Here is a 72,089-nt window from a genome sequence, read left to right as displayed (position 1 = left end):
TTGAGTGTACAAAATGAAGGTGTGTTGAATCTGACTTGGACATAATATGGACTATACACAAATGCTTTTTATGAAAATGTAATTTTGTTTATAACTTGTTTCCGTAATTTTTGTTGTTGTACATGGATGAGGGTGTGTGTTGCTGAGGCCCACTTTGACATTGTCTGGACTGGACCTGGTTTTAAAAACCTTTTAGACAAGTCTAATTCCATTAACAACCTGGTCTGATGAAGATAAGGTTATTATTATTATTTTTTTTTAACAAAATAAAATGAGATTAAAAAAAAGGAAAACAATGACATTTTTTTGGGATAAAAAAGAAAGTAAAATCATATAAAACAATTACATAAAAAATAGTAATTAATGATAGTGTTAGTGGACCGGCAACACACACAATCATGTGTGTTTCAGGGACTATGTCCCTTGCAGACTGTGTTATATATGTTGTGGGAACCAGCATTTTGGTAGCAGAAAGAAACAACCCTTTTTTGTGTGAGTGGGTGTGGCTGGGTGTGAATGGGGGAGGGAGGGGGTTTTCTTAAGGGGGTTGATGCACTGATGGAAAGTGTATTTTGTGTGTTTTTGTGTTGATTTAATTTAAAAAAAAAAAAAAAAAAAAATCTTTTTCAACCCATATTCAGTTAAATGCACTACAAAGACAAGATATTTGATGTTTAAAATCATAAACTTTATTTTTTTTTGCAAATAATAATTAACGTAGAATTTCATGGCTGCAACAGTGCCAAAGTAGTTGGGAAAGGGAATGTTCACCACTGTGTTACATCACCTTTTCTTTTAACAACACTCAATAAACGTTTCGGAACTGAGGAAACTAATTGTTGAAGCTTTGAAAGTGGAATTCTTTCTCATTCTTGTTTTATGTAGAGCTTCAGTCGTTCAACAGTCCGGGTTCTCCGCTGTCGTATTTTACGCTTCATAATGCGCCACACATTTTCGATGGGAGACAGGTCTGGACTGCAGGCGGGCCAGGAAAGTACCCGCACTGTTTTTTTTTAACGAAGCCACGCTGTTGTAACACCTGACTTGGCATTGTTTTGCTGAAATAAACAGGGGCGTCCATGATAACTTTGCTTGGATGACAACATATGTTGCTCCAAAACCTGTATGGACCGTTCAGCATCAATGGTGCCTTCACAGATGTGTAAGTTACCCATGCCTTGGGCACTAATACACCCCCATACCATCACAGATGCTGGCTTTTGAACTTCGCGCCTATAACAATCCGGATGGTTATTTTCCTCTTTGTTCCAGAGGACACCACGTCCACAGTTTCCAAATCTAATTTGAAATGTGGACTTGTTAGACCACAGAACACTTTTCCACTTTGCATCAGTCCATCTTAGATGAGCTGGGGCCCAGCTAAGCTGGCGGCGTTTCTGGGTGTTGTTGATAAATGGGCTTTGCTTTGCAGAGTAGAGTTTTAACTTGCACTTACAGATGTAGCGACCAACTGTAGTTACTGACAGTGGTTTTATGAAGTGTTCCTGAGCCCATGTGATGACATCCTTTACACACTGATGTCGGTTTTTGATGCAGTACCGCCTGAGGGATCAAAGATCCGTAATATCATCGCTTACGTGCAGTGATTTCTCCAGATTCTCTGAACCTTTTGACAATTTTACGGACCGTATATGGTAAAATCCCTAAATTCCTTGCAATAGCTCGTTGAGAAATATTGTTTTAAAACTGTTCGACAATCGCTTACAAAGTGGTGACCCTCGCCCCATCCTTGTTTGGGAATAACTTACCATTTCATGGAAGCTGCTTTTATACCCAATCATGGCACCCACCTGTTCTCAATTGGCATGCACATCTGTGGGATGTTCCAAATAAGTGTTTGATGAGCATTCCCCAACTTTATCAGTATTTATTGCCACCTTTGCCAACTTTTTTGTCACGTGTTGCTGGCATCAATTTCTAAAGTTAATGATTATTTGCCAAAAAAAAAAATGTTTATCAGTTTGAACATCAAATATGTTGTCTTTGTAGTATACTCAACTGAATATGGGTTGAAAATTATTTGCCAATCATTGTATTCCGTTTATATTTACATCTAACACAATTTCCCAACTCATTTGGAAACGGGGTTTGTAAGAAAATGGAAGTGTTTGGGAACAACAGCAACTCAGCCATTAAGTTGTAGGCCACGTAAACTGACAGAGAGGGGTCAGCGGATGCTGAAGAGCATAGTGCTGAGAGACTTTCTGCACAGTCAGTTGCTACAGAGCTCTAGTTAGGTCATGTGACCTTCCAATTAGCCCATATACAGTACGCAGAGAGCTTGATGGATTGGGTTTCCAATGGGTGAGCAGCTGCATCTCAGCCATACATCACCAAGTCCAATGCAAAGCGTCGGATGCGGTGATGTAAAGCACGTCACCACTAGACTATAGAGCAGTGGAGACTCGTTCTCTGGACTAATGAATCTGATGGACGAGTCTGGGTTTGGAGGTTGCCCGAAGAACAGTACATTTCGGACTGCATTGTGCCGAGTGTAAAAATTGGTGGAGGAGAAATTATGTTGTGGGGTTGTTTTTCAGCAGTTGAGCTTGGCCCCTTAGTTCCAGTAAAAGGAACTTTAAATTATCCAGGATACCAAAACATTTTCGACACTTCCATGCTCCCAACTTTGTGGGAACAGTTTGGAGCGAGCCCCTTCCTCTTCTAACATGACTGTGCACCAGTGCACAAAGCAAGGTCCATAAAGACATGGATGACAGAGTCTAGTGCGGATTAACTTGACTGGCCTGCACAGAGTCCTGACCTGAACCCGATAGAACACCTTTGGGATTAATTAGAAAAGAGACTGAGAGCCAGGCCTTCTCAACCAACATCAGTGTGTGACTTCACCAATGCACTTTTGGAAGAATGGTCACACAATTCCTATAAACACACTCCGCAACCTTGTAGACAGCCTTCCCAGAAGAGTTGAAGCTGTATTAGCTGCAAAAGGTGGACCAAGATCATATTGAACCCTAGGGGTCGGGGATGGGATGGCAGTTCAAGTTCATATGTGAGTCAAGGCAGGTGGCCAAATACTTTTGGCAATGTAGTGTACTAGTGGTGTATTGTATTTTTCAGTCTAATTGATATGAAATTGAAACTGTTACTTACAACTCCAATTTGTATTTTCTTGATTTATTTTTATTGTTTCTTAAAGCCAGAAAGTTGCCATCTGAATTACATATAGTTTTGTGTCATGGCTGTTATCATATTTTCCGCAAAATGACATCCTCCAAGACTGGTGATTCAATATTTTTTTTAAAGAGGTTGAAGACCAAGATATAGTTTCTATATAATACATATAAACATGTTGCCTTCGTTTTATTGGCATCACAACATAACTGAAAAATTATAGTATATACAGTAAATTCAAAATAATGACAAAAATATAAATTCAAAGGCCTACTGAAATGAGATTTTCTTATTTAAACGGGGATAGCAGGTCCATTCTATGTGTCATACTTGATCATTTTGCGATATTGCCATATTTTTGCTGAAAGGAGTTGGTAGAGAACATCGACGATAAAGTTTGCAACTTTTGGTCGCTGATAAAAAAGCCTTGCCTGTACGGGAAGTCGCAGACGATGACGTCACAAGGGTGAGGACTCCTCACATCCTCACATTGTTTTTAATGGTGGCCTCCAGCAGCAAGAGCTATTGGGACCGAGAAAACGACAATTTCCCCATTAATTTGAGCGAGGATGAAAGATTCGTGGATGATGATATTGATAGCGAAGGACTACAAAAAAAAAGGTAAAAAAAAAAAGGTGATTGCATTGGGACGGATTCAGATGTTTTAGACACATTTACTAGGATAGTTCTTACCCTAGTAAATCTTTCTATTGTGTTGCCAGTGTTTTAGTGAGATTAAATATTACCTGATAGTCGGGGGGGTGGGTCCACGGGTGTCTTGACGCCAGACTCTGAGGGAAGTCGATGGCACCTGCATGGACGGCGCAAGCTCAGCTGATCTCCGGTAAGAGGTGACTTTGTACCACAATTTTCTCACCGAAACCTGCCGGATGAAAAATGGTTGGGAACCATGTTCGCTTGATTGCTCCGATCCATAGTAAAGTTTAACCTCCGGGAATCTTAAACAAGGAAACACTGTGTGTTTTTGTGGTTAAAGGCTAAAGCGTCCCACCTCCATCCTTCTACTTTCCAATCCAATCCTATCCACTTTATTTATACAGCACATTTAAACAACAATAACATTTCCAAAGTGCTGCACAGCCATGTTAAAAAACACTATTAAAAAACAATATTATGCTCCACCAATGACTGAATAAAAACAAAAAATAAATAAATATAAAACCAATATAAAAAACAATATAAAAATAAATATGATTAAAAACAATTTTAAAGGGTAAAATCAATTAAAACAGTAAAATAGAAATCAAAGTGTATAAAAAAAACAGAGGACAACAGAGGACAGAGGACCACACAACTCACGTAGTGTAAAAGCCAAAGAATCAAAGTGGGTCGTAAGACGAGACTTAAAACATTCCACTGTGGAATCAGTTTGAACATGGAGGGGCAGAGTGTTCCAGAGCTTAGGGCCGACCACAGAAAAGGCCCTGTCTCCCCTGGTCTTAAATCTGGTCTTGGGCACCACGAGCTGGAACTGGCTCTCGGACCTCAGAGCGCACGCAAGAGTGTACATTTGGATGAGGTCCGAGATATACTGAGGTGCCAGTCCATGTGAAGATTTAAAAACAAACAGCAATGTTTTAAAATCAATTCTAAAAAGAACAGAGAGCCAGTGCAAACTCTGAAGAATTGGGGTTGTATGCTGGTGTTTCCTGGCCCCCGCGTTCTGGACTAACTGCAACCGGGAGAGAGCTTTTTGGCTAATGCCAGCATAAAGTGCATTGCAGTAGTCCAGGCGACTTGAAATAAAAGCATGCACGACTTGTTCAAAAAAGTTAAAAGATAAAAACGGTTTAACCTTTACTAAAAGACGAAGGTGATAAAAACACGATTTTAAAACGCCATTGACTTGTTTGTCTAGTTTAAAATCTCTGTCTATAGTGACGCCAAGGCTGGTGACTTTGGGACGCACATAATTTTGCAATGGTCCCAAGTCAGTGAGGGCCGGACCAAAAACTGAAATTTCAATTTTTCCCTCATTTATTATTAAAACATTCTGGGCTAACCAAGCCTTGACGTCGCATAGACAGTTAAGAAGGGGTTTCAGGGGGCCGTGGCCTTTTGAAATCGGCGTATAAATTTGGCAGTCATCTGCATAAAAGTGATAAAACACTCCATGTTTCTTAAAAATATCTCCATTATTAATTGAACAAATTGCAAAAGATTCAGCAACACAGATGTCCAGAATACTGTTTAATTGCGCGATGAAAAGAGACGGCTTTTAGCCGCAAATGGTGCAGCGCTAATAAGTCCCCTGCGACCCGGGATATCACGCGCACGCGACATTTTCAACAAGAAACTCAGCGGGAAATTTTAAATTGTAATTTAGTAAACTAAAAAGGCCGTATTGGCATGTGTTGCAATGTTAATATTTCATCATTGATATAAAAACTATCAGACTGCGTGGTCGGTAGTAGTGGGTTTCAGTAGGCCTTTAAATGGTGCATCATTTTTAAAATGTTCAACATTTTTCCAGCTTGTGGAAATTTTAACATCTCACTTACAGTACTTGTCTTCACCTACAACTATATTTCTTCTGTCATTTGGATTTAATACATGCAGGTTTGTGTTTGTGCATACTCTATCCTCTGATTACTCTTTAGAGGGAGGGCAAATGCATTAGCGTCATGTGCTTGATGGTTTGCAAAGCTTTACTTATGCTGTGTAGAGATGACATACATCTAAAGTAAAGTGCTGGTACTTGTGTGCAGGGATTTGTAAGGTTATCTGTGGACCACCTATTTATTCCAAAAGAAAAGATTGCTTTGGTTTTGACGCATATTTGTCTTCTCAAGGTTTGTACGGGACTTGCTAAACTAAATGGCTGGGATTGGTTGTTTGTAAATGTCCACGTTAACTGTGTTCTCAGTTGTATACATACCATAAAGTTTGTGTTTGATCTGAAGACTATGCAAAAAAGTTTGTTAGTTTCTGTCAAAAAAAGTGAGTGTGTTGGTAATTTTTCTCTCACAAGAATCTGTGTACTTTTGGCATGCATCTGAATATTCCAACAGTGCAAATTAATTTACATAGCAAAAGCTTTATCATAGTTAGGCAAGAGTTAAACTGTACAAAAGTTAAAAAAAAAAAGTGTTGGTTTGTGAGGTACAGGATGTACGTGACCACCAAACCGTGACCCTTTATCTGTCCAGAAGTTGGGTAGTGTTACGTCTTTGTGGCATCGTGCGCAAGGGGTGCTTCTTCCAAGATGCAGTCGGGCAATAACACAGCGTCGAAGTAAGAAAACAGATTTATTTAACTACAAACAGACTAATAACAAAAAAACACTGGTGCAAAGGAAAAAGGCAAACAAACATCTACTAGCGTGTGAGCTAGGGAAACAGAAGGTGGCTAAGCGCGAAAGCATTAGCGAGTAAACACTTAGAACACAAAGAGGCTAGGCGTGGAAGCTAGCAAGTATCAAAACGGATTATTACTGAAGTCAGGAGTCCACGAAGACATCGAAAAGACTGTAGCAAACTTGACGAGACCAGGACGAGTAAATGAAACAGGTCGGTTAATAAAAAGTCACTAATCAAAACCAGGTGTGCTAACAAAGGCAGGTGAACAAATCAAGTCGCCATGGTGACAGAAACAAACCAGGAAGTGCTCAAACTAAGACTCGGAAGTGTCCATGAATCAAGAAGATAAACACAAATGACTCAAAACCAAATAATGTAAGATCCGAGCGGCGGATCTTAACAGGTAGTCTGTGATCCGGAGCAGGATCATTTTCTGTAATCACACAAGCAACAAAGTCAGGTTTTACAAGGAGAAAAATTTCCATTTTAATGAATGAATGAGCTGGACGGAGTGGCTGGGGAGAGGGAAGTCTGGGCTTTCCTACTTAGGCTGCTCCCCCTGCGACCCGACCTCGGATAAGCAGAAGAAGATGAATGGATGGATGGATGGATGAATGAAATGTTTTCTTTTTTCATATGTGTGTGACACTGCAGGATCCTGTGATCCAGGAGAATAAAAAAGATTTTGATAGTTTTACAGGTTTCTCTTTATATCCTCATTATCCTTGGTGTCAAATTTAGACCCTAGCTGATTAAATGACAAGACTGTGTGTACTGAATAAGGTCTTTGAAGCTACCCTCCTCATGTGGTAATGGTCACTTTTTCCACTTGTCCCGGATAAATACAGCAAAAAAAGGGCATGAAATTTACAACTCGCTATAAGGCTGAAATAGTGCGAGCCCTGGGCTTGTTTCTTTGCAGTGAGATGCAAATGGAAATCAGCCTTTGGCTACAATCCGTCACATTTATATTTTATATGTTCAATAATGTGCATTTTATCAGGTCATAAAGTTATAACAAATGGCAACTTCTTACAAAGAGTTTTATTGTACATCTCTCTAAACAAACTTATTGGTGTTTCTAGTGGGACAAGCCAAAGTTTGGTCGGAGAAAATGCGGTAGTTCATGAAGTATTTAATGTTTCTTTCTGGCCCGGTAGGAAATGCATCACGGACCAGTACCGGTCCATGGACCGCTGGTTGGGGACCGTTGGTCTACATAACATGTAATAGTGACACTTTGGTAAAACTATTCGTAGGGAAGTGGACTAGGTTAGACAAATTGACGCTTTACATGTAGTAACAAACAAGATGGACTTTATCCTTCTGTTTGACATAAAAAATTGATAAGGCCACCTAAGAAACCAACAAGACACACGTTCAATACCAATGGGGCAGAAGATGAGAGCAAATAAAATCTTATTACAAAATGTATTAGAAAAAGGCATACCACGCAGGTGGGTTAATGTAAAAATAATGCAGTGCTGAGGCTGTAACCACTAGGCTACTCAGTGTCCGCCCTGAGATTGGTAGGTTGTGAGTTCAAACCCCAGCCAAGTCATCATACCAAAGACTATAAAAATGGGACCCATTACCTCCCTGCTTGGCATTCAGCATCAAGGGTTGGAATTGGGGGTTAAATCACCAAAAATGTACTGTATATGTTCCTTGACTGCACTTAAATGTAGAATATATGTATAATATATTTATATTATTTACATGTGAATAATGCTGTTTAGTATTTGTCTATTGTGAGCGAACTGAGGTGCTGAATTTCCCCCAGGGATCAATAAAGTACTTTATATTCTATTCTATTCTATTCTATTCTATTCTATTCAAAGAATGAATAGAATTTACCTGGTCACAACATTAGGTTGACCTGCACACCATCCGAATGACACAGACTTGCAAAATAAAGGCTGCTTTTAGCAACATTTACATGAATGCATCCCGTTTGTTAGTGTTATTGTGCACATGCCAATAGTAGCTGAAAATTTTATTTTATTTTAACGTTCTTCTTAGCCCTGGGTTCTTCTAGGACCAACAATGCACAGTCACAACCGTTGTTGGCAGAGTGACAACAGCTTTTTCTTTTTCTTTTTAAAGTCTTTACGCTTTGCAGAAGTCTCCCGCTTCTTCTGTGCATGTGCTTTTTCTAGCAGTATTGCTCTTCCTTCTTGGGTGCTTTTCAGCAGTCTGGTCTTCTTCTTTGTTGGCTGTCTCGCCCGCTGTCACTCTCTGAAATAGCTGTACTAAATCTGTCCACTGGATGTCACAATAGCAATTCTTTGTAACTTTGTAGATGATGCTATATATATGTACAAAATAAACCACATGTACATCAGTCGAGGAAAATGATCAAATTACATAAATAACATACTGTAATTTGATTTTGATATAATTTTTACCTTGATAGATTAAAACACCAATGAGTTAACTGATTTCCATTATTACATAATTTATCCAGAAAATTAAAATAACGACAAATAAAGTATATGTACTATTAACCGTAACAGGTAATTGTAAAAAAAAAAAATCCAACAACATTATGATTTCTCTAATTTCAGAATGTGCTTGTTCTATTTTTAAACAAAGAAAACAATCTGAAGTTTTCTTTATTTTTTTTTAAGTTATCGTGCCGTGATTTTACCAGTCCGGCCCAGCTGGGAGTAGATTTTTCTCCATGTGGCCCGCGATCTAAAATTAGTTTTACACCCCTGGTGTAGATGGTTTTCAATTTCAGTTACTTTGTATCAATATAACATGTATATTTTTGTGTTAACAAAATACCTTATAAACCGAGAAAATTCCCTGTTCATGTTATATTGTCATTGCCGTTTTATTGACATATTATTACTGCAAACTGTCGCACTGTAAATAGGAAGAAAAAAGCCAAACAAAATGTGACAACAAAGATTGAAGTAGAACTTATTATTGGCCAGAGGTTCATTCCAACTATCCCATGATCTATCATGATTTGAAGGACTAAACACATTAGATAAAAAACTGTCTATAGATAGACGTGCAGATACTTTATTAATCCTCAGACAAAGTCCCATTTCCAGTAGATTGTTAAAATTTAGATACAATAAAAAAAGACATGTATGTAGGGTTTGGTCTTTATGTATGTGTGAAACCCACAAAAAGTTGTCATTGTATATTTTTATTGTTTTTGATAATATTGATTTGAATGAAAACTAATGGTGACACTAGGATTTCCACAGATTTCTAAACAACAGCTAGCTACTGACAGTAGGGGGCCGTGTGGGTCTGTTTCACCCTGGGAGTTCTCCTGTATACTGACGTACTTCCGCCCAAACTCCACAATCCTGTGGACCTTGTGAAAACGACAACAACACGTTTCAATCCGTGATCCTCGTGTCCATTGTGCAGGTAATTAATGACCTTAAAGGCCTACTGAAACCCACTACTACCCACCACGCAGTCTGATAGTTTATACAACAATGATGAAATATTAACATTGCAACACATGCCAATACGGCCTTTTTAGTTTACTAAATCGCAATTTTAAATTTCCCGCGGAGTTTCTTGTTGAAAACATCGCGGGATAATGACGCGTGCGCGTGACGTCATGGACTGTCAGGAAATATTTGCGCAGCACTATTTGCGGCTAAAAGTCGTCTCTTTTCATGGCGCAATTAAACAGTATTTTGGACATCTGTGTTGCTGAATCTTTTGCTATTTGTTCAATTAATAATGTAGAAGTCAAAGTAGAAATATGGAGTTGGGAAGCTTTAGCCTTTAGCCACACAAACACACGGTGATTCCTTGTTTAAAATTCCCGGAGATGAAGCTTTACTATGGATCAGAGCGGTCAAGCGAACATGGATCCCGACCATTTCTTAATCGGCAGGTTTCGGTAAGAAAATTGTGTTAAAAAGTCGCCTCTTACCTGAGATCTGTGGAGTTTGCGCTGTCCTTGTATCTGCCGTGGACTTCCCTCAGACACTAGCATCAAGACACCCGTGGCCACACCCTTCCGACTATCAGGTACTATTTAACTTCACTAAAACACAAGCAACACAATAGAAAGATAAGGGATTTCCCAGAATTATCTTAGTAAATGTGTCTGAAAACATCTGAATCCGTCCCAATGCAATCCACAATTTTTTTTTTTAACTTTATTTATTTTTTTTGTTTCTAGTCCTTCGCTATCAATATCTTCATTCACGAATCTTTCATCCTCGCTCAAATTAATGGGGAAATTGTCGTTTTCTCGGTCCGAATAACTCTTGCTGCTGGAGGTTCCCATTAAAAACAATGTGAGGACGTGAGGAGCCCTCACCGTTGTGACGTCATCGTCTGCGACTTCCGGTAAACGCTAGGCTTTTTTATCAGCACCAAAAGTTGCGAACTTTATCGTCGATGTTCTCTACTAAATCCTTTCAGCAAAAATATGGCAATATCGCGAAATGATCAAGTATGACACATAGAATGCACCTGATATCCCCGCTTAAATAAGAAAATCTCATTTCAGTAGGCCTTTAAAGCAGCTGTATTTGAAACAGAAATAATTTTTTGATAAAGTGCAGTCACTGAGCTTCAGTTTGACGTAAGGATGATGACGTTTGGTGTTCATTTTGGGACATTGTAATGTAATGCATCGTGGGCTGCTAGAGTTTATTTTGTTATTATTAGTTTTGTAACCACTTCTGCAAAAATGACAAGTGCAATGAGTCTAAATGTGTACAATATTAATGGAGAGAACAGATGATGTATAATGAGAATGGTGTTATGTATTGGGAATTTGAATAATGACAGAGTGATTGTTATATTAATTATTATTGTGATGATACAAAAATATAAACATTGAAAAGACAATGGAAATAAAACAAAGGAAGAACGAGACAAAATATATTTTATTGTGGTTTAATAAAAATAACACAATCCTGTGGACCTTGTGAAAACGACAATAACACGTGTCAATCTGTGATCCTAGTGTCCATATTGCAGGAAAACTATAAGCTGTAACCAGGTACCCAAGCCGGGACCTGCAACACATATATGATATCCACCCATCCATCCATTTTCTATCGCTTGATATGATTACATGTATGCGTGATTTATAATTAAACTGACATGTTGGTTTCAATCTAAGCATATATTCTAAAATCGTTTTTTCCAGAACGATTGGAAACAAGAATTTTAGTTTATCCAGGAGAGTTCGAAGGGGAAGGGATATGTTGCCTGTACATTTTGTAGAACAGACTTCTCCATTGAACACGGTGAACGGATATACTCAGCCATGAACGGTCAGCGAAGCACAAAGCGTCCGCAGCGCAGCATCGTTCACAACCCAGTATTATGGCCCATCTTGCAAAATGGAGACCCGATGGTGTATCTTATGCGGAGCCAAAGATGGCTATGCTGATGGCTGGAAACAACATCCCGTTCTCATTTGCGGATGTCTACAACAAATCTGTGAAGGAAGTTCCCGGATTCGGAGATCGCTCGCCAATACGCAAATGGCAGAACAAAGGTTATTCAAGTAGTGAAAGGTAAGTGTTGTTGTTGTTTTTTAGTAACAAGAAAGCACAGTACAGTTAGTAGAACAACTGTTTTTTTTATTACTGTGTATTTGATAGGTGCCGTCTTAAATTCAACTATTTATTTTATTTATATATATAATAAAATAAATATATATAGCTAGAATTCACTTAAAGTCAAGAATTTCATATATATATATAAATATATATATATACATATATATATGTACATATATGAAATACCCGAGTTGGTGAATTATACGCCACCCCTCTTAACCACGCCCCCACCCCAACCACACCCCCAACCACGCCTCCGCCCCACCCCCGACCACGCCGCCCACCTCCAACCCCCCCACCTCCCGAAATCGGAGGTCTCAAGGTTGGCAAGTATGGGGACAACACAGATTATTTGTTTTGGTGGACCACTGAGCAAGACACTTACCTAAAAAGATGGGTATTGATCACATTACAACAAGTGTGTCTTCTCTTTCCGACCCTCTTTAACATGTTTATGGAGAGAATCAGGACCCACATATTGAAAAAAACCATGTATGATGTAAGAACAGTCAGGATTGTGGGCAGAATAATTATCAACTTACATTTCGGTGATGACATAGACAGTCTAGCAAGGAAAGAGAAGCTCTCAGGCCATGAGAAACTACATTTTCTGGTCTGGTGAGACAAAGATTGAACTCTTTGTTGTGAATGCCCGGCGTATTGTTGGGAGGAAACCAGGCACAGCTCATGACCAGGCCAATACCATCGCTACAGTGAAGAATGGCAGTGGTCGCATCACGCTGTGGGGTTGTTTTGCAGCGGCAGGAACTGGGATACTTGTCAGGGTGGAAGGAAAGATCCTAGATAAAATTTAACGCTTCTTATCCAACCTGAAGGCGCTTGAGAGGTGCTGCAAAGAGGAATGGGCAAAACTGCCCAAAGACAAGTGCCAAACTTGTGGCATCATATTAAAAAATACTTTAGGCTGTAATTGCTGCCAAAGGTGCATCAACAAAGTATTGAGCAAATGGTATGAATACTAATGTGACTTTTAATGTTTGAATTTTTAATACATTTGCAAATTTGGAAAAATAAAACACATTTTCACATGGTCATTATGGGGTATTATTTGTAGAATTGTGAGGGCAAAAGTAATATATTCCATTTGGAAATGAGGCTGTAACACAACCAAAAGTGGAAAAGGTAACGCGTTGTGAATGCAATGTAAGAGAAGGGATTGGGCCAGCTCTGAGTCAAGCATTCAAAAGGGCAGAAGATTGAAAGAACACAGGAGAGTGGTGACAATAATCACCAACCGTGTCCCAAAAGTCCAGGCACAATTCATGTCAAAGGATGTAAATGTTAGTGTACCTAATTTCTTCTTTAGTTACGAGTACAGACGTTTCCTGAAGCAGCTGAGGCCAGCAGATCCATTTGTGGTTGTGGGAACAGAGTGTATGAATGTGGTTATCTGTGACGTAGGATTACCACATCCTTATCAAATAAGTTAGTGGAAAACAGCACAGGCAGTAGTACAATCAACTCAACTGTGCACTTACATACTTTATTTGAAAACATTTGTATCTTTTCTGCATGGCCAAAACTTGTAAACAGCAACAGAAGTTCATAATAAACCTGGGAGTCAGGTGACACATTTCAACTGTCTATTGACTGAGGGTGAACAACACATCAAACGTTTGGACAAAATATTAACTTTAGTGCTGTCAGATGTTTATAGTTTTTTTAATATATTTTTAAACCCATTCATTAAAATAAATCATGATTAAATATCATCAGTAATGTCCATCCCATCCATCCATTTCCTACCGCTTATTCCCTTTTGGGGTCGCGGGGGGCGCTGGCGCCTATCTCAGCTACAATCGGGCGGAAGGCGGGGTACACCCTGGACAAGTCGCCACCTCATCGCAGGGCCAACACAGATAGACAGACAACATTCACACTCACATTCAAACACTAGGGCCGATTTAGTGTTGCCAATCAACCTATCCCCAGGTGCATGTCTTTGGAAGTGGGAAGAAGCCGGAGTACCCGGAGGGAATCCACGCATTCACGGGGAGAACATGCAAACTCCACACAGAAAGATCCCGAGCCTGGATTTGAACCCAGGACTGCAGGAACTTCCTATTGTGAGGCAGACGCACTAACCCCTCTTCCACCGTGAAGCCCATCAGTAATGTATCATTATTAATTCTGTTTCATTTTGCATGAGCAAAGAGAGTTAAGAAGTCTATGAACTTGAGTGTTTTTATTGAATACCTTTAATCATGTTTTTTTAAACAATGTTACCAATTCACGTTTGTGAACATATACCTGCAATTATATGGACCTGTTACTCTTTTTGTGTTGATAATATGTAATACAGTGGCGTCAAAATGGGGGGGCTGTGGTGGGGATGTTTTGCCCCAAACACGGGGAGCACCCTGAGTTTTTTTTTAAAAATGTGAAGATTTTTTTTCAGTCATTCAAATATGTAAGTTATGAAAAATACGTTGTATATGTCAATATAAAATCAATATAGCCGTGAGAGTTCAATAATAAGACTCAATCCCCACAAATGATCTGAAGATAAATATGCATGAATCAGCTAATCTCTGTTTTACACTTTGAAGTAAAAGGAAACTTGAAAGGTTTACAATCATACTTTCCACATTCACCCATTCACACACACATTTACACATGATGGCGGGAGCTGCCATGCAAGGCCCTAACCAACACCCATCAGGAGCAAGGGTGAAGTGTCTTGTTGAAGGACACAAGGGTGGTAGAAGCTGGGGATCGAACCAGGAACTCTCAGGTTGCTGGCACTACCACTCTCCCAACGGCGCCACGCTGTCCCTTTTATGTTGAGTTTGTTTGCTCTTTGGGCCAACTACTTGTACAACCTGTCCGGAATGTGTTGCCAAAGAGGTTTCACGGATTCTGAATCATTTTCCACAGCAGATGGGTCAAGTGAGTTAACATTTTAATCAGATTAATAATTATAATGAATGAATGTGCTTTGACCGAGTCATTTTGACCTACACTGAACCAAAATACAAACACAACACTTTTGTTTCTGCTCCCATTTTTCATACCTTGAAATCAAAGATACAGAACTTCTACTGTATACACAGACTACCCATTCCTCTCAAATGTAGACAAATCTGTCTAAACTGTGTTAGTGAGCATTTCTCCCTTGCCAAGGTAATTCCATCCCGCCTCACAGGCATTTTAAGATGCTGATTAAACAGCTTGATTATTCCAGAGGTGTGCCTTAGGCTGCCCCCAATAAAAGGCGACTCTGAAATGTGCAGTTTTATGACAAAGCACAATGTCCCAGATGATTTTAGGGAGCATGCGCTTGTCATGCTGACGGAAGGAATGTCCACCAGAGCTGTTGTCCGTAGATTGAATGTTCATTTCTTTACCATAAGCCGTCCCCATAGGCATTTGAGAGGATCGGGCAATATTTGACAGAACACGTGTAACCACACCAGCCCAGGATCTCCACATCCAGCGGGTGCACATCCATGATCGTCTGAGACCAGCCACCCGGACAGCTACTGCAACAGTTGGTTTGCATAACCAAATAATTTCTGCACAAACTGTGAAAAAACATCTATGGGAAGCTCATCTGCATGCTTGTCGTCCTCATCAGGGTCTCGACCGGACTGCAGTTGTTCATCGTAACTGACTTGAGTGGGCAAGTGGTCTCATTTGATGGCGTATTTCTCGTTGGAGAGGTGTTCTCTTCACGGATGAATCCCGGTTTTCACTGTTCAGGTATTCATGGTGGGGGCAGGGTATGGGCAGGCGTATGTTTGACACACATGGACTTGGATTTGTTTTGCTTCTTCCACACAAATGACGATTTGCACAAGCCAGACGAGAGTGTGAGTACATATTTGATTTATTTAAAACAAAGGGTGCGCACAATGGCGGATAACAAACTAAACTATACTCAAAACAAAAATAGCACAATGGCATGACTACATACAAATGAACAAAAAAACATTAACAGTGGCACAAAACAAACCAAAAACTTGCACTGAGGCATAAATACAAAAACTTACGTTGGCGTGGTCAAAACAACAAACAGCGTGGCAAGGCATGAAGGTAAATGAGGGACAGGTAGGAGCGTGGTAATGTCGGTAAGGTAGGTAAATAGGTCAGTAGGTAAAGTTGTCAGGACAAGAACAGATACAAAATGGCTTAAATAATGACTATGATGATTAGTAACAGGTGTGAGGGCTGAGGACAGGGGCGTGACCAGAGGGCAAGGTGGAAATAAATGAGTTATAATGGAAACAAAACAAACCAGGAAGTGCCAAACGCAAGAAGTGAATGTCCAAATAAAGCAAAACATAACATGACCAAACATAACAAAAATACAACATAGTCCACAGGCATGACAGAGCCCCCCGTTAAGGACAGATTCTAGATGTTCAAAGAAAGAAACAAAGATCAAGAGTCATGGGAGGGCGGGAGGGGGACATGGCGGTGGATCGCCAGACCACGTGTCCCCGTATCCACCGGCGCAGAGTAAGGTGGAGGCGACACGTAGAGGCCCGCTGTACCTGACCGGGTGGGCGACCCGGGAAGGGTCATATCCGTGGCCAACGAGAAGGTCGACTCCCTAAGTGTGGCAGACGACCACGTAGTGGCCACATCCGCGGCCGACGAGGAGGTCGGCGCCTTTGGCATGGCGGACGACCACGTAGTGACCACATCCGTGGCCAACGAGGAGGTCGGTGTTCTTGGCGTAGCAGACGACCACGTAGTAGCCACAGCCATGGCCGACGAGGAGGTGGACGCTTCGTCATCGTGGCAGGCGGCGAAGCTTGGCGTGGCGCTGCTACTGGCGTCGCTTGAGCTTGGCAGAGTGCAGGCACTGAAGCTTGGCGTTGAGCCTGCACTGGTACCTGTAGTGGTGCAGGCTCTGGTACCCGGCGTGGTGCAGGCACTGGTACCTGTTGTGGTGCAGGCATTGGTACCTGTTGTGGTGCAGGCACTGGTACCCGGCGTGGTGCAGGCACTGGAGCTTGGCATGGTGCAGGCACTGGGGCCTGACGTGGTGCAAGCACTGGGGCTCGACGTGGTAGAGGCACTGGGGTCCAACGTGGTGCAGGCACTAGTACCTGTTGTGGTGCAGGCATTGGTACCTGTTGTGGTGCAGGCACTGGTACCCGGCGTGGTGCAGGCACTGGAGCTTTGTGTGGTGCAGGCACTGGGGCCTGACGTGGTGCAAGCACTGGGGCTCGACGTGGTAGAGGCACTGGGGTCCAACGTGGTGCAGGCACTGGTACCTGTTGTGGTGCAGGCATTGGTACCTGTTGTGGTGCAGGCACTGGTACCCGGCATGGTGCAGGCACTGGAGCTTGGCGTGGTGCAGGCACTGGGGCCTGACGTGGTGCAAGCACTGGGGCTCGACGTGGTAGAGGCACTGGGGTCCAACGTGGTGCAGGCACTGATACCTCTTGTGGTGCAGGCACTGGGACCCAACATCGTGCAGGCACTGATGCTAGCCGTGGACATGGTCTTGGTTTTAGCTGTAGAGCGGGTCGTGGTGCTAGCCGTGTACTTGGACTTGGTGCTAGCCTTGGACTTGGACTTGGTCCTAGCCATGGATCAGGTTGTGGTGCTAGCCGTGGACTTTGACTTGGTGCTAGCCATGGAGAAGGTTGTGGTGCTAACTTTGGACTGGGACTTGGTGCTAGCCGTGGACTTGGACTTGGCACTAGCTTTGGACTTGACTTGGTGCTAGCCTTGGACTTGGACTTGATGCTGGACTTGGACTTGGTGCTGGAATTGGACTTGGACTTGGACTTGGTGCTAGCCCTGGACTTGGTGCTAGCCTTGGACTTGGTGCTAGCCTTGGATTGGTGCTAGCCTTGGACTTGGTGGCTGTGGCCTAGCTGGAGGCTGCGGCTTGGCAGGCTGAAGAACTGGTGGTGGCGGGCGAGCTGACGCCTGTGGCTTGGTAGGCTGAAGAACTGGTGGAGGCGGCTGTGCTAAAGGCTGTGGCTTGGCATCGCACTGGGCAGCACCATCTGAACAGCCCCCAGCCCTACCCCCCCCTCAAGACGCTCTCACCGCGATCCGGAACAATCTCTTGGGGTGGTGGAGGGAGGCGAGGAGGAGGGCAGAATCTTCTCCTTTAAATTGTCCAAAAAGTCTTTTTTCTTTGTTCTTGGTCTGAGTGGGTGAAGAAGAAAAAAATTATTGTGACGGGGGCGGGGCTTGGGTCCTAGGGGGCGTGGCATGAAATTTAGATGACTGTGAATAGTTAGAACTGACGTTTAATATCATGTTCTGGTAGTATTTTATCATGGTTTTTGGACTAGAATCTTCTGCTGGAGGTGGGTGATCAAGAGTGAAAGTTTTGAAAAAAAATTCCTGAGCTGTGATGTCGTCTGCTGACGGTGGCGTGGCGTTGTCCTGGAGAGTCCGGGCAGCATGTGGTCCAGTTCCGCCCGGAGGGGGGGGGGCTTGCGGAAGTGACGCTTCCTGCCCGCTCGTGGAGGCCCTCCCCGACGTCCTTTGTCGAGAGCGATGCTTCCGGGATGGCGGCAACATGGCGTCGTCCTCGGGCCAAATGAAATCTAAGTTTTCCATCCGGCCCCCACGTCAGTCCTCTTTGCTCCATGGAGGAATAACGCAGCGTATCCTCTTCCATCGCGAGCAGTACCGCCAAAGACGCCTCGTCCAAACCTCCTGCGAAGAAGCTATTTTGCTGGCAACTTTCCGTCAAACAAGGATTTGGATTTGTTTTGCTTCTTCCATGCAAAGGATGATTTGCACGAGCCAGACGTGAATGTAAGTACATATTTGCTTTATTTAAACACTATAATTCAAAACAGTGAATTAGTGTGAATTATATTTATATTGCGCTTTTCTCAAGTGACTCAAAGCGCTTTACATAGTGACACCCAATATCTAAGTTACATTTAAACCACTGTGGGTGGCACTGGGAGCAGGTGGGTAAAGTGTCTTGCCCAAGGACACAACGGCAGTAACTAGGATGGCACAAGCGGGAATCGAACCTGCAACTCTCAAGTTGCTGGCACGGCCACTCTACCAACCGAGCTATGCCGCCCCACAGGAACAGGAAAACAAAGGGCGCGCACAATGGCGGATAACAAACTAGACTAGACTCAAACAAAAAAAAAAACAACACAATGGCATGACTATAAACAAATGGACAAAAGACACTAACTGTGGCACAAAACAAACCAAAACTTACGTGGCGTGGTCAAAAAACGAACAACAAGGCGTGAAGGTCGGTGCATGAAACTATGGTAAAAGGTCTCAGAAGGTAAGGTAGGTAGGTAAAGTTCAAAGTTGCCAGGACGAGGACAGAAACAGAATGGCTAAAATAGTGACTATGATGATGATTAGTAACAGGTGTGAGGGCTGAGGACAGGGGCGTGACTTGGAGACCAGGTGGAAACTAATGGGTTGACATGGAAACGAAAACAAACCAGGAAGTGCAAAAACAGAACTGAATGTTCAAAAAACTAAACATAACATGACCAAACATGGCAAAAACAAAACATAATCCATAGACGCGACAATGTTATGGAAAAATAATGCAAGTGCATTTTATTGATGGCAATTTGAATGCACAAAGAGACTGTGACGAGATCCTGAGGCCCATTGTTGTGCCATTCACCTGAGTTCATCACCCCATGTTGCAGCATTACAATGCATGGCCCCATGTTGCAAGGATCTGTACACAATTCCTTGAAGTTGAAAACATCCCATTCTTGCATGGCCAGCATACTCACCGGACATGTCACCCATTGAGCATGTTTGGGATGCTGTGGATCGGCGTGTATGGAGAGTGTTCCAGTTCCTGCCACTATCCAGCCACTTGGCACAGCCATTGAAGAGGAGTGGACCAACATTCCACAGGCCACAATCAACAACCTGATCAACTCTATGCGGAGGAGATGTGTTGCACTGTGTGAGGCAAATGGTGGTCACACCAGATACTGACTATTTTTCTGACCCCTCTAAGACCCCAAATAAAGCAAAACCACACATTTCAGAGTGGCATTTTATTGTGCAGCCTAAGACACACCTGTGCAATAATCATGCTGTTAAATCCTGCATCTTGATATGCCACACCTGTGAGGTGGGATGGATTAACTTGGCAAAGAATAGAGGCTCACTAACACAGATTTTGACAGATTTGTGAACAATATTTGAGTGGAATAGGTATTTTTGTGTATGTAGTCAAAGTTTTAGCTCTGAGTTCAACTCATGAAACATGGGAGCAAAAACAAAAATGTTGCGTTTAAAAATGTGTTCAGTATAATTAATTCCATCATAATCCATTCATGAATTTTTGCTTCTGTTTAGATGCATTGGTGAGCTGGAGCCTATTTCAGCTGTCTATATGGGCAAAATGCATGGACTGGTTGCACTTTCATCAAAGAGCAGGCAAAAAAAAAAATCACATTTATTTTCACATTCTTGGACAACAGAGACAACCTGTATGTTGTTGGACTGTGGGAGGAGGTGTGAATCACACCAGCATTGTGCTTCCTTGCAGATAAATGGGAACTGTACATTTTTGGGGAATTTTGCCCAACATGTACAATCATTATGAGACACAGGATTTTAAAGATGATAAATAAAAAGATGATTAAAAAACGCTAGGTACTAATGTTTAATTATATATTTTTTTTAAAGTTGTAGTTTGTGTACATGTACATACAAAACATCACAGAGTCTCAAATAATAGGTTTAACACCAAATGTGTGAACCTTATTTGAGGATTACTTTGAATCATATTCGAAACCCTGAATTCCCTAAAAGTTTCTAGGGACAATGCATACCTTGATATAAACTATAAATACTGTATATACAAATCAACTCAACATTGCTGTAATTTCATTGTTTTTCCCAAAAAATGTTAAATTAAAATAAGTGTTTATGATAGGAAAACCAGTAAATGGGTTCTATGTTTTCCTTTTCTCTATATGCATAGTTCATGATTTTTATCACAAACAATAATATTTAAATCAAACTAACTAAAGGGCTTTCAAACAACCCAGCAGCCCAACATGTAGTGAAATTGTTCATACAAGTCAGGCAGGGAAAACATTGAGAAGAGTCTTGTATCCTAAAATGTGATATGGAACATAGCATTTTACAAAACTGTTATCTAGTAAAAAATAGGTAACTGTAGTGTCCACAATTCAATTGATATCTCTTGATGATTTTTCACACTTTGTGATACAAATCAAATTGCCCAAAAAGAAGACAGTCAAAACAAAGATCCAAAATATTTTCCTGTTTTTGCTGAGTCAGATACCATTGGCCTTATTGAGTGAATTGTTACTCCCCTGTTTTGTACCCATTTCAGCCCTCATGGCTTCCTCAACTGCATCTGTCAAGGACAGCTTGTCTTCTGCTTCATTCTCTCTGTGATAAAAATAGTTGAAATTGGAGACAATTACAGGAACAGGTAGAGCGATGGTCAGTACGCCAGCAATGGCGCACAAGGTGCCGACCATTTTACCCCCCAGGGTGATAGGGCACATGTCCCCGTAGCCTACAGTAGTCATAGTTACTACTGCCCACCAAAAGCCATCCGGTATGCTGACAAACTGTGTGTTAGGCTCATCTACTTCAGCAAAGTAGATAGCGCTGGAGAAAAGGATGACTCCAATAAAGAGGAAGAAGATGAGTAAGCCAAGTTCACGCATGCTAGCCTTGAGGGTCTGTCCTAGAATCTGCAAACCCTTGGAGTGGCGCGAGAGTTTAAAAATACGAAAGACTCTGACCAGACGGATAATCCGTAGAATGGCCAAAGACATATTCTGTCCAGAACTCTCTTCTGGTTTTGTGACCAGTTCTGTCACCACAGTGACAAAATACGGAATGATGGATATGATATCAATAATGTTCATGAGATTGTGGAAAAAATCTCTTTTGCTTGGACAGACCAAAAATCTTATAAGCAGTTCAAAGAAGAACCAAGCAATGCAGGCAGTCTCAATAATGAAAAATGGGTCCGAGAAAATAGTGGGTAAGAAACTAGGCGTCGCCATAGAAGTGTAAGCTCTGGATAGGTTGACTGGCTTTGTAGCCGTGGACACGACAACGTCAGTGTCATCTCTGAATTCTGGCAGTGTTTCCACGCAGAAAATAATGATGGATATAACTATAACTAGCACGGAGACCAATGCAACACCCCGGGCTGCATTGGAACTTTCTGGATACTCAAACAACAGCCAGAATTGTCTATAGATATCATTATTAGGCAGAGGGATCTCAACATCCTTAATGAATCCTTCTTCTTCTCTAAACTGCTCCATGGCGTCATTTCCAAGCTCATAAAATATGATTTCATCTGTAAATACATCCAGAGGCACGTTTGCAGGACGTCTGACCTTACCCCCGGACTGGTAGTAATACAAGATCCCATCAAAACTGGGTCGGTTCCTATCAAAGAAATACTCGTTCCTCATTGGATCAAAGTAGTCCATTCTCTTCTGAGGGTCTCCGAGAAGCGTATCAGGAAACTGGTCTAATGTTTTTAGCTGTGTCTCAAAGCGAAGACCGGCAATGTTAATAATAACTTTCTGGTCTCCGTCGTCCAGCCCTCTTTTATCGACAAAAAGGTCCTCACAGCACTCCTTAGCAAGTTGGCTGAAGATGGTCTCACTTTCCTTGGTGCCCTCACTGCTTAGCAGCAACTTCCAATTGGAGATCATACTGGCACGGCTACTTCTTCCCTCTAAGCTCGGACTTAGCATCGGGGAATGGAGTACTTCCAGTGTCTGTATAAATGGGAGGGGGGTCGACGAGGTGGAATCCCACATACATGAGGGAACAGGACTCGGCTGGGATGGCGGGGCGGAAAATTGCGGTGTACGCAGGTGGTAGTTTCCGCCTGGGATGTCGTGCTCTGGGGGTACGTCCACAGTAAGCACTGTGGTCTCATCAGCCTCAGAGTCCACCTCATCATCAAGGCCGACTTCAAGGTCATCCAGACTCCCAAAGTCTACCAGGGCCATATCCATGGCTCTGGTTCAGCAAAAGCCGGTCTGTAGGACCCAGGATAAAACAACTGTATGATCGTGGATAAAAGGGTCAGTCAGCAGATACCAACTGTTTGGCACCACAGCACTCAGTCGAGGAAGGACTGTCTTCTGTTTTTTGTCCCACACCTGCAGATTGACAGAAACAATACTGTACTTAGTCTCCAGAAAATAACCTGAGAACAAAGGGAACATCCATCCATCCATTTTCTACCGCTAGTCCCTTTCGGGCCTGCGGAGGGGCTGGCGCCTGACCCAGCTGCAGAAGGTCCGGGTGGAAGGCAGGGTACACCTTGGACAAGTCTCCACCTCTTCGCAGGGACAACACAGATAGACAGACAACATTCATTCTCACATTCACATGTTAATTTAGTATCGGCAATAAACCCACCCCCAAGTCCATTTCTTTGGAGATAGGAGGAAGCCGGAGTACACGGAGACGGAACCCACGCAGTCACGAGAAGAACATGCAAACTCCACACAGAAAGATCCTAAGCCCAGGAATCAAATCCTAATTGTGAGGCATGAACACTAACCACTGTTTCGCCATGCTGCGACAAAGGGAACATGATGAATGTAAATCTTATCTCATTACTTCTTATGTACAGTATTTAAAAACCAAGGCCAAGTGTGTGACCGCCAAAAGAAATATGTGAGAAGAAAGCGTGCAGGGATGAAGAAATAAAGATCTTTTTAAATATTTATTTAACTTTTAATCAGAAGGGTTCAACTTCAATCTCTCTTCTGTGCTTATTTGAAGCCGAAACGACAAACGGCCTCAGGAGAAAAGGTTTGAAAAAAAACATTTTTTAGCCAACTTTTGTATTGAAGGGGGAATTGAAAACTTCCTGTTGATTTTAGCTAGGAGGTATGAGTGTGTGAAATATATGTCTAACTGAGACCTACGTAGTGGTTTTTGTTTCATGTTTTTACGACGTTCCTACGGGAAGTTACAGACAGTTTTGTCAGTGTTTTCTAGTGCGCAATTTTGAGTTTGGGGGTTTGGTTTTCCTTTGTTGGCCCTGCGATGAGGTGGCGACTTGTCCAGGGTGTACCCCCGCCTTCTGCCTGATTGTAGCTGAGATAGGCACCAGCGCCCCCCGCGACCCCAAAGGGAATAAGCGGTAGGAAATGATTGATTGGATGGATGTATTTAAGCTATTAAAACATTTCCTACCAATAACACCTTTTACAAGACCACATTGGACACATCATGATAACGGAACTGACCTTCGACAGATGCTCATAATTATTAAATATGAGTGTCTGACGAAGGTCATTATTCAGTTACCCTGTAATTATCAATAATTAATATTAAGGTTTAATGTATATATATATATATATATATATGATTGGCAACACTAAATTGTCCCTAGTGTGTGAGTGTGAATGTTGTCTGTCAATCTGTGTTGGCCCTGCGATGAGGTAGCGACTTGTCCAGGGTGTAGCCCGCCTTCCGCCCGATTGTAGCTGAGATAGGCCCCAGCACCCCCCACGACCCCAAAAGGGAATAAGCGGTAGAAAATGATGGATGGATGTATATATATATATATATATATATATATATATATATATATATATATATATACATATATATATATATTCACTATACATATATTAGTTATACTATTTTATTTTAGTTTAGTGACTGCATAATCATTTTGTCATAAAGACTACTAGGGCCAATGTGTAGGCCCTATAGCGGGCTGTGGGCCCCTCAGAATTGTTATCACCTTTCTCCCCTATATGACGGCCCTGACTGTGTGAATTGTGATAGAAACATAACCCACACAAATCTATGGGAACTAAAAGTTCCTGACCTTTTGGTGGAAAAGGGCCTAATGTGTGCATGATGGTGCATAAAACAATATGAACCTACTCTGGGTGTTTGCTTTCAACTTGTCAGAGTATTTTGCATTATCCCTTTATCATATTATATTTCTCACTATTTAAGACATTTGCATCATTGGGGTACCACTGTCTTTTTTTTTGGCAAGAGCAAGGGTTATACTGTACTTGAACAAATGTCAAATTCGTGTTGCACAAATCACCATGCCATACTTCTTGAGCCACACTTCATAAAATACATTTGTGCGCAGAGGCATGCAAGGAAGCTGGCACTACAATGTAACAAGAACATGCCTGAGCAGCCCCAGCAGACTTCTTGTCAACAGTGTCTAATGCTCATGTCTTTATGTGTAAACTTAGTATTCAAAGTTTTACCAGTTTGTGAATAAAGAGCAATGACAGTTGACGATTAGAGTTTACCAGACAATACTGCATTCCTGTGGCAGGGAGGATCATTCTGTTTTTAAGAAAGTGGGATGTGACCTTGACTTGTGGTTGTACAGCTTAAACGAGAGGTGTCACATGGGGCCCATGTGAACGCCTGGCGCTCTGTCTATTTTAGTAATTCTATTATTAAGCAGCAAGTCGATGAAGGACAAGCCCACGCAAAAAGAACTTGACCTGCATGAGACGCTGCAAGTACATAAACATATAAAAAATCCATACGTACTTAACGTAGAGTCCGCTCCAGGAAAATAGTATTGCATGTTGCTGTAGGAAACCTCCCATTTTAGTGAACTAACCCTTTTGACTTCACCAGATGTGTGTAAACATGAACAGATGTTCAGCCAGATCTAGCTTAGCTACCAACCAAATCTTCCACTTTAGATCAGATCTAATCTCATTGTATGTGTCCAAAATGCAACTGGATATCTACTGTATATATTGCATTAATGTGAACTATAAAGTAGAAATCACTTACACAGTAACTGTGTCTTTAATTGCTAAAATAAACTATATTGGCTGATCCAAAAACTTTAAGGGTGAAGAAATTAAGTACTTAGTTTGAGTTAACGTTGTACTGGAGTATGCATTGTAGACCTAATAATAACTTGACATGCAATCTTAGCAGGCTTATTAAAAATCGTACATCATACATCAATTTTCTACCGCTTGTCCCTTTCAGGGTCGCGGGGGGTACACTTCTGTGCCAGATGTTTGGCATCTTCACATATTTAGGTAGCTAAATTTTCTGTAGCGGTACATTATCGTCTCAAAACTATTTAAACCTTGTAAATATTACTGTATTAATTTGCAAAGTTCATGAATTTTTATTTGTTTGCAGAGAAACAAAACAAACAATTTGTATTTCCTCCAAACTCCTGATATTACATATCAATGTTCTAACTCAGTGGTTCTCAAATGGAGGTACGCGTACCCCTGGGGATACTTGAAGGTATGCCAAGGGGTACGTACGTTTTTTTTTAAATATTCTAAAAATATCAACATTTCAAATATCCTTTATAAATATATTTGTTGAATAATACTTCAACAAAATGTGAATGTAAGTTCATAAACTGTGGAAAAAAATACAACAATGCAAATTTCAGTGTTGACAGCTAGATTTTTTGTGGACATGTTCCATAAATATTGATGTTAAATATTAATTTTTTTGTGAAAAAATGTTTAGAATTAAGTTCATGAATCCAGATGGATCTCTATTACAATCCCCAAAGAGGGCACTGTAGGTGGATGATTACTTTTATGTGTAGAAATCCATCCATCCATCCATCCATTTTCTACCGCTTATTCCCCTTTGGAGTTGCGTGGGGCGCTGGTGCCTATCTCAGCTAGAATCGGGCGGAAGGCGGGGTACACCCTGGACAAGTCGCCACCTCATCACAGGGCCAAAACAGATAGACAGACAACATTCACACTCACATTCACACACTAGGGCCAATTTAGTGTTGCCAATCAACTTATCCCCAAGTGCATGTTTTTGGAGGTGGGAGGAAGCCGGAGTACCCTGAGGGAACCCACGCATTCACAGGGTGAACATGCAAACTCCACACAGAAAGATCCGAGCCCGGGATTGAACCCTGACTACTCAGGAGTGGACCTTCGCATTGTGAGGCAGACGCACTAACCCCTCTTCCACCGTGAATCCCTGCGTAGAAGTCTTTATTTTTATAATTGAATCACTTGTTTATTTTTCAACAATTTAATAAATCAGAAACTGATAACACAGTACTGTATTTTACTTCTTTATCTGTTTTTTGAACCAAAAATGCTTTGCTCTGATTAGGGGGTACTTGAATTAAAAAAATGTTCACAGGGGGTACATCACTGAAAAAGGGTTGAGAACCTCGCTTGCAACTGGTCATCTATTGGAAGTTTGCGTGTTCATGTTAAATAAAGAAATGCAATTTACAGTGGCAGGTGATTGGGAGGTAGAGTACGTTTGGGTTCCTGCTCTTGGGAGGACAATGTTTTAGTAGAGCTGATATTTTTGGATGTAATTTTCCGGATTAATGCCGGCTGAGCAGCATGGTGCCATAAGCCGAGGGATCTCTTCTCTCAGATCAACACAGATGCCAGCGAGCCATCATGTGCAGACAAGCACGAAACATATCTACCCCCCCCCCCCCCACCCCCCTCCCCGCCCCTTACCCCCACCCCCATTTGTCTTCCTGCTTTGGTATGTTTTTTGGATGCCACCACTTTATAAAACATCTGGCAACACAATGGTCAATTTTGTGAAAGCAAGCATACCTTGGGTTTTGACAATGTGGATTATGCAGCCAGGGCAACCCATCCTATGAACACTCTGTGTGTTGTTTGCTGTCAAAGTTCAATAATAAGGTTGCTTGAATCAAAAAAAGGAATGTGTAACACTACCTAGGTTTCACCCCCTTGCAAAGATGCAAAATAGTTCATTTCATGGGGTAGCAGCAAACCCAGCATAGAACATTTCATTGTTCACTCAACAAAGATCTCCTAACTTCTTCAAAACATACTTTTATGCGATTAGCACCAACATTTGGGAACCAGAAAAAGGAGATAGAAGAACGATTTAGCAGGTTTTTGCCTATTGGTGGCAGCACTGGATAAAGTTATGTATCAGACTAATTTTTGCATCTCATGACACATAACCGGTGCTTTCAAGGAACCTTGATTAAAGTTCGAAACAGAGGTATCATACTTTTTAAAGTCAGGGGAAGCTAAATCTTTAGTAGATATGCTAATTATCGTAATTGTGTGAATGCTCCAAGCATTCACACATATAAGATTCTACACCATTTTTCATCTATTCTTGTTTTTTATTCTTAAACCGACACTTTTTTGGCTCGGCATAGCATCATACCTGTTCATCCAATATACACCGTTCTAACTTCATAATGTTCAACCCATTCAGGTCTCGTTGGGACTTCTTCAACAATTACAAAAATTCCCAGATTTCCAAGATACTCGTGAAATATTTCCCATTTAAAATGAATGGGCTTTTTTTTTTTTTTTTACTTCCACAATTTCCACGTTTTTCAATTGATACAAAACATTCCAACTTCAACACATTCCACTCTTCCTGGTAATAGAAACTAGGAAATTTCCAGGTTCTAAAAAGTTACAGGAAATCCCTGAATTCTCAGTTGTCCATAATCCTATTTCCAACCTTTTTCCTCTCAGTTTCACCGTCCACATTTCTTAACCAATTCCAACCATTGCACTACCAAAACATTTAACTTATTCAGGACATCAAACGTTTCAGGACATCAAACGTATCTATTTTATTTTTCCTGAAGGTTTCCCAGTTTTCCCCAAATTCTAGGAATACCCATTTTTAATTACAAAGTGTTACTAAGTTAACATTTCTAAGTCGATTCAGAAAATTTTGGCACAGAAACATTCATCACATCCAAGGGAATAATTTAAACATTTACAGAAATTCCAAAATTTTCAGGAAATTCCCATTCAGATGACTGGGCAATTTTCCAAATTCCAAAATCATTTCTCAACTGTTTCAAACCATTCCATCTTTAACACATTTTGAAAATTCAAATGAACAATTTTCCAGGTACCAATTTTTTTTTCCAAATCCTTACCATCACCCTACGTTATTTTGGTTTCACCGTCCGTATTTTTTTGACAAATTCCAACAATTTCACAATCAAAACATACCACATAGTCAGGACACCAAAGCTACCTTCATTTTTCTTTTAAATTCCCGTTTTTCTAAACTCCAGGAATTTCCAAATTACCAATTTTTTTATTGCAAAGTGTGGATATGTGAATATTTCTCTACCGATTCAAAACATTTTAACACCAACCCTTTCTTCTCCTGGTAGAGTGGCTGTGTCAGCAACTTGGGGGTTCCAGGTGTGATACCCACTTCCACCATCCAAGTCACTGCCGTTGTGTCTTTGGGCAAAAAACTTTACCCGCCTGCTCCCAGTGCCACCCACACTGGTTTAAATGTAACTTAGATATTGGGTTTCACTATGTAAAGCGCTTTGAGTCACAAGAGAAAAGTGCTATATAAATATAATTCACTTCACTTCACTAATTACTGGACTCAAAAAACATTTTTGTTTATTACCAAATTGCCATTTAATTGAATGGACAAGCTGTCCAATTTCCAAATCTCAAATTTCTCAAACCATTCAAACCTAAATGTATTCCACTAATTCTGGACAATTTTAAACCGGCACTTTTCTAAGTTCCCCCAACATTTATGGTATTCATGGAATTCTGTAACACTAATTCTCAATTAAAAAGTGTTGTTCAAACATTATTCAACCACTTCAAACCACTCCAACACCAACCAATTAAGCTTATTCAGGACATTCATGCTAATTATCATCTTCATAAAATTATCTCTTTCTCCAGAAATTCCCAAATTCGAAGGAAATTCCCATTAAAAGGAATGGGAATATTTTTAAAGTTTCGCAATTCCCACATTTCTCAACTGATTCAAAAGATTCCAACAGCAACCTGTTGTCATACATTTCATTACATCAATCAATCAATCAATGTTTACTTATATAGCCCTAAATCACTAGTTTGGCAGTGTGCTAACTGTTCCGCTCTGTTACTACTCTCCAGGAAGCAAACTAAAATTACTCTGACCATCTCTTTGACCTCAACATTAAATACTAGCCATAAAGCTACCAAGAATGGCCAACCATATCAATATGCAGGAAACACCACCAGGTACAGTCCAGTACTGTAGGAATCCTAACACTTGCCTGCTTGCCTTTCAGTCCGTTTACTGTCTCACTGGTGTCATGATCATTTCTATACACGGAGTGAAAGAGTTTGATACATTTGTATTGTCAACACTTGCTATATCCTCCCTAACCACAAGGGTTTAGGTCAGGGGTGCCAATGTCAATTTAGCTGAGGGGCCGCACGGAGGAAAATCTATTCCTACGTTGCATGTATGGGTAAAATCATGGCATGGTAAGTTAAAGGCCTACTGAAATGAGATGTTCTTATTCAAACGGGGATAGCAGGTCCATTCTATGTGTCATACTTGATCATTTCGCAATATTGCCATATTTTTGCTGAAAGGATTTAGTAGAGAACATCGACGATAAATTTCGCAACTTTTGGCGCTGATAAAAAAGCCTTGCCTGTACTGGAAGTCGCAGACGATGACGTCACAAGGGTGAGGGCTCCTCACGTCCTCACATTGTTTATAATGGGAGCCTCCAGCAGCAAGAGCTATTCGAACAGAGAAAACGACAATTTCCCCATTAATTTGAGCGAGGATGAACGATTTGTGGATGATGATATTGATAGCAAAGGACTAGAAACAAAAATAAATAAATAAAATAAAGTTTAAAAAAAACGCGATTGCATTGGGACGGATTCAGATGTTTTTAGACACATTTACTAGGATAATTCTGGGAAATCCCTTATCTTTCTATTGTGTTGCTAGTGTTTTAGTGAGATTAAATAGTACCTGATAGTCGGAGGGGTGTGTCCACGGGTGTCTTGACGCCTGTGTCTAAGGGAAGTCGACGGCAGCTGCATGGATGGCGCAAGCTTTTTACCACAATTTTCTCACCAAAACCTGCTGGTTGACAAGTAGTCGGGAACCATGTTCGCTTGACCGCTCTGATCCATAGTAAAGCCTCACCTCCGGGAATTTCAAACAAGTAAACACCTTGTGTTTGTGTGGCTAAAGGCTAAAGCTTCCCACCTCCATCTTTCTACTTTGACTTCTCCATTATTAATTGAACAAATTGCAAAAGATTCAGCAACACAGATGTCCAGAATACTGTTTAATTGCGCGATGAAAAGAGACGACTTTTAGCCGCAAATGGTGCTGCGCTAATGTGTCCCCTGCAACCCGGGACGTCACACGGACGTGTCTTCATTCCGCGACGTTTTCAACAAGAAACTCCGCGGGAAATTTAAAATTGCGATTTAGTAAACTAAAAAGGCCGTATTGGCATGTGTTGCAATGTTAATATTTCATCATTAAACTATCAGACTGCGTGGTGGGTAGTAGTGGGTTTCAGTAGGCCTTTAAAAATACAACTAGGACAAGTTCAGATAGTTTTCTTTGTTTTACTTCTGCATAAAATAGAACAAGCAAAAAAATCCTCTTAACAAAATACTTCAAGTTAGTTAAATTCTGAAGGAAAAAAATGGTGGAGTTTCAAAAACACAATCAACCTCGACTTCATCTCAGTGTACCTTCAAAGTACTTCAACTTTAAGTCACAGCCCGTGTAGGATTAAACAAAAAACTAACTAAAGCATCAACAAAAATTATTCTATGATTTCACATCCTCATTTGTCATTTTCACTGTTCACTTTGAATTTGCAGAGAAGACAATAATTTTCACAGAACCATATCCATGTGCAACATTTTAAGTGTTTATTTTACTCCTGTTTGTTTTAAAGTCCCGCTATACTGTGTACCTCTTGCTCGGTATACTCGCTCACCTTGGTATAAACTATTTGCTTGCCTCACAGAATTGCTATTGCAACATCCAGCGGAAACATTTAGAATAGCAGTTTCGGGGCGGTATAGCTCGGTTGGTAGAGCGGCCGTGCTAGCAACTTGAGGGTTGCAGGTTCGATCCCCGCTTCCGCCATCCTAGTCACTGCCGTTGTGTCCTTGGGCAAGACACTTTACCCACCTGCTCCCAGTGCCACCCACACTGGTTTAAATGTAAAAATTAGATATTGGGTTTCACTATGTAAAGCGCTTTGAGTCATTAGAGAAAAAGCGCTATATAAATATAATTCACTTCACACTTCACTTCGTTCATTTAAAAATGCAGCTCAATTTTACACTTAGCAAACTCATCTCGTGGGCCGGATTTAACCTGTTCTCGGGACTGATCCGGCCCGCGGGCCGCATGTTTGATATCCTTGGTTTAGGTTCATTCTCAGTCCTATCAAAGCATCTTAAAAGCAAGATATTAAAGGCCTACTGAAATGAGATTTTCTTTTTCAAACGGGAATACCAGGTCCATTCTATGTGTCATACTTGATCATTTCGCGATATTGCCATACTTTTGCTGAAAGGATTTAGTAGAGAACATCGACGATAAAGTTTGCAACTTTTGGTCGCTAATAGAAAAGCTCTGCCTTTACCGGAAGTATGTGCGCGTGATGTCACGAGTTGCAGGGCTCCACACATATTCACATTGTTTTTAATGGGAGCTATCAGCAGTAAGAGCAATTCGGACCGGGAAAGCGACAATTTCCCCATTAATTTGAGCGAGGATGAAAGATTTGTGAATTACGATTTTAAAAAAAAGTGACGGCTCCGGGCGGCGGAAAAGTAATTAGACACATTTACCAGGATAATTCTGGAATATCCCTTATCTGCTTATTGTTATAATAGTGTTTTAGTGAGATTTTAAAGATTGTAAAAGATTGTAAAGACATACCTCGAGGTCGGATAGCTGCAGTGAACATGAAGTGTCTCACAGAGAAGCCGAGGAGCCAAGCTCACAGCAGCCGCTGCTGCAGAATGATGAATAATCCAATGATTTCTCCGGTAAGATATATATCACAATTTCCCCATCCAAAAACATGCTGGTTGACGTAAAGAAAACATATTCGCTTGACTGCTCCGCTTCACAACAAACAAAGAAACATCGGCTGTGTCTCGGTGCTAAAGACAGCTGCAATACACCGCTTTCCACCAACAGCATTGTCTTTTATAGTCTCCATTATTAAATGAACAAATTACAAAAGATTCAGCAACACAGATGTCCAAAATACTGTGTAATTATGCGGTTAAAGCAGACGACTTTTAGCCGCGAGTGGTGCAGCTGCTAATATTTCCTGACAGTCAGTGACGTCACGCGTACGTGTCATCATTCTGCGACGTTTTCAACAAGAAACTCGCGGGAAATTTAAAATGGTAATTTAGTAAATTAAAAAGGCCGTATTGGCATGTGTTGCAATGTTAATATTTCCTCATTGATATATAAACTATCAGACTGCGTGGTCGGTAGTAGTGGGTTTCAGTAGGCCTTTAAAGTTGATGCTGTTTCAGCTGTGTGTGAATGAGCTGTTTAGGTTCCTTCCATAGCAATAGACACAACGAGAGTAAATGAAATCATTAAAATAGGTGGGTAATACTAGACATGATGTAAAATATATTTTTAAGATAATATGGTTCCATGAGGCTTCACGGTGGCAGAGGGGTTAGTGCGTCTGCCTCACAATACGAAGGTCCTGCAGTCCTGGGTTCAAATCCAGGCTCGGGATCTTTCTGTGTGGAGTTTGCATGTTCTCCCCGTGAATGCGTGGGTTCCCTCCGGGTACTCCGGCTTCCTCCCACTTCCAAAGACATGCACCTGGGGATAGGTTGATTGGCAACACTAAATTGGCCCTAGTGTGTGAATGTTGTCTGTCTATCTGTGTTGGCCCTGCGATGAGGTGGCGACTTGTCCAGGGTGTACCCTGCCTTCCGCCCGATTGTAGCTGAGATAGGCGCCAGCGCCCCCCGCGACCCCGAAAGGGAATAAGCGGTAGAAAATGGATGGATGGATGGATGGTTCCATGAGAATACACGACCCTTTCAATCAAGTCAGTGTTAATTAACACAAAGTTTACTGTGACCTCGTAAATTTTTTTGTAGATTCCTCCTTCACATTTCATTCTGTTTTAAAGCCGTTTACACTCTTTGTAAACAAAGTGCAGGTTTGGTGTCCATCTTGAGGATAATCAGGGCCATTTGAATTATTATCAGGTCTGTACGGACGAGTAGGCAACTACTGAAGCACGGCAAACACAAGTCTACACCGCTAAACATATTTTGTCACCCACCCCACCGATTAATATTGGGACCAAAATTGTTAAAATTCTATACGACGACATTTTGAAAGTTACAAAGGACTTAAAGTTAGTGCTATTTGCAAACACTACGACTACTTAGAAAACAAATAACCAAAAATGAATACATTAAAGAGATGGTTTTACAAGCACTGACTATCCTTGAATCACGGTAAAACTAAAATAATTGTATTTGGTAACAGTTATAGAATTGAAAGACAGACACAAATACAAATGCAGATTAGACATTGACACAAAGAAAATCAATCAAATTTATAGGTGTAACTATAGATGATACAATTAACTATAACTCTTTTATTAAAAAAAAATACAACAATTAGTGACAGGATAATAATGAATAAAGCAAAATATGCATTGGAGCAAGAATCAGTTTATATTCTCTGCTGCTCAGGTGAGGTAAATATGGCCCTTTAATTGTGTCTTTTCAAAGAGGTCTTCAGGCTGCTCTTTGTTTGGTCCCTCACCTAGGACCTGTTTGTTTAGGGAAACCCTAGCAGGAAACAGAGAAGCCCCCAGGCAATATAGCTTTTAGGATCATTGGGACACTCAAACTCCTCACATGATGATTTTATACTTTGTTGTTTAATCATTATCTTTGAATTATTTATCTGTATATTGTTAAGTGTCTTTGGTTCTAGGGACGGCGTGGCGCAGTGGAAGAGTGGCCGTGCGCAACCCGAGGGTCCCTGGTTCAATTCCCACCTAGTACCAACCTCGTCACGTCCGTTGTGTACTGAGCAAGACACTTCACCCTTGCTCCTGATGGGTGCTGGTTTGCGCCTTGCATGGCAGCTCCCTCCATCAGTGTGTGTGAATGTGTGTGTAAATGTGGAAGTAGTGTCAAAGCGCTTCGAGTACTTTGAAGGTAGAAAAGCGCTATACAAGTGCAACCCATTTATTTATTTATTCTTTTCAAAGGCGCTTATACATTCAACATATTATTATTGCTATTATTACCATGATAAAGTGACAGCTCAGGAGAGGATTTTTTTCCCACATGAAGCTATCATTGATCAATCAAAGTGTATTTATAGAGCCCTTAATCCCCCCTCCCTTACCCTGGGTGACTGGTGCACTGGATACCCAGTGGGTACGGTTAATAATGTGAGAGTGCAGTCGCGCGCCCCCACACACACACCTCTAGGGACAACATCCGACAAGGCCACACACAGAGGACGGCACAAAACTGGGTGCGAAGGATGGCTCGCCAGAGCGCTAGGCCAGGCCTGGGCCGACACCCGACAAGTCATTTAGCGCAACAACAAAGGAAAACAAAACTGGCAAGTTCCCCATCCCCGAAACCAACCACCACCTGCAAGTGCTGCCGCAAACAACAACATCGGCCACCCCCACGCAAGAAACCCAGCAACCATTGGCGCCCACACCACAAACAAACGGCCGCAGAAACAATGGCTGCAATACCCCTAACAGCCAGCAATACTCGATCAAATCAAAGAGAACGAAAAACCGCGACCGACAACCACACACCAACAGGTCTATGGAGACCAGTCAGCGCCGACTCGCCAGTCAACCCAAACGCCAAAATGCAAACAAGAGACATCAATATCCCCACTCTGCTCACCAATGCAAACACGCACAAACACACCAAAAAGGGGACTATTTAAAGTCTAGGGCAGGGGTAGGGAACCTATGGCTCTGGAGCCACATGTGGCCCTTTTGACGACTGCATCTAGCTCTCAGATAAATCTTAGCTGATATTGCTTAACAGGATCATTAATGATAAATTCCACTGGTAATCACAGTGTTAAAAATAACATTAACACAAACACACCAAAAAGGGGACTATTTAAAGTCTAGGGCAGGGGTAGGGAACCTATGGCTCTGGAGCCACATGTGGCTCTTTTGATGACTGCATCTAGCTCTCAGATAAATCTTAGCTGATATTGCTTAACAGGATCATTAATGATAAATTCCACTGGTAATCACAGTGTTAAAAATAACATTAAAAAATATATAAAACTTTCTCATGCATTTCAATCCATCCATCCATTTCTACCACACCTATTCAAGAACTCGCATTTAAGAAGTATTTTATTTATTATTGGTTAGCTTCGGAACAACAATGTTATTAAAAATAATTAGTGAAGTGAATTATATTTTTATAGCGCTTTTCTCAAGTGGCTCAAAGCGCTTGACATATCTATCCATCCAATTTCTACCGTTTATTCCCTTCAGGGTCAAGAAGGGTGCTGTAGCCTATCTCCGCTACAATCGGACGGAAGGCGTTGTACACCCCGGACAAGTCTCCACCTCATTACAGGCGCTTAACATAGTGAAAACCAATATCTAAGTTACATTTAAACCAGTGTGGGTGGCACTGGGAGGTAAAGCGTCTTGCCCAAGGACACAACGAACCTGGAACCCTCAAGTTCCTGGCTCGGCCACTCTACCAACTGAGCTATACCATCCCTACAGTAGAGGCTTAATATACTCGTAAAATGTTGATCTTACTTAAAAATGCTTGCATTTAGTTGTATTCAGTGTTAAAAAATATTGTATGGCTCTCACGGAAGTGCATTTTTAAATATTTGGCTTTCATGGCTCTCTCAGCCAAAAAAGTTCCCGACCCCTGGTCTAGGGTGTATGAATGAGTTTTAAGATGGGACTTAAATGCTCCTACCATGAATTGATTAACGTGGACCCCGACTTAAACAAGTTAAAATACTTATTTAGGTGTTACCATTTAGTGGTCACTTGTACGGAATATGTACTGTACTGTGCAATCTACTAATAAAAGTTTCAATCAATGAAAATTCTACTAAGGTAGCATCTCTAACTGTTAGCGGTAGAGCATTCCAGAGTACTGGAGGTCTATAGGCAGCAGACTTTTTTGGGCTCTGGGAATCACTAATAAGTCAGAGTTCTTTGAGCACAGATTTCTTGCCGGGACAAATGGTACAATACAATCAGCAAGATAGGATGGAGCTAGACCAGGGGCACTCACACTTTTTCTGCAGGCGAGCTACTTTTCAATTGACCAAGTCTAGGAGATCTACCTCATTCCTATTTATAATTTATATTTATTTATTTATGAAAGAGACATTTTTGTTAACAAGTTAATGGTGTTTAATGATAATACAAGCATGTTTAACACACATAGATTCCTTTCTTTCATGAAGAAAAGAATATAAGTTGGTGTATTTGATTCTGATGACTTGCATTGATTGGAATTAGACAGTGGTGCTGATAACGTCCGCATTTTCAAATGGAGGAAAAAAAAAGTCCTCCTTTCTGTCCAATACCACATGAAAGTGGTTGGATTTGGCATCTCATTTGTCCAACTTGCATACTCGTTTTTAAACACGTTGTTATGAGAGTAGCATATGTGTGTGGCCCTTTAATGTCTGGCAGCAGGTGAGTGACGTCAGTGACTGTGCGGGTGGGCAAGCAAGTGAGAAAGCGGTCGCTGAGGGCGGGGGAGAAATACATTGGCATCAAACTCCGTAGCTTGCTAGCTTGTGCACGCTAGCTTTCTGAGACTCTTATTTTGTTAGCACAGGCAGGATGAAACAGGTCTTTTATGGTGAAGACAGGAACTGTGCAGTCGGTCTTTAGAGTTTTGACAGTAGGTACGGAGTCTCTAGAAATAAAATGTGTTTCTCTGCGTCCGCCCTGTTAGTGATTTTTTTCTTAAATATGAGCTCGCAGCAGCCAGCGTCATCTCACAAGATCCTCGGGTGCCGAGAATGTCAAACAACTGACGGAAGTGAAGTCTTGGTATGATTGATGATTGCTCATTTTTATGTCTATTTTTTAATGCCTGGCTTGAGATCGACTGACACACCCTCCGAGATCGACCGGTAGATCGCGATCGACGTAGTGGGCACCCCTGAGCTAGACCATGTAGTATTTTATAACTAAATAGTAAAACCGTAAAGTCACATCTTATGTGCACAGGAGAGCCAGTATAGGCGTAATATGATCAAACTTTCTTGTTCTTGGGGACGGCGTGGCGAAGTTGGTAGAGCGGCTTTGCCAGTAATATTAGGGTTACTGGTTCAATCCCCACCTTCTACCATCCTAGTCACGTCTGTTGTGTCCTTGGGCAAGACACTTCACCCTTGCTCCTGATGGGTCCTGGTGAGCGCCTTGCACGGCAACTCCCGCTGTCAGTGTGTGAATGTGTGTGTGAATGGCCGAATGTGCAAATATCGTCAAAGCGCTTTGGGCTCCTTAAAAAGGGGTAGAAAAGCGCTATACAAGTACAACCCATTTACCATTTGTCAAAAGTCTAGCAGACGCATTTTGTACCAACTGTAATCTTTTAATGCCAGATATAGGGAGACCCGAAAATAATACGTTGCAGCAATCGAGACGAAATGTAACAAATGCATGAATAATAATCACAGTGTCGCTGGTAGGGGGTGGCTCGGTTGGTAGAGCGGCTGTGCCAGCAACCTGAGGGGTTCCTGGTTTGATCCCCGGCTTCTGACATCCTAGTCACAAGCTTAGTGTCCTTGAGCAAGACACTAACTTCACCCTTGTTCCTGATGGGTCGTGGTTAGGGCCTTGCATGGCCATCAATGGGTGGATGTGGAAATAGTGTCAAAGAGCTATGAGTGCCTTGAAGGTAGAAAAGCACTATACAAGTATAACCAAGAGGGACTGCTCATTTAGTCTAGGGGGCAGTGAGTAAGCCTGTTGCTTGTGGAGAGCTGGAGTATCGCTAACAGTGATTGGTGATTTTTGAGCTCTATTTGTTTTTTTAATTCCTGCATTTTGTAAATACTTATTTTTTGTTATTTATTTTTCATTGTTTTTAATTTTAGCACTGAATATTTTTTGGCAGCCGGTGCATTGCTGTCTTTGATTTATTGCAATCAACATCACCAAGAAGAAATCTGCGACTGAGCCATCATTGCTTGCATATTTGAATATTTTTGGAGCCAACCCGCAACATTTATTTAAAATTAAATATTCATAATAATCTCATATGATTTACAACTTATATTAACTATTTATTAATGAGAACTGTTTTTATTGTTTGTGTGGCATATTGGGCACAGGAAGTGAACCAAAAAATGTGTAACAAAATGCTATGAAATGGAGAAGGGGTAAATAAACCTTGCTTTTTATTTTATTTTTTCGGACATTTTTTCTCAGAAACCGGAAATATGTGATGCACCATTATGTACTGTAACTGTATGCATGTTTGAAATAAAGTATTCCCATAACCATTACAATACCAATACTATTTTACATGCATGTAAATGCAAATATGATTTATGTAGGTTTTTTGTGAAGACTGTGTGGCATAGGGATGCCGGGTTCGTTCTCCCAAGGATGCGTCGGGCAAAAACACAGTGCAAGGTAAGATTTTAATATTTATTAAACTCAAAACAGGCTAGAACAAAAATACTGGTGCTAATAGAAAAAGGCAAACAAATGGCGCTAGCATGGAAGCTAGGAATATGAACAAACAAAACTAAACTTGGCACAAAGGCACAAAAAGGTAAAACAACACAATTAGTATGAGAGCTAGGAAAAAGGAATAGCGTAGCATGAAAGCTGGCAAGTAGTAATAATCAATAGCAGTCGTCACTAGTTGAGTATAAGCAAATTAGGATCCCAGGCAGAACTAACAAAAGGGGCAAACTTAAATAAGGGAGGTGATGAGTAAAACAGGTGTGCGGGAACCGAGAGTAGCAGGTGGAAACAATATGAAACTATGGTGACAGACTAAACAGGAAGTAAGGAGGTCAAAACAACCGAAAGTGATCTAAAAACGGAACAAAGCAACAATATGTGAAGATCCGAGCAGCGATCGCAACATTTTTGATACTTAACAATCGCTATGTATTTAACAGTGGCCTGTCCACTTAGCATAGCACCTATCAATATTTCAAGGGAGCAACATCAGAGCAAATTCAATTAAATGCCTCTTTTATCCATATGTCTGGCACAGATGTGTCGTTAATGTGCAGTCTCCTCCGCAAGGCATTTACAAGATGCAAGCTGACAGGGGTATGTCAGCAGGCTTCAGGCCAAGTTCCTGTGCACAACAGCTGGGGACAAAATCCGTCTTTGGCCTTTTGACAACTGAAAGATCCACACACTCATGTACTAACACAGACTGCGACACTGGGGCTGCACAATTAATGATGTTTTGATTTTGATTACGATTATGGCTTCTCACAATCATGAAAATATAAAAATAATCAAAAATAAAATAAACAACTTATGGGCCGCACAACGTGCATACAAATTCCGGAGCTTGTGGTGGTGAAATCGATCAATAATCAATCAAGCAATCAAAGTTTGCTTATACAGCCCATTCATTCCATCCATCTTTTTCCGCCTACCCGAGGTCGGGTCGCGGGGGCAGCAGCCTAAGCAGGGAAGCCCAGACTTTCCTCTCCCCAGCCACTTCGTCCAACTCTTCCCGGGGGATCCTGAGGTGTACCCAGGCCATCCTGAGGTGTACCCAGGCCAGCCGGGAGACATAGTCTTCCAAAAGTGTCCTGGGTCTTCCCCGTGCCCTACTACCGGTCGGATGTGCCCTAAACACCTCCCTAGGGAGGCGTTCGGGTGCCATCCTGATGAGATGCCCGAACCACCTCATCTGGCTCCTCTCAATGTGGAGGAGCAGTGGCTTTACTTTGAGCTCCTCCCGGAGCTTCTCACCCTATCTCTAAGGGAGAGCCCCGCCAGCTGGCAGAGGAAACTCATTTCGCCCGCTTGTACCCGTGATCTTGTCCTTTCGTTCATAACCCAAATCTCATGACCATAGGTGAGGATGGGAACGTAGATCGACCGGTGAATTGAAAGCTTTGCCTTTTGGCTCAGCTCCTTCTTCACCACAACGGATCGATACAGCGTCCGCATTACTGAAGACGCCGCACCGATCCGCCTGTCGATCTCACGATCCACTCTTCCCTCACTCGTTAACAAGACTCCTAGGTACTTTAACTCCTCCACTTGGGGCAGGGTCTCCTCCCCAACCCGGAGATGGCACTCCAACTTTTTTCCAGGGGAGAACCATGGACTCAGACTTGGAGGTGCTTATTCCCATCCCAGTCGCTTCACACTTGGCTGCAAATCGGTCCAGTGAGAGTTGGTGATCCTGGCCAGATGAAGCCATCAGGACCACATCATCTGCAAAAAGCAGAGACCTAATCCTGCAGCCACCAAACCGGATCCCCTCAATGCTCTGACTGCGCCTAGACAACACATTTGTGTTTAAGGGCTTATACAGCCCTTAAACACAAATGTCTAAAAGGGATGCACAAGCCACAACAACATCCTCGGCTCAAATCCCACATCAGGGCAAGAAAAAACTCAACCCAATAGGAACAACGAGAGAGCTTGGAAGGGACCGCAGTTGTGGGGACCCCTGAGTGACTAGTGCAATGGATGCCGAGTGGATACAGTTAACAATGTGAGAGTCCAGTCTATAGCGGGGCCCACAGGGGATCATCTTGAATGGAGACAAGTCAGCAGCGCAGGGAAATCCCCAACTGATGCACAGAGGAGTGGTCCATACTGGGTCCTGATTTTGGACAGAGCGACTCATCAGTGGAGGCTGATCTGTGGTTACCTGATAACTTGTCCACGCAGGTTAGGGGTGCAGAGCAGAAAAAAGATACAGCAGAACAGCTGGTTTAAAAAGGGGTCTATTTAAAGGCTAAAGTATACAAGTGAGTTTTAAGATGGGACATACATGCTTCCAAGGTATCATCTCTAACTGTTACCGGTAGAGCCTTCCAGAGTACTGGAGCCTGAATAGAAAACGCTCTAAAGCCATCAGACTTATATTGTTTTCTGAGAATCACTAATAAGCCGTAGTTCTTTGAACACAGATTTCTGGTAGGATTAATGGTACAATACAATCAGCAAGATAGGCTGGAGCTAGACCATTAAGTATTTTATACGTAAATAGTAAAACCTTAAAGTCACATCTTAAGTGCACAGGAAGCCAGTGCAGGTGAGCAGATATATGAGTAATATGATCACACATTCTTGTTCTTGTCTAAAGTTTAGCAGCCGCATTTTGTACCAACTGTAATATTTCATTGCTAGACATAGGGAGACCCGAAAAAAATTAAGTTACAGCATTAATAATGATTTCAAAGTTGGTGGTGGACAAATTGAGACAGATTTTAGCGGTATTACAGAGATGAAAGAAGGCTGTTTTAGTAACACTCTTAATGTGTGACTCAAATGAGAGGGTTGGGTCGAAGATAGTACCCAGATTCTTTACCGAGTCGCTCTGTGTAATTGTTTTGTTGTCAAATGTTAAGGTGGTATTATCAAATAGGTCTAGCAGGACCGATAATCAGCATTTCCGTTTTGTTAGCGTTAAGATGCTAAAAGTTGCTGGACATCCATTGTTTAATTTCATTAAGACACGCCTCCAGCTGACTACAATCCGGAGTGTTGGTCAGCTTTAGGGGCATGTAGAGTTGGGTGTCATCAGCATAACAGTGTGATGTCACCTAGCGGCAGCATGTATATGCTGAAGAGTGCAGGGCCAAGAACTGAACCCTGTGGAACTTTTTACGTTACTTCAACATACTCCGAGGTCACATTGTTATGGAGGACGCACTGTATCCTGTCAGTAAGATAAGAGTTAAACCAAGACGAGGCTAAGTCTGACATACCAATACGTGTTTTGATACGTTGTAATAAAATGTTAGGATCTACGTTACCGAAAGCAGCGCTAATATCAAGTAGAAGCAACATGGATGACACATCAGCAGCCATAGTTTTACTTAGTTAGTTAGTTACGATGAGGAGTGAATGAGTGGAACAAAGATCAGGTCTACGATCTCATCATGGTTGCTGCTTATTATGTGACACAGCACAAGTATGCTTAATTGATAATTAATAATAGCTAAAGTCAACAAAACCAGTAGAACATATGATTTCCGCCTATACGTAACCACGGACAAAGTCACATAATTGGTCTATAAAACGGATTCCGCTGTCAAATGCAGAATATCAGGAAAATCGACATAAATGTGAGATAAAGTACATTTGTGTCGGAAAATAATGTTCAAATTAACTGCCCATTCATCCCTGAAACATGTCCTGAACTTAACAATGTTGAGATGGCCACTTTGGTACAAATACTCAACTTTGAAGCCAAAGCTGGCGAGAACAGTCCGTACACCCACAATACATCTCATCTGCTTGTGTTGTTGTGAACGACATCATTGATGTAACATTAATGTACAAACATCAGTTGCAACTTGAGAGGGTCCCTCTCTTTTTTTACAGCCTCATGTTGTCTCTACTAGTCAAGCTGAAAACAGCACAGCACACTTTCACACTTCACAATAATAGCGCAATGTGCCACATTTGGTCTGAATGCACTAACAAAATAAAGGTTTCCAAAAAAGTACCTTACACTCATTGATACTTTTACACAACAATGATGCTTTGACCAAGAATTCTGGTCAAAAGTGTCCAAAGATGTATAGTACACCAATAAATGTGAGGATTTTTGCGTTTACTGTAATTAAAAAAACATTTGATTATATTTTATTTGACACAAAAAGCACACACTCTATGATTATAAAATAAGTGTAAAAGATTAAAAAAATGTATTAAAAAAAGGGCTGTTAAATGTTATTGTTTTCTATATTGCTATTGTTTTATTACTGTTGTTATTTTACTGAATGTGGTTTATCCGTTACTAATTTGTATTCCTTTTTTAAAAAACTTTATTTAAAGTTGAGCTTTGGTGGTGTAATAAATACTCATGTTTGCTATTGAATACATAATCGTGTTCTAACCATTATTACAATATCCATCTAAATAATCGTGATTATTATTTTTGCCATAATAGTCCAAGTAAAATACAAACTTCCTGTAAAAACTGTTCTATCAGCTCAAGAAGTGCTATTTACTCAATACCATGTGACCTAAACAACACAATATTAGATATTCAGTATCGTTCAAATAGATAATGCTCACATCCACCCTAGTGTGGCAAATTTGAATGTCCCAGCAATATTTCATATATAATAGTAGTTCAAATTAACACATAATTAACAATGAACCATTTGCACGGATTACTTCTTGCGCAGTTTTTTAAATGCAGACAGAGTGAATAAATTCTTCTCACAAGGGGATAGCTTATACAAAGCCCGTTTCCAGCGCAGGAACTCTTAAAGGAACTTTCCCATTTCCCCTGGTAAATGAAATGCCCCCCTGCGTTTTCACCAAAACATGGGTAAACAATGCATACTCGCCAACCCTCTCGGATTTTCCGGGAGACTCCCGAAATTCAGCGCCTCTCCCGAAAACCTCCCGGGACAAATTTTCCCCCCGAAAATCTCCCGAAATTCAGGCGTAGCTGGAAGCCACGCCCCCTCCAGCTCCATGTGGACCTGAGTGAAGACAGCCTGTTTTCACATCCGCTTTCCCACATTATAAAGAGTGTGTCTGCCCAATGAACGCCCCCTCCAGCTTCATGCGGACCTGAGTGAAGACAGCCTGTTTTCACGTCCGCTTTCCCACATGATAAAGAGTGTGTCTGCCCAATGAGATTATGACTGTAGAATGATCGAGGGCGAGTTCTTGTTTTCTTATGTGGGTTTATTGTTAGGCAGTTTCATTAACGTCCTCCCAGTGCAGTAAAAACACACAACAACAGTAGTCACGTTTACGTCTACCGTAAGGCAGTTCGTCTGCCGTAAACAGCATGTGACACTCTTAAACATAACAATACTGCCATCTACTATACATGCACCACAACACCTCCAGGCAACTTCAACCCTTTACTAATCCTCCTCCATTCACATCCCATCTCCCCGGATTCTAAATAACCAAATGTAAATAATCGAATGTATTTCTAATGTATATACTTGTTCTTATGCTATCTGAACTCACTATGTTTACTGCTCGCTGTACATATCCTACTAAGTCACACCTACACTGTTTCAATTTCCATTTCTCTAATGAGGCAATTGTTTATGACTGAATTACTGATATCAACCAAAGCTCCTCATCCCATCCCCTGGATTGTAAATAATTCAATGTATATACGATGATGATTAACTTGTGTGATGACAGTATTATGCTGATAGTATATATTTGTACCATAAATTGATTAACGTGGACCCAGACTTAAACAAGTTGAAAAACTTATTGCGGTGTTACCATTTAGTGGTCAATTGTATGGAAAATGTGCTGTACCGTGCAATCTACTAATAAAAGTTTCAATCCATCATGCTTATGTGACAATAACGACGCCTTTTAGAAAGTGCAGTGCACAACTGCGCACACAACAGCTGTAAATATACTCCTCCCCTCTTAACCACGCCCACCACCGCACCCACGACCATGCCTCCCAACCCCCACCTCCCGAAATTGGAGGTTTCAAGGTTGGCAAGTATGAAATAATGTTCCGTAGAGCTAATGCAGTTCCAAGTAGCTAGGTGGTACTTTGAAAAGTTCCTGCAGGAACTTTAGAGGGGGAGGGCTGTGCTGTCAAATGCTGATAGGTTTAACACAGTTGGGGTGTTTCTCAAACTTTTAAAACTGATAGTTCAGCCACAATTACAGTATGCAGGGAGACAACTTCTTTATTTTTTGTGTATTTTTCTTACAACATACTTGACAACAGGGAGAAAAATGTACGAAAGGAACTTATGACTTGCAGTAACTTTTGTGGGGCATCTGTGTGCTGAAGAACGCGGATTAGTGGAACTATCTTGTAGTGTTTACTCAGTTGTAGTCTTTAAATTACAATGCGGTTTCATGCTGTTAAATAATTTTACAAACTTCATTTCGAAAAGCTACAAGAAGTGGACTGACTCCTTCAAACATATTTACAGAGCATTATAAAGTAAATATTCACTAATTACTTTGTGACCTGCTGTACTCAGTGACACACCATTTGTGTTGTTATTAGTCTCAACCCGTGTGAAAAGCATGCTAATGCTAACTTGCTAACGCTAAATCTGATGAACTCATGTTGTCGCCGTGAACCAAACCTTGACATTTATTATTTATATATTGCTTTTTTTTTTTACAGCTAAAATGGACCATAAGAAATCAACTGACCCTCATTGATTCTTCTTTTACCATGGGAAGGACTTTCTGATTCTTGGACACTTTGGACAAAAGCCTGACTTTTCATGTAAAATCAGGAACACCTTGTTTTTAAATCATATCGTTGTGTGAATGCTGAGAATTTTGCTTTGTATTTATTTTACTCATTGTATTTTTCGGACCGTAAGGCGCACTTAGAATCCTTTCATTTTCTCAATAATCGGTCTTATAACCCGGCGCGCCTAATGTACGGAATAATTCTGGTTGTGCTTACCGACCTCGAAGCTATTTTTTTGGTACATGGTGTAATAATAAGTCTAACCAGTAGATGGCAGTCACACATAAGACGTACGTATAGATGTGTTGTTGCACTAGTGAGCCACGGATAAGTAGATGCTGCTGTTGGGATCCGCTGCTCAGATCGATCTATGTGGTATCACTTTTTGGTAATTTGACGCCTTAGTTCCTGTTTTTAGTCAGTTTCCATAGCAACGCATTATTTTCACCTGCCGTGGTTTCAAGACGCACACCTGTTCCACTAATCACCATCCTTTATAAGCCAGCCTTTTCTGTTCACTCATTGTTGGACTCTAATTTGCTCACACGCAACAATTGAAGACTCTCTTGGTATGTTTATTCTCGCTAGCTTATACGCTACGCCTTTGTCCTTTTCTAGCTCTCATGCTAATGGTTTTTTTTTCCCTTTGTGTGCCTTTGTGCCAAGTTTTAATTGATTATGTTCGTTTTCTGTAGCTCTCACGCTAGCTTCCTTTGTTTGTCTTTTCTGCTTAGCTCCAGTATTTTTGTTCCTTTCTCCTTTTGTTAAAGGAGAACATTATCACCAGACCTATGTAAGCGTCAATATATACTTTGATGGTGCAGAAAAAAGACCATATATTTTTTTTAACTGATTTCCGAACTCTAAATGGGTGAATTTCGGCGAATTAAACGCCTTTCTGTTTAGGGCTCTTTTGGCGATGACGTCAGAACGTGACGTCACCGAGGTAATACAGCCGCCATTTTCATTTTCAACACATTGCAAACACCGGGTCTCAGCTCTGTTATTTTCCGTTTTTTCGACTATTTTTTGGAACCTTGGAGACAACATGCCTCGTCGGTGTGTTGTCGGAGGGTGTAACAACACTAACAGGGAGGGATTCAAGTTGCACCGAAGATGCGAAAGTGGCAAGAAATCTGCCGCCGGACCCCCATTGAATGTGCCGGAGTGTCTGTACATTTCACCGGCGATGACAGACATGGCACAGAGATGTATGGATAACCTGCAGATGCATTTGCAACGATAAAGTCAACGAAATCACAAAGGTGAGTTTTGTTGATGTTGTTGACTTATCTGCTAATCAGACATATTTGGTTGCGGCGTGACTGCCAGCTAATCGATGCTAACATGCTATGCTAATCAATGCTAACATGCTATTTACCGGCGGTGCTAAAGCAGACATGGCACAGAGATGTATGGATAACCTGCAGATGCATTTGCAACTATATTACGTTTCCTTCCACTCACATTTAATGCAAAAAAACACTTACCAATCGAAGGATTTAAGTTGCTCCAGTGTCACAAGATGCGAAAGTCCTGATCGTTTGGTCCGCACATTTTACCGGCGATGCTAACGCAGCTATTTGGCCATGCTATGGCTATGAATAACGTCAATAGCTACTCGCTCAATATCTTAAGTTTCTTCTTCAATACTTTGATACTCCAACCATTCGTTTCGAAACATGCATAATCTGTTGAATCGCTTAAGCCGCTGAAATCCGAGTCTGAATCCGAGCTAATGTCGCTATATCTTGCTGTGCTATTCGCCATTGTTTGGCAGCACTGTGTGACGTCACAGGAAAATGAACAGTGGCTTCGAGAGAGCGAAAATAAGGCACTTTAAAGGTTTTTTTAGGGATATTCCGGGACAGGTAAAATTTTGAAAAAAACTTCAAAAAATACAACAAGCCACTGGAAACTGATTTTTATTGTTTTTAACTCTTTTGAAATTGTGATAATGTTCCCCTTTGAATAAATCTTGTATCTTACCTTACGCTGTGTTTCATGCCGACGCATCCTCGGAAAAACGAACCCGGCATCGCTATGCCACCAAGTCTTCACAGCTGCTCTGTTATTGATTTAAGTAAAGTCTGAATGTCGTTAAAATAGTTAGCTATATTTTTTTACACTTCTTCCACTCCTCTCTTTGCACAATACACCGCTACAACAAAGAATGCGGAGAAAAGACGCTACCAAAGGTGAGCCACGTAAATAAGCAAAACGGCACATCTTGAAACGACTTGAAGATGGTCTGTAAAATATAATCTATGCAACATTTTGACCAAATAACCACCATTACATGTTACTTAGACCACAAGATAGTGTTTTAAATGTAGAAAAAAAAACACATTTTTGACCCCTTTAATGCGCCTTATAATCCGGTGCGCCTTTTGTATAAAAATGGACCAGAATAGACCCGCTCATCTGCAATGCGCCTTATCGTTCGGTGCGCCCTATGGTCCGAAAATACGGTACAATTAAGTGCAACAGTTACAGTATGACCTAATATTGACTGTTTATTTACATGGTGTATCAGTGTAGAACTATACTGTACCACTCATCCAGGTTAAAGGTTAGAGGAACTTTAAATTTCAGAACTTTTGGTGGAAAAAGGCCTAATGTCTCTCTATTTAGAGAGAGATTTGCTCCCCAGCCAATCTTATTTTAACCCACATCCTTAACTATGAAAAACACAATCCCTCCCTCCAACCACTCCACCTCCCCCTCCATAGAAGATTAAGCACGTCTCATTTACAGAAATGTTACATTATTTTCCAGAAGTCCTTTTTTTGTGTGTCAGACAGCGAAACTACAGCCATCTGGACTGACTATTATACTAATCCCAGGTGCCACACAAACATATAACGCACTAACACACTTGCACACACACACACCAATATACCAAAACAATGAAATGAATAACAAATATGATGGTTGATAACTAATAACCAATGTTTATGTATTTCTGTATTTGTGCTGTTTTGATAATTTATACATGTATAACTTTCAAACATGTTCAATTCAAAAGTAACGATAGGATCATTAATGCTCGCATCTTACCAATGTACTCATTTTTATCTTTCTGGTTAGTTTTTGCATCTGTTGCCTGTTGGTAAAGCAGATTATTTTCATCAACAACAACAACAACACATGAGGGACTTGAAAATGTAGATGCAGTAAGTTGACACTCAAAGCTAACTTGAAATGTATTGCTTGACTTTTGACCTTAGGAGCTTTAAAACATGTATTTTCATTTTTGGCTCTTGAAACAGTTACTTTTGATTTGGTGTTGGTAAAGATTTTACTTGCTGAAGGAAAATGACTTAAATATGATAATAGTGTCAGAATTAGAGGAATAGCAGAAGTCCATGTGAGTACATCAAACCACACCGTTGTACAGTATCTAATTGGGTTAGTTATTGGCCTCCAATGTAACAATGTGTACATCTTCCTGGGCAGATATAAGAATGCTCTTAAAATGTCACAATAAAGGCATTCTCTATAACCTGGCCGTCTGTTATATTCCTACATGTAGCCTGCTTTTTATAGGGTTTATGGTAATGCAAGAAGATAATTAACAATGCAGTGAGCGACAGTAATTTACCATTGAATATGCTGGGTCTTGTATTTTCTGATTAGACGTTTAGATGAACTTATTCAAGGTAACCTTTTGGAGAATCCTAGTTTGAAATCAATAAGGTATTTAGCTATTGAATGACACCCTTATTGGTATCATCTGATGTGGACTTTGATAAAAACTGCTGCACTTTATATACTTCTGCACTTTAAACGAAGCTGCTAAATTACTGTAACTTGACCACCCACTGATTTCTAACTCACATACCCTCTATGTATTGTACTTGTATTTTAAATTGTTTATCATTATGTAATTTTAATATTGTTGTGCATTTTCAATCCTGTGTAATTTTACTGGGGATGTTAGATGCACCATAAAAGGACTACAGGTGGAAATTAGCATGGTGCTGAATCTGGTGCAGCCATCTTCTTTAATGTAACTGCACATTGTCCTTCAAAAAAACAAATACAAAAAAAAACTAAACAAAGAAGGACTCTGCGCATTATGCTAAAAGGAAGTAGATTCGAGATGTTCTAGACCAGTGGTTTTCAACCTTTTTTCAGTGATTTTTTTAATTCAAGTACCCCTTAATCAGAGCAAAGCATTTCTGGTTGAAAAAAAGAGATAAAGAAGTAAAATACAGCACTGTGTCATCAGTTTCTGATTTATTAAATTATACAACAGTGCAAAATATTGCTCATTTGTATTGGTCTTTCTTGAACTATTTGGAAAAAAATATATACAAATAACTAAAAATGTGTTGAAAAATAAACAAGTGGTTCAATCATAAAATAAAGATTTCTACACATAGAAGTAATCATCAACTTAAAGTGCCCTCTTTGGGGATTGTAATCGAGATCCATCTGGATTCATCAACTTAATTCTAAACATTTCTCACAAAAAAAACAAATCTTTAACATCAATATTTATGGAACATGTCCACAAAAAATCTAGCTGTCAACACTGAATGTTGCATTGTTGCATTTCTTTTCACAGTTTATGAACTTACATTCATATTTTGTTGAAGTATTATTCAATAAATATATTAATAAAGGATTTTTGAATTGTTGCTATTTTTAGAATATTCTCGCATAACCCTTTGCATACCTTCAAGTACCCCCAGGGGTACGCGTACCTCCATTTGAGAACCACTGTTCTCGACATCAATGAAAGAAAAGAATATTACAATGAAGTAAAAATAATAATGGTTGTCAATGTTATTGAGAGTAGCAATTTTTAAAAATGTTAAGTAATAACAAATTGAACTGTCATAAATGTTAAAAAAAAAGGTCATACATTACAGTCATGCATGTTTTTTTTACATTTCAAATGTCCAAGTCAGTGCTGTATGAGGGATAAACTCAACATGCATTGAAAGAAATTATGTAGAGAGCTCATTTATAATACTCGGAACCGCTAGGAAACATAAAAGAACGTACAGCAATTGTTAAGGTTGCGTATCAGAAGGCCTCTGGTGGTTGTTTGCTTTGTTTTAAGTTTTTCTGGTGTTCAAAGTATTCAGGTATGACATTCAAACACCATCAGCTGCTTGGGAACAAGCATGCTGTGCTCAATCACACGCTCACGCAAAGTGTTGCACTCGCTTCCATGTGAAAGGATGGAAGTGACTTACCTCATTTGCCACTGAGACCTTCAAAACTTCCTGACTCCCCTAAAGCTTGGGGTCCATGGTGCACACCGGTCCAAGTTGCCACATCAACATCTTGCATTGTTCTACCAACGGGGACAACTGACCCCACAGACCCCCCACCAGCCCCTCCCCCGCCCCTCCCCCGAGGTCACCCCAGGGCCAGATGTGGTAGTGATATAACAAGAACATGATTACGGTTTATTTAGCCAATTCCCTGCTTGTCTTCGTCCTCAATAACATTGTGCTGCACGTTGAGAGAGCGAGGGAGAGAGAGAGCGAGAGACAGAGAGAGAGAGAGAGAGAGAGGGAGGGGGTAGGATGGATTGGGGGTCTATAAAGGGAGAGCGAGACTAAGGAGATTAAAAGCGAGGTTGTGTTTTCTAACCTCTGCCTCATGCTCTCTTGGCTGCACTCCATGATCATCACTTTCTCACTCTTATCTCTGATTAATGCTGAAATATAATTATTTGATTTCTATTCTAAGAAGATGTATTACAGGGAAATATGGTGGGCCACCAACTACTTTTGGGAGTTTCCAGGAAACTAATATTCTAGATTACTCTTTGTTGGACATTTCACTTCCATGCTTTACAATATTAGGAATTTTACGGATTAAATTAATGGAAATTGTCTTTTGATAGAAGTCCCCAGGTTTGATTGCGTGTCACACATGTTGCTAGGTTGACTTCTGACATTACTCTACATTTACTCCCAATAAACACTGCACACACAAAATAGGACAAAAAATGTAAAGACAAGTAAATTATATTTAGGTAGCACTTTTTTCTATTGACTCATAGCCATCCATCCATATTCTACCACTTGGCCCTCTCGTGGTCACAGGGGCAGCTGGAGCCTATCTCAGCTGCATTTGTGCGGAAGGCGGGGTACACCCTGGACTAGTCGCCACCTCATCGCAGGGCCAACACAGATACAGACAGCATTCACACTCACATTCACACACTAGGGCCAATTTAGTGTTGCCAATCAACCTATCCCCAGGTGCATGTCTTTGGAGGTGGGAGGAAGCCGGAGTACCCGGAGGGATCCCACGCAGTCGCAGGGAGAACACGCAAACTCCACACAGAAAGATCGAACCAAGGACCTATTTATTGTGAGGCACCAGCACCGTCCTGCCCCTTTGGGAAAACCCTTATCTACATTTAAGATACATTTATACCACTGTGGGTAGCACTGGGAGTGTCTTGCCCACAGACATCCGAGCAACGTCCCCCAAAGCCTTGGTTTTGATGGTTCTGCCCAAATGTTTTTGATGTAGATGACTTTTAGATTGTTACAGGGAAGACATCAAATACAAAATTCACACTTTTCTTTTTTTTGACGTGATTGATTGATTGTATGGTTGAGAAGTTTATTGACATCTTAAATAATTGAATCCATGTAATGCTTTAAAAAAGTAAAAATGGGTGGCACAAAACGCAAAAGGCTTGTTTCCATTGTGGTATATAAAAAAATTACGTTAAAAAAATGGATAAGTTATGTACATATGCACAGCATACCTGTCAGGTGATTTGAAAAACAATATATACGAAAAAATTGGGGGGGTGGTGTTATATACACTATGTACATGACACTATGTACATGACTATGCACATGTTGACTCCAAGAGTGTGCAAAACAGAATGAGAAAATATATATACACTATAACCACATATAAACGTGTTCGATGCTTTGAATAGTTGCTGGGGATCAATTTTGGTTCAGATCAGGTTGAGGTTGATCTGAGCCATGATTTTATGCCAGTTTTAAAATTTAGTAGGGAAGTTCGAATTTTAGGGTCTGTTGGTAGTGCATTCCACTTTGTGGTGGCAAAATAGTAGAATGCGTTTTTTCCCATGAGAGTTTTGCATTTGGGAGGAACGAGGTCTGAGGAACTCCCTCTTGTGTAGTACCTGTTAGCATCACTTACTCTGGTGAAATAGTTTGACAGGTACTTGGGGACAGTTTCTCTGAGTATTTTGAATACCAGGCACAGGGATGGCGTGGCGAAGTTGGTAGAGTGGCTGTGCCAGCAATCTGGGGGTATTGGTTTAATTCCCACCTTTTAACATCGTCGTCATGTCCGTTGTGTCCTTGGGCAAGACACTTCACCCTTGCTCCTGATGAGTCCCGGTGAGCGCCTTGCATGGCAGCTCCCGCCGTCAGTGTGTGAATGTGTGTGTAAATGGGCGAATGTGGAAATACTGACAAAGCGCTTTGGGCTCCTTGAAAAGGGGTAGAAAAGCGCTATACAAGTACAAGCCATTTACCATTTGCCACATTGCAATTTCGTTTACTCTTTCCTCAACTCAAAGTCATCCTAATTTGGTAAAGTGGGCTTCAGTTAGGTGAGTCCTGTGTGGGAGGTTGAGCAGGACTCTCACCAGCTTTTTTGGGAAGTTTGCAGTTTTGTTTTTAGTAGTTTGGGGATACTGGTGAACCATGAGGTGCAGGCGTTGTCAAAATGACACTGTATGAGGGCACCAGCAAGGGTCTTAAAGGCCAACTGAAATGAGATTTTGTTATTTAAACGGGGATAGCAGGTCCATTCTATGTGTCATACTTGATAATTTCACGATATTGCCATATTTTTGCTGAAAGGATTTAGTAGAGAACATCGACGATAAAGTTCGCAACTTTAGGTCGCTAATAAAAAAGCCTTGCCTGTACCGGAAGTAGCAGACAATGTGTACGTGACGTCACGGGTCATAGGGCTCCTCACATCCTCACATTGTTTATAATGTGAGCCTCCAGCAGCAAGAGCTATTTGGACCGAGAAAGCGACAATTTCCCCATTAATTTGAGTGAGGATGAAAGATTTGTGGATGACGAAATTTAAAGTGAAGGCCTAGAGAAAAAAAAAAAAAAAGCGAGGGCAAGTGAGAGCGATTCAGATGTTTTTAGACACATTTACTAGGATAATTCTGGGAAATCCCTTATCTGCCTATTGTGTTGCTAGTGTTTTAGTGAGTTAAATAGTACCTTAAAGTCAGAGGGGTGTGTCCACAGGTGTTTTGACGCCGGAGTCTCTGAGAAAAGTCACGGCAACAGGAACACGCTGTCTCCGGTTGACATGTAGTCGTGATCCATGTTCGCTTGACCGCTCTGATCCATAGTAAAGCTTCACCTCCGGTAATTTTAAACAAGGAAACACCGTGTGTTTGTGTGGCTAAAGGCTAAAAGCCTCCCATCTACATCTTTCTACTTTGACTTCTCCATTACTAATTGAACAAATTGCAAAAGATTCAGCAACACAGATGTCCAAAATACTGTGTAATTGCGCAATGAAAAGAGACGACTTTTAGCCGTAAGTGGTGCTGGGCTAATATGTCCCCTCCAACCAATAACGTCACAAACACGCGTCATTGTTGCGTCATCGTTCCGCGACGTTTTCAACAGGAAACTCTGAGGGAAATTCAAAATTGTAATTTAGTAAACTAAACCGCTCCTCTCTGAGCTGCAACCTTATCGTGGTAGAGGAGTTTGCGTGTCCCAATGATCCTAGGAGCTATGTTGTCCGGGGGCATAAAGCCCCCTGGTAGGGTCTCCCAAGGCAAACAGGTTCTAGGTGAGGGATCAGAAAAAGAGCAGCTCAAAGACCTTTATGAAGAAGAAACATCATGGACCCAGATTGCCCTCGCCCGGACGCGGGTCACCGGGGCCCCCCTCTGGAGCCAGGCCCGGAGGTGGGGCACAGCCCGAAGAGGCAACGTGGGTCCCCCCTCCAATGGGCTCACCACCCATAGCAGGGGCCATAGAGGTCGGGTGCAATGTGAGCTGGGCGACAGCCGAAGGCAGGGCACTTGGCGGTCCGATCCTCGGCTACAGAAGCTAGCTCTTGGGACGTGGAACGTCACGTCACTGGGGGGGAAAGAGCCTGAGCTAGTGCGCGAAGTCGAGAAATTCCGGCTGGATATAGTCGGACTCACTTCGACGCACAGCAAGGGCTCTGGAACCACTTCTCTCGAGAGGGATTGGACCCTCTTCCACTCTGGCGTTGCCGGCAGTGAGAGGCGACGGGCTGGGGTGGCAATTCTTGTTTCCCCCCGGCTCAAAGCCTGTACGTTGGAGTTCAACCCGGTGGACGAAAGGGTAGCCTCCCTCCGCCTTCGGGTGGGGGGACGGATCCTGACTGTTGTTTGTGCTTATGCACCAAACAGCAGTTCAGAGTACACACCCTTTTTGGGAACGCTCGAGGGAGTACTGGAAAGTGCTCCCCCGGGTGATTCCCTTGTCCTACTGGGAGACTTCAACGCTCACGTTGGCAACGACAGTGAAACCTGGAGAGGCGTGATTGGGAAGAATGGCCGCCCGGATCTGAACCCGAGTGGTGTTTTGTTATTGGACTTTTGTGCTCGTCACAGTTTGTCCATAACAAACACCATGTTCAAACATAAGGGTGTCCATATGTGCACTTGGCACCAGGACACCCTAGGCCGCAGTTCCATGATCGACTTTGTAGTTGTGTCATCGGATTTGCGGCCTCATGTTATGGACACTCGGGTGAAGAGAGGGGCGGAGCTTTCTACCGATCACCACCTGGTGATGAGTTGGCTGCGATGGTGGGGGAGGATGCCGGACAGACCTGGGAGGCCCAAACGCATTGTGAGGGTCTGCTGGGAACGTCTGGCAGAGTCTCCTGTCAGACAAAGTTTCAATTCCCACCTCCGGAAGAACTTTGAACATGTCACGAGGGAGGTGCTGGACATTGAGTCCGAGTGGACCATGTTCCGCACCTCTATTGTCGAGGCGGCAGATCGGAGCTGTGGCCGCAAGGTAGTTGGTGCCTGTCGTGGCGGCAATCCTAAAACCCCTTGGTGGACACCAGCGGTGAGGGATGCCGTCAAGCTGAAGAAGGAGTCCTATCGGGTCCTTTTGGCTCATAGGACTCCGGAGGCAGTGGACAGGTACCGACAGGCCAAGCGGTGTGCAGCTTCAGCGGTCGCGGAGGCAAAAACTCGGACATGGGAAGAGTTCGGGGAAGCCATGGAAAACGACTTCCGGACGGCTTCGAAGCGATTCTGGACCACCGTCCGCCGCCTCAGGAAGGGGAAGCAGTGCACTATCAACACCGTGTATGGTGCGGATGGTGTTCTGCTGACCTCGACTGCGGATGTTGTGGATAGGTGGAAGGAATACTTCGAAGACCTCCTCAATCCCACCAACACATCTTCCTATGAGGAAGCAGTGCCTGGGGAATCTGTGGTGGTCTCTCCTATTTCTGGGGCTGAGGTCGCTGAGGTAGTTAAAAAGCTCCTCGGTGGCAAGGCCCCAGGGGTGGACGAGATCCGCCCGGAGTTCCTTAAGGCTCTGGATGCTGTGGGGCTGTCTTGGTTGACAAGACTTTGCAGCATCGCGTGGACATCGGGGGCGGTACCTCTGGATTGGCAGACCGGGGTGGTGGTTCCTCTCTTTAAGAAGGGGGACCGGAGGGTGTGTTCCAACTATCGTGGGATCACACTCCTCAGCCTTCCCGGTAAGGTTTATTCAGGTGTACTGGAGAGGAGGCTACGTCGGATAGTCGAACCTCGGATTCAGGAGGAACAGTGTGGTTTTCGTCCTGGTCGTGGAACTGTGGACCAGCTCTATACTCTCGGCAGGGTTCTTGAGGGTGCATGGGAGTTTGCCCAACCAGTCTACATGTGCTTTGTGGACTTGGAGAAGGCATTCGACCGTGTCCCTCGGGAAGTCCTGTGGGGAGTGCTCAGAGAGTATGGGGTATCGGACTGTCTTATTGTGGCGGTCCGTTCCCTGTACGATCAGTGCCAGAGCTTGGTCCGCATTACCGGCAGTAAGTCGAACACATTTCCAGTGAGGGTTGGACTCCGCCAAGGCTGTCCTTTGTCACCGATTCTGTTCATAACTTTTATGGACAGAATTTCTAGGCGCAGTCAAGGCGTTGAGGGGTTCCGGTTTGGTAACCGCAGGATCAGGTCTCTGCTTTTTGCAGATGATGTGGTCCTGATGGCTTCATCTGACCGGGATCTTCAGCTCTCGCTGGATCGTTTCGCAGCCGAGTGTGAAGCGACCGGAATGAGAATCAGCACCTCCAAGTCCGAGTCCATGGTTCTCGCCCGGAAAAGGGTGGAGTGCCATCTCCGGGTTGGGGAGGAGACCCTGCCCCAAGTGGAGGAGTTCAAGTACCTAGGAGTCTTGTTCACGAGTGAGGGAAGAGTGGATCGTGAGATCGACAGGCGGATCGGTGCGGCGTCTTCAGTAATGCGGACGTTGTACCGGTCCGTTGTGGTGAAGAAGGAGCTGAGCCAGAAGGCAAAGCTCTCAATTTACCGGTCGATCTACGTTCCCATCCTCACCTATGGTCATGAGCTTTGGGTCATGACCGAAAGGATAAGATCACGGGTACAAGCGACCGAAATGAGTTTCCTCCGCCGTGTGGCGGGGCTCTCCCTTAGAGATAGGGTGAGAAGCTCTGCCATCCGGGAGGAACTCAAAGTAAAGCCGCTGCTCCTTCACATCGAGAGGAGCCAGATGAGGTGGTTCGGGCATCTGGTCAGGATGCCACCCGAACGCCTCCCTAGGGAGGTGTTTAGGGCACGTCCAACCGGTAGGAGGCCACGGGGAAGACCTAGGACACGTTGGGAAGACTATGTCTCCCGGCTGGCCTGGGAACGCCTCGGGATCCCCCGGGAAGAGCTAGACGAAGTGGCTGGGGAGAGGGAAGTCTGGGTTTCCCTGCTTAGGCTGTTGCCCCCGCGACCCGACCTCGGATAAGCGGAAGATGATGGATGGATGGATGGATAAACTAAACCGGTTGTATTGGCATGTGTTGCAATGTTAATATTTTATCATTGATATATAAACTATCAGACTGCGTGGTCGGTAGTAGTGGGTTTCAGTAGGCCTTTGAGTGTATACCTGTTGATAAACCCAAAAATCCTGCCCAAAAATCTAGTTTATTATTGATCTTGGTGATTGCTTTTAATGCCATTGTTTCACCCGAGAGAGTGCTGTCCGATATATCATTGGTCCCCAACCACTGGGCCGCGGACCGGTAGATTGGTACCGGGCCGCACAAGAAATTAAAAAATAAAATCAAAATGTAATTATTAAATCAACATAAAAACACAATATATCCATTATATATCAATATAGATCAATACAGTCTGCAGGGATACAGTCCGTAAGCACACATGATTGTATGTCTTTATGAAAAAAAACAAACAAAAAAAAAAACCTTGTGGAATGCCTCCACAAGCTTGCTCGTGTGGAGGCATTCGCTCGATATGTTTACGTACACAATTGACAATGCTTTTGCGGAAGTGAGACTAATGCTGTAACATTTACCTAAGACCTGTTTTAGCAAATACTGCACATGTGAAACCATCCAGTAGACCCAACCTCTGACTGTTCAACAAAATAACACAGGTAAGGTCTAACATGGCCACAATGCATCCCACAGGTTATCTTGTAATTGACAAAGGATTTTAATAGATTTCCCATGGTCGACTATCAGTAGAGTCTATAGCGTTTTTTAAAAGCGACAAATAAACAGATTGTGATGATGGTAGTTTATTCCGACTGGTCAATCTAGTAGCTAAAAGGTGATTATTTGAAATGCTTATAATAGGAATAAATTATTTCATTGAAGTGAACAACACAGGGATCTTATACACCTGACACTCCCAAGAAGGCTAAACTCCTATGATAGACAAATAAACAATGTAGAGATTGGATTGTTTAGTGAGGATTTTGACGCTGGTGCTGCACGAACAAGACAGCAAAATCGAATAAATAGAGGAAGTAAAAGTTCTGTCAGTTTCTATACGTGAACCTGCGGAAAGATCAATACCTTTACTGCAAGTAGATATAACTCTGGGGTGAGGTGACGCATCCAGGCTTGTGCCATGTCCAATTTCTGGTGACTTCTATATGCTGCCTGCCATAAGTGAACGGTGGCATAGAATGTAATAATGTACAGTACCTCGATTTACAAGCTAAATTGTTTATGTGAGGGAGCTTTTAACTCAAAACACTTGTACGTCAAATTAACATCTCCCATTCAAATACATTCAATTGGTGCCTGCCTGGCTCCAACTGAATATCAGAATTCTAGCATGTAACACACACTGTAAATAGAAAACTAACTTTTAGATCACAAATATTGTATAACAAATAATACAGTAGAATGTAATACTAACAATCACAGTAGTTTTATGAAGTAACGTAGTAATAATGTACAGCATTTACTAGGGCTGTGAATCTTTGGGTGTCCCACGATTCGATTCAATATCGATTCTTGGGGTCACGATTCGATAATACTGTATATCGATTTTTTCGATTCGATTCGATTCTCGATTCAAAAACGATATTTTTCCGAATCAAAACGATTCTGTATTCATTCAATACATAGGATTTCAGCAGGATCAACCCCAGTCTGCTGACATGCTAGCAGAGTAGTAGATTTAAAAAAAAAAAAAGCTTTTATAATTGTAAAGGACAATGTTTTATCCACTGATTGCAATAATGTAAATTTGTTTTAACTATTAAACGAAACAAAAATATGACTTATTTTATCTTTGTGAAAACATTGGACACAGTGTGTTGTCAAGCTTATGAGATGCGATGCAAGTGTAAGCCACTGTGACAATATTGTCCTTTTTATTATTTTTATAAATGTCTAATGATAATGTCAGTGAGGGATTTTTAATCACTGCTATGCTGAAATTATAACTAATATTGATACTGTTGTTGATAATATTCATTTTTGTTTCATTACTTTTGGTTTGTTCTGTGTCGTGTTTGTGTCTCCTCTCAATTGCTCTGTTTATTGCAATTCTGAGTGTTGCCGGGTCAGGTTTGGTTTTGGAATTGGATTGCATTGTTACGGTATTGCTGTGTAGTGGTTTGTTGGATTGATTAAAAAATAAATAAATAAATTTAATTAAAAAAAAATTAAAAAATCGATTTTTTAAAAATGAGAATCGATTCTGAATCACACAAAGTAAACGATTCAATTTGTATTCGAATTGATTTTTTCCCACACCCCTAGCATTTACCTTAGACCAGGGGTGCTCACACTTTTTCTGCAGGCGAGCTACTTTTCAATTGACCAAGTCCAGGACATCTACCTCATTCATATTTTAAATTTATATGTATTTATTTATGAAAGAGACATTTTTGTTAACAAGTTAATGGTGTTTAATGATAATACAAGCATGATTAACACATATAGATTTCCTTTCTTTCATGAAGACAAGAATATAAGTTGGTGTATTACCTGATTCTGATAACTTGCATTGATTGGAATCAGACAGTGGTGCTGATAACGTCCGCATTTTCAAATGGAGGGAAAAAAAAGTCCTCCTTTCTGTCCAATACCACATGAAAGTGGTTGGATTTGGCATCTCATTTGTCCAACTTGCATAATCGTTTTTAAACACTTTGTTATGATAGTAGCATATTTGTGTGTGGCCCTTTAATGTGTTGACAACAGGTGAGTGACGTCAGTGAGTGTGTGGGAGCGGTCCCTGAGGGCGGGAGATAAATACATCCGTAGCTTACTCTTATTTTGTTAGTACAGGCAGGATGAAGCAGGTCTTTTATGGTAAAGACAGGAACTGTGCAGTCGGTCTTTAGAGTTTTAACAGCAGGTACGGCCCTAGAGTCTGTTGAAATAAAAAGTGTTTCTCTCCGCCCGTCCTGTCAGCCAGCGTCATCATACAAGATCCTCGGGTGCCGAGAATGTCAAACAACTGACGAAAGTGAAGTCTTGGTGAAGATTGATGATTGCTCATTTTTATGTCTATTTTTTTTAATGCCTGGCTTGTAATCGACTGACACACCCTCCGCGATGGACCGGTAGCTCGCGATCGACGTAATGCCCACCCCTGCCTTAGACATCTGCTTCTCCGTCACACACACTATCAGCAGTTTCTCCATATTTAACATGGATAAATGTCTGCAGATTAGGTAATATTTTAACATTCTTGGCTGGCATTCGACTCGTTCTTCTTCAGTATTGTGCAGACGCTCAAATTGCTTTACCAAATTAGCAACGGGATCAGTGATGTTTTTGATGACTTATTTCTTAAATTAAATTACAAAACCCAAAACCAGTGAAGTTGACATGTTGTGCAAATCGTAAATAAAAACAGAATACAATGATTTGCAAATCCTTCTCAACCTATATTCAATTGAATAGACTGCAACGACATGATACTTAACGTTTGAACTGATAAACTTTGTTATATTTAGCAAATATTAGCTCATTTGGAATTTGATGCCTGCAACATGTTTCAAAAAAGCTGGCACAAGTGGCAAAAAATTTGAGGAATGCCCATCAAACACTTATTTGGAACATCCCACAGGTGAACAGGCTAATTGGGAACAAGTGGGTGCCATGATTGGGCATAAAAGCAGCTTCCATGAAATGCACTGTCATTCACAAACAAGGATGGGACGAGGGTCAGCACTTTGTGAAGAAATACCTGAGCAAATTTTCGAACAGTTTAAGAACAACATTTCTCAACGAGCTATTGCAAGGAATCTCGGGATTTCACCATCAACGGTCCGTAAGATCATCAAAAGGTCCAGAGAATCTGGAGAAATCACTGCACGTGAGCGGCAATACCCGTGACCTTGGATCCCACCGGCGGTACTGCATCAAAAACTGACATCAATGTGTGAAGGATATCACCACATGAGCTCAGGAATACTTCAGAAAACCAGTGTCAGTAACTCCAGTTCATTGCTACATCTGTAAGTGCAAGTTAAAACTCTGCTATGGAAAGCAAAAGCCATTTATCAACAACACCCAGAAACACTGCTGGCTTCGCTGGGCCCGAGCTCATATAAGATGGACTAATGCAAAGTGGAAAAATATTCTGTGGTCTGACAAGTCCAAATTTCAAATTGCTTTTTTTTTTAAACTGTAGACAGGTTGTCCTCCGGACCAAAGAGGAAGAGAACCATCCAGACTGTTATCGGCGCAAAGTTGAAATGCCAGCATCCGTGATGGTATGGGTGTGTATTAGTGTCCAAGGCATGGGTAACTTACACATCTGTGAAGGCACCATTAATGCTGTAAGGTACATACAGGTTTTGGAGCAACATATGTTGCCATCTATGCAATGTCTTTTTCATGGACGCCCCTGCTTATTTCAGCAAAACAATGCCAAGACACATTCTACATGTGTTACAACAGCGTGGTTTCGTAATAAAAGAGTGCGAGTACTAGACTGGCCTGCAAGTAGTGCAGACCTGTCTCCCATTGATAATGCGTGGCGCATTATGAAGCGTCAAATATGACAACGGAGACCCCGGACTGTTGAACAACTTAGGCTGTACATCAAGCAAGAATGGGAAAGAATTCCACCTGAAAAGCTTCAAAAATAGGTCTCCTCAGTTCCTAAACATTTACTAAATGTTGTTAAAAGGAAAGGCCATGTAACACCGTGGTAAAAATGCCCCAGTGCCAACTTTTTTGCAATGTGTTGCTGCAATTAAATTATAATGGTTAATGGTTAATGATTATTTGCAAACATATGTATATCTGTATATATATATATATATCTTTCTCAGTTCGAACATTAAGTATCTTGTCTTTGCAGTCTGTTCAATTGAAAATACGTTGAAAAGGATTTGCAAATTATTGTATTTTGTTTTTATTTATAAATTACACAACGTGCCAAGTTCTCACTGATATTTGGTTTTGTAATTTCATCCACCTCATTTTCTTCACACTGTCTTTCACACTCAATTTCTTCCCTCCAATGCTTGGAAAACAAAGTTATGTCGAGGTGCTGCTATTTGCCAATGCTTGTGAATAACACCAGATTTTTCGGGGAAGTCTTACGGGGGTTCACTGTGACATTAGCTATGCCAAACAACGGCGGCAATGATTGTGACCTAAATTTTTGCTTGCAACTTATAATATAACAATTAGTCAAGGGACAACTATTATCTCAAAACACTCTTAAGTTGCTGGACCACTGCACTTGGTGGACGGATGACTAAGAATCAAGTTAATTTCCAGGGTTGCCCAGGGTGGTAAGAATAAAAAAGCAGTATTATGTTCCAGGAAGTGTGACGAGGTCAATCCAGTTTTTCAATGTTAAGGCAGTAAATGCTGCCACTTGACTGAATAAAAGGTACATTGAACAGAAAGTAGTTTCTTTATTCATTTTGCCTTTATTTAACCATGAAGGTTACTGGAGAACATTATAATTTCTTAAGGCGACCTGGTTGGAAGACTATTAAGTGCGGTGTATGAAGTCCAGATAGTATCCAGATGGCAGAAATTGTATTGTTTTGTTCCTGAATGTGAATCTGGTAGTAATTTGCCATAATATCAATTTGTTTTTTTTATATTAATCGGTAGGGAACTAACTGTACTTGGAACTTCTCCTTTCCATCGCCAGACTCAATATATTTTGGCCTCTCTTGGTGTGACGTCATCTACAGCAGTTGTCCCTAACCTTCTTTGCACCACGGACCGGCTTTTAATGTACCGTATTTTTCAGACCATAAGTCGTAGTTTGGCCAGGGTTGCGACTTATACTCAGGAGCGACTTATGTGTGAAATTATTAACACATTACCGTAAAATATCAATTAATATTATTCAGCTCATTCACGTAAGAGACTAGATGTATAAAATTTCATGGGATTTAAGCGATTAGGAGTGAGAGATTGTAGCATGTTCTATATGTTATAGTTATTTGAATGACTCTTACCATAATATGTTACGTTAACATACCAGGCGCCTTCTCAGTTGGTTATTTATACGTCATACAACGTACACTTATTCAGCCTGTTGTTCACTATCCTTTATGTATTTTAAATTGCCTTTCAAATGTCTAATGGGACGGCGTGGCGCAGTGGGAAAGTGGCCGTGCGCAACCCGAGGGTCACTGGTTCAAATCCCACCGGGAACCAACCTCGTCATGTCCGTTGTGTCCTGAGCAAGACACTTCACCCTTGCTCCTGATGGTTAGCGCCTTGCATGGCAGCTCCCTCCATCAGTGTGTGAATGTGTGTGTGAATGGGTAAATGTGGAAGTAGTGTCAAAGCGCTTTGAGTACCTTGAAGGTAGAAAAGCGCTATACAAGTACAACCCATTTATTCTTGGTGTTGGGTTGTATCAAATACATTTTCCCAAAAAATGCGATTTATTCTCCAGTGCGACTTATATATATATTTTTCCTTTCTTTATCATGCATTCCCGGCAAGTGCGACTTCTACTCCGCAGCGACTTATACTCGGAAAGATACGGTAGGCATTGTTTTGCCTGATAAAGTATCAAGTAAGACACATGCTGAATAAGAAATGCCTGCATATGTTGTATTATTCTTTTATTTTTCCATATTTAACGTATTGTGTTGAAATTTGGGGAAATGTTTATAAAACAATCATAGACCCAGTAATAAAACTTCAAAAAAGGGTCATTAGAATAATACACAAAGTGTGCTACTATGAACATACCAATCCATTATTTATAAGTTCAAATGTATCAACATTTTCAGACATTGTGTTTTTAAAAACAATGGAAATTATTTTTCCAGTAAAGAACTACAGCATTCCAGCTTGTATTCTCAGGCTATTTCTCAGGAGAAAACTATAATTTACGGGGGATGTCGATTTTTGAAATAGGTAAAGCGAGAACAAATATAAAATACAAATGTATTACAGTTTTAGGAGTTAAATGGTGGAACAAGCTCAGTGATGAGCTGAAGACATGCACTTCTTTGGTAAGGTTTAAGAAAACATTGAAAGGTGAAATAATGGAAAATTATAAAATATAGTAACAATTACTTTCATCCCATTGATTTTTTTTTTTTTTTTTTAACGTTGATGTTCCAGGCAATCTAATCTTCTGTGAAGGTATAGGATAGGCAAATATAAGCTTTGGCTTCAGCCTATTCCTTTTTTGGTCATTCTTTTACTTTTCTTTCGTGTGTAAATACGCATAATTGTATACATATAACATGTACTGTAAAACTGATCACACAAAATGGTTGATTGATTTGCCCGATTGTAGCTGAGATAGGCGCCAGCGCCCCCCGCGACCCCGAAAGGGAATAAGCGGTAGAAAATGGATGGATGGATGGATGGATGGATGATTTGATTGATTATATGACCGAAATAAACTTATTTCATTCATTCATTCATAAATGCAGCAAAAATAAGTGCATGAAAAATACAACTGACTATAACGCTGAATTTGTGGTAGCATTGGCCTCATTTCTTTGCAATGAGATGCAGATGGAAATCAGCCTTTGGCTACAATCTGTCACATTTATATTTGTTACGTTCATTAATGTGCATTGTATCATTTCACAAAGTTATAACAAATGTAACAAATTACAATGAGGAGTTTTATCGTTCATCTATAAACAAGCTTATTGGTGAGCCTGGTGGGTTAAGTTAAAGAAAATGTAGTCATTTATAAATGATTTAATGTTTCTCTGCAGCCCGGTAGCAAATGCGGTATCAGTGGTTGGGGACCACTGATCTACAGAACTGGAGCCCATTTCCCCGCATGGATAAAATCATCTAAAACTTATTATTCTGATCACTTAGATGTTTTTGTCACACTGGTCATTGATTAATTAAAAACTGATATGGTTAACAGTATGAAGAAAAACTCGATATAAAATAATCTTTCAATAAAATGTGTTATACTAGTTTTAAAAAATAAAAAAAAACAGTTTTCATTGAAGTTCTGTTCGAGTCTGCATTCAAATTCTCCTGACGAAGACGCTGAAGAATGCCATAATTTGCCACCAATAGCAGAATTTTACTGTAGTTTATTACAGGAGTGGGAAACCTGACCGGGCCACAAATACAGGCAGTGCAGAAGCAGATCACCAAGCTCAATCAGAATATCCATCAGCAGAAGAAGACCAAATAGAATACCAGCAGATTACCATCCATCCATTTTCTACTGCTTGTCCCCTTGGGGTCGCAGGGGGTGCTTGAGCCATTACCTTTTAAAATTGTTTTTTCTGTCTTCTTTGTCTCTTGTTCTACGGGTTCTCAGTCTATCTCCTCTCTATGGTGCTCCTGATTTACAAGGTCGCTTTTAGCTTGAGTCGTTTACTTTTTTTCCATCCATACTCCGAGCAAAACTAATAATTTTCCAAGTCAGAATGTTTAATATGATGGCTGCAAAGTATACTTGTCTGGCTTGGTCCGTACAATTTTGCGCGAGTCAATTTGACTGAAGAGGTCCAAACTTTCTCGGAATTGTATGCAAGTTGACCCCTTCTTTAGCAGTATTGATACAACTCTCAACAATGCAGACATATTTTCTACATCAGAATTATTGTGATTAATAAATATGCTACCTGTCAGAATAATTGTATCTGAGTTATCACAAAACTTTGTGTTTCAATGAGTTCCGGGCGAGCAGACAATAGCTGTCTTTAATCTTACCATTCAAATGTTTTGTAAAACTCCACTGTGTACGATGGAAAGCGAAATGAAGGTGTCGGTTTCTTTGAGGTATTGTAATCCACAGGAAGATTTTATCTTGACACGAGATCTACAAAGCAGAGAAGAACCAGGGCCTGACACCCCTCCAGGCACCTTTTCTTTTAACTGTTTTGTGACCAGCGGCAATTTACGACCGCCTTCCTTTAGAAACAGCTGTTGCCATGTATTCAGGGAAAGTCCAATTAAAAGAGGAGGCGTACAATCTTTTGTCAGAGTGTGGTGGGAGACTGTACAAGAGTACAGCCCAGACATTTCTCCTCAATTGAGCTAAATTTAATTCTGTCTCTGTTTAATTATTTGCTTCTTAGTCTGTTTAATAGATGTCATCAGTGTTTTAACCTGACAATACCAAAAATACATAAGGCCTGATATACTACGATTCAAATACCATGCGGAAAACAGCGTGACCAATCTATAAAATAACGTGTACGATTAGAGGGTGTGTTGCGTGCTATTTTCTAAGACTGCTTGTGCATATGTAAGTGGTGCAGACCGCCGTGATCTAGTCTGCCACCCCGAATTTCATTAGCGCTTGGCGCTGTCAGTCAAGCAGTTGCGACCTTCAGTCTATTCTATCACCAATCAGATTAAAAAATATAACGCAGTATTTGTTTTTAATTTGTATATTTAAACATACATATGCATACAACTCTGTGTTCAAAACAAAAAGGGGGCTTTGAATTCAAAGTTCTACAAACAGGGTGTGACAGGGACGACTGCAGGTAATGCACTCACACAGAGTTTGCATACATTGTGATTTAGGTGTTGCAGTATCAGGTCAATAATAGGGTAAGCAGATATCCAGCACACGCATTGTCCTCATTTTTTACACATCCGACTAACTGATATGTCCCGCATTGCTAAAAGTTGGCCTCTCGTTTTGAAATGCATGTTTTGTACGGGTAATCTGGCTCCAGTGTTAATTTTGTTGACTAAGAATTTTCATCTTAGTTATTGTCAATGATGTACTTTTCCATGATTGAAATAGGATGATAAAGAATCAAATCAACTGCACGTTGACAAAAACAATAATGAAATTGACAATTTAGTCAACAAATAAAAACGAGACAAAAATGTTGACAGAGATGGAATCCATCCATCCATCCATAATCCATCCATCCATCCATCCATCCATTTTCTACCGCTAATTCCCTTTCGGGGTCGCGGGGGGCGCTGGCGCCTATCTCAGCTACAATCGGGCGGAAGGCAGTGTACACCCTGGACAAGTCGCCACCTCATCGCAGGGCCAACACAGACAGACAGACAACATTCACACTCACATTCACACACTACGGCCAATTTAGTGTTGCCAATCAACCTATCCCCAGGTGCATGTTTTTGGAGGTGGGAGGAAGCCGGAGTACCCGGAGGGAACCCACGCATTCACGGGGAGGACATGCAAACTCCACATAGAAAGATCCCGAGCCTGGATTTGAACCCAGGACTGCAGGAACTTCGTATTGTGAGGCAGACGCACTAACCCCTCTTCCACCATGAAGCCATAATCCAATCATATTTAATTTCTTGGGACAAGTTATCCAGCCAAAGTTGCATGCGGGAGATCGGTGGGGCATAAATCATGAAGGGGTCCAATCAGGACTACTGTCTTCGTAAGGCAAAACAAAACGGGAAAATAAGACTTTCGTAGGGAATCCCGACTGGGGATATAACAATAAACAATATATATATACATATATATATATATATATATATATATATATATATATATATATATATATATATATATATATATGTATATATATATTATCCATCCATTTTCTACCGCTTATTCCCTTTGGGGTCGCGGAGGGAGCTGGTGCCTATCTGAGCTACAATCGGGCAGAAGGCAGCGTACACCCTGGACAAGTCACCACTTAATCGCAGTATATATGTATTAGGTCAGGAAAAAACATACGGAGGCTATTTCTTCCCTATAGGTCTGTTTCACAGGTTTCCCTGCTCTGATGGTACCTTGGGAGGAGAACATGCTACTACAACTCAACAAACCAAAAAAAGTACGCATGGATGAGAAGCCTAACATAATTTGTTACACTCAGATGTAGTTATTTTAGTGAATTAATCATTCTGTAGAGTTGAAAAATAATAAACATTTTTACATGCAACTTTTAAACTGCATTTGACAGTGAGCCATAAGGTACGAAAGTAGCCTACACCCTGTGTGGTTCAATTAATTCAATCCACTTAATTGCTACTTGTCATTTGAAACTGATATCATGCATGTCATCACATCACATTGTTAAAATTGATTGGTCCAACAACACAGATGACCCTGCTGGTTGACCCCTAGGCCTAGACTGAGCCTAGGGAGCAGTTGTCTGGGAAATGCTCAGTGAAGCGATGAAAAGCATGTCATTGAAGTTGAACAGGTCGAGCCTGCTCTCTACTGGTGTTTTTCAGTAATGCAACCATTTTGACATGACCATTTTGTTGCAGATTTGAGTAAATGGGTAAATTGGTTTGAACTTGTACAGTGCTTTTCCCTTCAAGCTACATTACATACAAACCAATTATCCAGTGTGTTCAATTTTTTTTATGGAATTGAATAGCATTTATTAAATGCACATAATCTGGAATTTAAATAAATATATACCTAAGGCAAGAACTGAAGAGGAAGGGATTGTTTTTCCATTACATAATTCCTCATGTATTCAGACATTTTCAGCAAGGGGGATCCTAATAATCCAGATGGTTCTTCAACCATAAGACCTGTTTTCACCTAGTTCATATTTTACAATGTCAGTATTGATATCCATCCATCCATGTTCTACCGCTAGACCGTTTTGGGGTCGCTGGCGCCCATCTCAGCTGCATTCGGGCGGTAGGGGGGGTACACCCTGGACAAGTCGCCACCTCATCGCAGGGCCAACACAGATAGACAGACAACATTCACACTCACATTAACACACTAGGACCAATTTAGTGTTGCCAATCAACCTATCCCCAGGTGCATGTTTTTGGAGGTGGGAAGAAGCCGGAGTACCCGGAGGGAACCCACGCAGTCCCAGGGAGAACATGCAAACTCCACACAGAAAGATCCCTAGCCCGCAATTGAACCCAGGACTGCTCAGGACCTTCGTATTGTGAGGCAGATGCACTAACCCCTTTTACACCATGCTGCCCCAGTATTTATATAAATTACCAAAATATGCAGTCATGTAAAAAATCTCTCTTGGGGTGCAGGAATTTGAATGTTTTTAGGAGTCTAATGGACTTAGAGTCAATTAACTCTTGAGTTGGAGATACATTTACTAAAGATACACTAATAACTGCTAATGTTCTGCAATCGCCACTCCATTATGTGATTCACTTCTGATGCATACTCGATCAATACACTGAGAGGTTTTAAAAAGGAACGAGCCATTAAGAGGACAGAAGGATCCGAACACAATGTCAACACCTAAACACACCTGCAGGTTTGAGGACCGAGTGAAAAGAAAGACAACATAAAAGAGCACTGGAGACCTGAGGGGGATCGTGCTACGCGGTTTAGACTTCATGAATTATTAATGAGGCCAAGATATTTAAAGCTGCCTATATCATGGCTGCGATCAACGAGTGGGAGGAAGCACAGGCAGGAGAAGGAATGGTGTGATTATTACTGTGGTGCATCTACCTTGGACATGTACTGTATTCGCATCTTGCATTTAGCAACAGGTCTCTGACATCTACAGCTCTCCCGTCCAAAGGCAAAACCCAGTAACTCAATTTTGGTCAAAACTGAGCTGATAATAATTTTGGAGTTCCTTGGTGATATGCTTTACATTAGTGTATGCGATATTGTAATTTGTTCCGTAAGTAAGCTGTTACGCGCATGGCAGGACGTAGTAACTACCACATAACCGCGTAGATACAACAGAAAAACCTAGTATCTCAAGTGACCAATCGGAGGTTCTTTGTCAGTCGCCTATTGTCTTTAATGAGACATTTGCACGAATGGGGGCCGACGGTCAACCTGATTATGTGATATTATGGCACGAGGGGATATTTGGAAGATTGGCCCAGGACGTTGCAAGCACCTTCATTAAATGTATTGTTCTTGATTCTTCCCCTTGCATACTCTTTTGGGCAGATAACTGTGGAGGTCAAAATAAAAACTGGACGCTGTACACGGCTCTTGCCCAATGTGCAAACGCAGAATGGGGCCCACCCGAGATTGTAATAAAATATCTGGAGAAAGGGCACACGTTCATGAGAGCAGATTCAATCCATTGCTCAATCGGCAAGAAAAAGAAAGCTCAAGAAAACATCTATACGTTTGATGACTTTGTAGATCTTTGTAAGACAGCATCAAGATAGATTGGTTTTCCTTTGTTTTCTGAAAATGAGCTAGAAGTGAGTTACTAGGTTTTGCCTTTGGACGGGAGAGCTGAGCCTTTACACAAAACTAGACTTAAACCCATAAATATTTATCTCCCACCTAAATTTTAACTTCACTGTTCAAGGTTTATGTGGGTAAAGAGAGACACATGTTTTACACATGCAATTGCTGGCACTCAGTAACATATTTTCACAGGCATCAATGGGACAAAGAATTTATAAACATGAGTCATCCAGGTGGTATTCATGTGACATCACGTCCGACTCACTAACTATGCAAGGCTCAAAGTGGCATCTGTTGTTATGGCATGCTGGGCGCCATTTTGCCTTTCTCAAATAAAAATGCCCTACGCTTACATTGTTTTATTGTAAATGGGGTGTACTTGTATAGCGCTTTTCTACCTTTTTTTTTGTAAGGAACTCAAAACACTTTGACACTATCTCCACATTCACCCACACATTCACACACTGATGGCGGGAGCTGCCATGCAAGGCGCTAACCAGGACCCATCAGGAGCAAGGGTGAAGTGTCTTGCTCAAGGACACAACGGATGTGACTAGGATGGAAGAAGGTGGGGATTGAACCAGTAACCCTCTGATTGCTGGCGCGGCCCCTCTCCCGACTTCGACACACCGTCCTTTTAGGCGGTTGGAACCGTTCAAATCACAAAAAGGATCAAAGTTTCTTCAGAGTTCCTCGAGAGGTAATCAAGAAGGGTCAAAGATATCAAGATTTAATGAAAGATGGTGAATAAAAGTGGCACGCACTCCAGTCCAAGAGAGCAGAGTTGAAGAATGCACAAGTTTGTTAAAGTCCTACTGAAATGAGATTTTCTTATTTA

The 72,089-nt window shown here is 41.4% G+C and overlaps 1 protein-coding gene across 1 annotated transcript; it reads right to left on the bottom strand.

Moving 5' to 3' along the window:
• Positions 1 to 20,021: 20,021 nt before the first annotated feature.
• kcna10a (potassium voltage-gated channel, shaker-related subfamily, member 10a) lies at positions 20,022 to 51,564 on the bottom strand. The gene is made up of 2 exons (XM_061904492.1): positions 51,438 to 51,564; positions 20,022 to 23,163 (listed from the first exon to the last, which is right to left on the bottom strand). Exon 2 carries the CDS (start codon positions 23,014 to 23,016, stop codon positions 21,295 to 21,297), a length of 1,722 nt encoding a protein of 573 aa, XP_061760476.1. The 5' UTR covers positions 23,017 to 23,163; positions 51,438 to 51,564; the 3' UTR covers positions 20,022 to 21,294.
• Between the last annotated feature and the right edge of the window lie 20,525 nt (positions 51,565 to 72,089).

This window comes from Nerophis ophidion, linkage group LG06, assembly GCF_033978795.1.
Source record: "Nerophis ophidion isolate RoL-2023_Sa linkage group LG06, RoL_Noph_v1.0, whole genome shotgun sequence".
Classification (NCBI taxonomy): Eukaryota; Metazoa; Chordata; class Actinopteri; order Syngnathiformes; family Syngnathidae; genus Nerophis; species Nerophis ophidion.
This window is presented reverse-complemented; position numbering and strand designations above follow the sequence as displayed.

What these genes read in the sequence shown, in the direction of transcription:
- kcna10a (XM_061904492.1), bottom strand. Translation starts at nt 23,016, where the DNA reads ATGGATATGGCCCTGGTAGACTTTGGGAGTCTGGATGACCTTGAAGTC.